This window comes from Salvelinus fontinalis, chromosome 36 (assembly GCF_029448725.1).
Source record: "Salvelinus fontinalis isolate EN_2023a chromosome 36, ASM2944872v1, whole genome shotgun sequence".
Lineage (NCBI taxonomy): Eukaryota > Metazoa > Chordata > Actinopteri > Salmoniformes > Salmonidae > Salvelinus > Salvelinus fontinalis.
In genome coordinates, this window is record NC_074700.1 from 16670707 (window position 1) to 16742795 (window position 72089).

The 72089-nt window shown below is 43.2% G+C and overlaps 2 protein-coding genes, 1 long non-coding RNA gene and 1 pseudogene across 3 annotated transcripts; 3 read left to right on the top strand and 1 right to left on the bottom strand.

Annotated features, from left to right (window-relative positions):
- Positions 1-1121: 1121 nt before the first annotated feature.
- Positions 1122-3027, bottom strand: LOC129835305 (uncharacterized). Its single transcript, XM_055900896.1, has 6 exons — positions 2952-3027; positions 2473-2823; positions 2005-2355; positions 1768-1896; positions 1575-1624; positions 1122-1466 (listed from the first exon to the last, which is right to left on the bottom strand). Exons 1-6 carry the CDS (start codon positions 2998-3000, stop codon positions 1341-1343), a joined length of 1056 nt encoding a protein of 351 aa, XP_055756871.1. The 5' UTR covers positions 3001-3027; the 3' UTR covers positions 1122-1340.
- Positions 3028-27254: 24227 nt separating this feature from the next.
- On the top strand, positions 27255-29807 carry LOC129835306 (uncharacterized). The gene is made up of 6 exons (XM_055900897.1): positions 27255-27297; positions 27441-27803; positions 27949-28299; positions 28414-28545; positions 28666-28715; positions 28831-29807. The coding sequence occupies exons 1-6, from the start codon at positions 27255-27257 to the stop codon at positions 28972-28974; spliced, it is 1083 nt and encodes a 360-aa protein (XP_055756872.1). The 3' UTR covers positions 28975-29807.
- Positions 29808-34859: 5052 nt separating this feature from the next.
- LOC129835314 (uncharacterized) lies at positions 34860-36059 on the top strand. The gene is made up of 3 exons (XR_008756404.1): positions 34860-35084; positions 35285-35346; positions 35462-36059. It is a non-coding gene; the product is annotated as an uncharacterized LOC129835314 (long non-coding RNA).
- A 296-nt stretch (positions 36060-36355) lies between these two features.
- On the top strand, positions 36356-58944 carry LOC129835444 (uncharacterized; annotated as a pseudogene).
- Positions 58945-72089: the final 13145 nt, after the last annotated feature.

A 72089-nucleotide genomic window follows, 5' to 3' on the forward strand; every position in this document is an offset into this window, starting at 1 on the left:
GGGCTTGTCCACCCAAAGTAAGAGACACAACAGCAAGAGTCAGTGGATCCTTTACTTAATGTTTTTCTTGCCATTGTGGTCCATGGGAGTCATACAGTAGTTGGGACCTGGTTGGCCACATGTTATGACACTGTCATCCTCTAGGGCCTCAATCACTTCCACACAGTCACATAGTAACACAGAGAAACAGAAAACATGTCAATAGTCTTTACTTAAACAACAATACCTCATATACTATTTATTCTGTAATGTATTGACAGATAAAATCCCTCCCATTATATAATTAGAAGGAGGCTCTTTCTTATTGGCCCAGGTGATGATGATACTTTACATCACACTTCAAACCACGGTTTGTGTTTAACTACGGACTTCAGATATCTAGGTCAAATGACCTAATAAATAGTTAATTGTGTTTTTATACAGATTTCAGTCGACTATGTATAATTAACTAGATGCCTCGTAAAAATAGTGTTATATTGTTGATAAAAAGGACAACATGAAGAGTAAAAGAGTATGTCATACATCTGACTGACACCGCTAAGATCCTGCTGAAACCACATGAGGAGAGACAGAAAGAGACAGAGACAGAGGGAGAGAGAGTAAGACAGAGAGGGTCCTGTGCAAAAGGCCAACAGGCCTTACCAAAGTGTAGATAGCTACAGCTTAATGTTTTGTTCATAGCAGACCGCAGAGTACATGTAAATGTGTTGCTGTGTATGTCAGGGGGTGTGTGGCATGCAATCTGTAGGCCTATGTCTTAAAGAGAAAACAAAGAAGAAAACCTCCTACACTATAACTGGCCTGTTCTCCTTCTGTGGTGGGGGCTGTTGTGCCACTTTCACTATGAGTGATTATGTTGAAAGGGGTCTACGTTTTGTACTGTAACATGATGCAAGGGACTACCTGACTTCACATACATGTGAAGACATTGACCTTTACATTGTAAGCTCTGTGTTTAGAGACCATTGTTGCAGTAAGGGGTGTGAACAGTACGGTGGCCCTGAGAGGAAAAGTAGAGTGCAGTGTGTTGCTGCAGGTCAGTCTTCCTGGGTTAAAGGTCTATGAAAGGTTAGTTTCCAGTAGTGGAAAGTCACTGTAACACCCTCCACTATGACCAGAGAGGTGTGTGAACAGAATGCATTGAGTTCAACTTATTCAAATTAGTTTGGTTTAACAGATGGAAATGTTTTATTTTTCTATTTGCACTTTATATTACACTCGAAAAACTATGACCACTGATTTCAACACATTTTACTGAAGCATTCATACAAAGCTAATGAAGTTAGGGCAAGTTAAAGAGCTATCTGATATGAAAGGACAACTGTTTCAATCATCCAGTTCTACTGTCTGATCCCAGAGTATATGACCACCGTCTCTTCCTCCATGTTGCTTCTCTGTCTTCTAGACCTGTTCTTATTGTTGCTCAGATTCAGAGCTACATAATGGAGACTGTCTGCATCGTGGGCCTGTGAAGAACAATTACAAAATGGAGGGAGAATATGACTACACGTTATTATTAAATCAAGTTTTTTTTTTTTTACATAGTAATAGAAAATATTAGGAATTTTACTTACCCCTGTATCTGAATAAGAGACTGCTGGACTTCTTGTCTGAGAGACGGGTCCTGAAAAGAAAGACAGAAAATATAAAGATACGACTTCTCTTTCCATTACAGATACATCTGGTGATGTCAAAGAAGAGCATCTTCAATGAAGGACTTTACATGCTACATACATCATTAGTTCATTTAACTTGGATATCTCTTACCTCTGCACTGCAGACACTTTCTCTTGTTCAACTTGTACATGATGTAACCAAGGAAAATGATCAGGATAAACGAGAGACCCAATGCTGAGCTCAGGCAGTACACCAAGAGAAGAGGGTCTCCGTAATTGTCTGGGAAAACATTTTCTTATGTGATATAAATAACTTGTACTGTATGTAGTTGGACACAGTAGATTAAACAATAGATATAAACAAAAACTGTAAAGACGTATCACTTACCATTAATCTCCAGCTTGGTCCCGTTTCCAAACAGTATCTCCCCACATGAGGCCACAGCACAGTAGTAAGTCCCAGCATCAGAGAGGCTGATGTTCCTCTTGGGGAGGTTGTAGACACAGCTATGTGTAGGAGACCCAGCCTCAGGGTTCTTCTCACACTGATCCCTCCTGTCTCCATGGGTGTAAATGATTCCTGGACGGGATTCTCCTGAGCCATGTCTGAACCAATAGACACTGTGATCTCCTGAACAGGTCTTAGTGTGTACTGTACAGTTCAGAGTCACAGAGTCTCCTGGCTGGACTGACTCAGACACAGACTGCTGAGTAACATGATGGTTCCTGGACCCTGCACCTTTTACTCAATAAAACCAAAGTCCTAATGAACTTCTAATTACAAATGAAATTCACAATTTCCATATGCAAAGCCACTGAGACCGTAACATTCCATAATAGCTTCTGTGTTACTCACCTTTATGCATCAGAAATATACCATTTCCAAAGATCATGCCATCATAATCACGTGCAGCACAGTAATACATCCCCACATCCGATGGCTTGGCATTTGAAATGGTCAGCACAAAGCTGTCTCCGTTCTTCTCTGCAGAAAACCGAGGATTGTTGTCAAACTCCCCGTAGAGCGTTGGATCTTTTGAGTCAAGGTAAAGAGATACTATCATCGCTGGAGCTTGTCCTACTGTTAGTTTGAACCAGTTGTAGTAGTCTCCGCCAGTCCCAGAGATGAAGCATTTCAAATCAACAGTGTCTCCAGGGATGAAGGTCTTCAAAAGATCAGACTGAGTAATGATACCAATGGACAACACTGAAAAAAAGACATGTTTTATGTCAATCAAAGTCTACACATCAGATTCATGCGTTTACAGGTCCGTAACATTATGTACCCTTATTCCAGCAGAATTTTTTACAAATCTTGTCCACACAATGTCTTACCTGCTCTAAATAAAAGAGAGATTATGAGACACAGTTTTGTCATCGTCATCTTCTGTGAATAGCATGTCCTTTTGTCGTCCTGTGTGTCAGATAAGAGTGAGAGTCAAGAGGTTATGGCTGTCTTTTTATACACGACTGGAGAGATGGTCCACAGGCCTGATTGGCTGCTGTGACATTAGTAAAGACACGGAACAGGACAGTTGAACCCTCCCCTCTGATCTTTTTCTATCCTCATGCTACATGAGTACACTTTCCGTTTTCTTCAGAAAGCTATCGTCTTAGTAGTGATTGAGAGATACGGACAGGCTCCTATCTACACACTCATAGGAGTGTAATTTAATAAACATATCATTAACATTATTCATGAGTATGACAAATGCCTGTGAATGTCTTCCCAAGCAGTTTAAAACATCTCAGAGACTAAGCCGTTGTGGTGGAGGGGGGGTTTCTACTAAGATAACATATGGAATTGTTTTAAGATGGTCATACCATGGATCAGTTACCTATTTGATTTTGAACTTTAGAACCCTTTAGGTATCAAAAACGAATAAAGTATTTGAAAAAAAATTGAATGTGGCCTTTACTGCTATAGTCCATTGAGGCGCATTGAATTACAGATTTATGAATGGAGATAAAAATAATAAGGTTTTGAAGTGTCTGTCCTATATCTATGAGATATAAGAAAGCTTTAGGTTTTTTGGACATATATTTAACACAGAAAGATATTATTCTCTCCAGAAATAAGTCTCTCACTGCCGCCGCCTGTTATAGACCCCCCTCAGCTCCCAGCTGTGCCCTGGACACCATATGTGAATTGATTGCCCCCCATCTATCTTCAGAGTTTGTTCTGTTAGGTGACCTAAACTGGGATATGCTTAACACCACGGAAGTCCTACAATCTAAGTGAAATGCCCTCAATCTCACACTAATTGAGAGAAGAATGAGAGAATCGCCCAAAATACAGGTGTGCCAAGCTGGTAGTGTCACACCCAAGAAGACTTGTTGCTGTAATCGCTGCCAAAGGTGCTTCAACAAAGTCGTGAGAAAAGGGTCTGAATACTTATGTAAATGTGATATTTAGCAATAACAACAAAAAATTACCTGCTTTTGCTTGTCATTATGGGGTATTGTGTGTTGATTGATAAGGGAAAAAATATATATACATTTTAGAATAAAGCTGTAACGTAACAAAATGTGGGTAAAGTCAAGGGTTCTGAATACTTTCCGAAGGCACTGTATATAGACGTCTCCTTTTTTTTAATTTATTTTATTTATTTCACCTTTATTTAACCAGGTAGGCTAGTTGAGAACAAGTTCTCATTTGCAACTGCGACCTGGCCAAGATAAAGCATAGCAGTGTGAACAGACAACAACACAGAGTTACACATGGAGTAAACTATAAACAAGTCAATAACATGGTAGAAAAAAAAGAGAATCTATATACAATGTGTGCAAAAGGCATGAGGTAGGCAATAAATCGAGTAATTACAATTTAGCAGATTAACACTGGAGTGATAAATCATCAGATGATCATGTGCAAGAAGAGATACTGGTGTGCAAAAGAGCAGAAAAGTAAATAAATAAAAGCAGTATGGGGGGTGAGGTAGGTAAATTGGGTGGGTAGTTTACAGATGGACTATGTACAGCTGCAGCGATCGTTTAGCTGCTCGGATAGCAGATTTTTAAAGTTGTTGAGGGAGATAAAAGTCTCCAACTTCAGAGATTTTTGCAATTCGTTCCAGTCGCAGGCAGCAGAGAACTGGAAGGAAAGGCGTCCAAATGAGAGATTAATTTTTTAAATTAGAAGTTCGAACTGTTTGGGCATAGACCTGGAAAGTATGACAGAACTTTGCAGGCTATCTCTGCAGTAGATTGCAACTCCTCCCCCTTTGGCAGTTCTATCTTGACGGAAAGTGTTATAGTTGGGTATGGAAATCTCAGAATTTTTGGTGGCCTTCCTAAGCCAGGATTCGGAAACGGCAAGGACATCAGGGTTGGCAGAGTGTGCTAAAGCGGTGAGTAAGGCAAACTTAGGGAGGAGGCTTCTGATGTTGACATGCATAAGGCCAAGGCTTTTTCGATCACAGAAGTCAACAAATGAGGGTGACTGGGGACATGCAGGGCCTGGGTTTACCTCCACATCACCCGAGGAACAGAGGAGTAGTAGGATGAGGGTGCGGCTAAAGGCTATCAAAACTGGTCGCCTAGAGCGTTGGGGACAAGGAATAAAAGGAGCAGATTTATGGGCGTGGTAGAATAGATTCTGGGCATAATGTGCAGACCAGGGTATGGTGGGGCACGGGTACAGCGGAGGTAAGCCCAGGCACTGGGTGATGATAAGAGAGGTTGTATCTCTGGACATGCTGGTCTCAATGGGTGAGGTCACCGCATGTGTGGGGGGTGGGACAAAGGAGGTATCAGGTACGGAGAGTGGAACTACGGGGTCCATTGCAAACCAAAACAATGATAACTAGCCTGAACAACAGTATGCAAGGCATATTGATATTTGAGAGAGACATACAATAAGGCATAAAGTGATTGCAGGTCTTGATTGGGAGAGCTAGCTAAAACAACAGGTGAGATAACAGCAGCTAGTCAGCTAACAGCAACAGCAGGTAAAAATGGCGACGACCAGGCAGACAGGGTCGGATTAACTACACACAGATCCTGAGTTAAAGCACAGAGCCGACAGATAAAACACAAATAAACGGAATGGAGTACCGTGAATTAATGGACAGTCAAGCAGGCATCAGCTATGTAGCCGAGTGATCATAGTGTCCAGGGGGCAGCCGTAGATGGAGCAGTGAGGCCTCCACTAAGCTAGCCCGCGGCGTTTAAAGTTAGTAGCCCGGGGGGGTGGTCTGCTCAGACGGAGGGGGTCTGCTCAGACGAGGCCGGTTGAGGGCACAGCGGATGGGGTATTTGTCTGCAGACCAGACGTGGTCGTGTCGACAGAGAATCCAAGCCGGATGGCGGTGGCGAAAGAGAGGTTGTGAGTTGTAGAATCCTTAATTATTGTATCCTCTCAATACTTTATCAAGTTATTGAAAGCCTTCTGATATTTGTCTGACATCACGTGATAAAAGTCCATGTTTAGGGGACCTGCTCGGTTCTGGTCCCGCTTCCGACCGACCAACATTTTAGCTTATAAATCAACCTGTGGACACCATAGATAAAAATGTCTTGCATTGAGCAATAGCCCTGGTTCCCACGGATACAGCAGTATATTTTAGTGTGACTTAGGATGTGAGTTCTGAAACCACTCAAAGCTGGGATGTCCCTCCCACCATTTCATTCGCTCTTCCGACTGTCCATCAACTCCTGGCTGAACCCTACATCACAGCGCAGCAGGAGAGAGTGGTTTCTTCACTATAGCACATTAAGAGATCGATTTATAGCCATTCATCTAAAATAATTAATATATTTTTAAACAAAAAACACTTACTGTTTGTCATAGATGGACAAGATTTGTCATGCCCTGGTCTTTGTTATCTTTGTTTTCTGTAATAGTTTGGTTAGGTCAGGGTGTGACAGGGGGGAAGTTTTTGTGTTTTTGTCTTGTCTTGGGTGGTTGTATGGTATAGGGGGTTTAGGTGGAGTAGATGGGTTTGTGTTTGAGTGTAGATGTCTAGGTATGTCTATGGTTGCCTGAATGGTTCTCAATCAGAGACAGCTGTCATTCATTGTCTCTGATTGGGGGCCATATTTAAGGCAGCCATAGGCAGTAGGCTTTTGTGGGTAGTTGTCTATGTTCTATGTTGCATGTGTGCACTTAGTTCGTTTTAGCTTCACGATCGGTTGTTTTTGTTCGTTTAATAAGTGTTTGTTTTTTTCTTCATTAAAAGAAGATGTCTTTTTTCCACGCTGCGCCTTGGGTCACTCATTCGTCTCATAACGGTCGTGACAAGATTAGTATGAGATGAAAGGCGAGTTCACTAAACATAAAAATATGTATTTTACAGTTATAAGGAAGTTTAAATCTATAGTTAGTGGTTTTATAATTTATACTACATTTAGAAAGTATTTTCAAGCCTTACTCATAGTTTTGTTGAATAGAAAATATGTCATGCAATATTTCATATTTTCATATTTTTGTCATATTTGCACTGTTTCTTGAGCTTTTGTCCTCAAAAGTGACTAAGCAATATAAAACTATTTTTACCAGAAAGGTGATATTTTAACCTTTCTTGGAGTATGCAGCATTACTAATTATTGTTTATGGCCCTCTCATGATAAATTACTACTTTTGGGGATTACATAGATTACATTTTAAATTACATTTAAGAGAAAGTATTTTGTTAACATTGTCAGACAATGTTTCATTACAACAACAGGTTGTGGTCTGCATATAAATGTGATGTGTGTATGATTCAGACAGAGGGTTTGGTGCAGAGGGTGAGGGTGGAGACCTTGGCTGCATCCAAAATGGGACCTCGTTCCCTATATAGTGCACTACCTTTGACCAGAGGCACATCTTTTGACCAGGGACCATAGGGTGCCATTTCAGAAGCACACTTGTCATTTGGTTGGTAACTGTTTTGTTATCTATAAGCAAACAGAGTGCATGGCCCTACCTCCCTGAAAAGTGTGAAAACTATGGTCTGAAAGTGTTGGACCTGAGGGTTGGTTATCAACCTACTCAGAATCCCTCTGTCCAGCAGAAATAGTGACAATGAAAAGTGACAAGGCTTATCACATGCCTTAGAAACACAGTGAGACAAAGTATATGCGTGCAAATCAAACTGCATTGGTAGCAAACCATAACAAACCCTTAATGTCACAGTAACAGAAGAGGTTTTGAACTCAAAAGTACCTAAGAAAAAAAAAGTTCAAGCCAAATGTGCGAAAGCATGATGTCAGTTTGTTTAGTTGTTGAGTGGAAACTTCTGACCACAGAGATCTTTGTATGAAGTGTGTGTTGTTTTCCATCCCTGTTCACACCAGCGAGGTGACACTGACCACAGGCCGAGGATGTAACGTCTGCAGCGAATGCATCAGATGTGAGCCTGCAGAGAGCATTGGCACCTGCCTCTGTTCACTCAACATTACAGCAGTAAGTTTTTTGTTTATGGATGAATTCACTCTGCATGCAAATACATCAAGGATGCACTATGACTGAGGTAGGCCTACAAGTGCTCAAAGTGTTCAAGATGTTGCATACAACACATTTATGGTATTTTTAAAGATAGCCCACTAAAGTACAGTTATTGTACTAAATAGTAGATGGCATTGTGCAGGTGTCAAACATACAGTATCATTGTACATGATGCATTCAATTAAATTCAACTGTATTATGATAACAACAGTAGATACATGTTTGTCTTTATTTGTAGTCCTCCCACGTTGTGCACAAATCTAGAGCCTGGGGTAGTTCGGTTTTGGTCAGGTATTTATAGTCTGTCAGTATGGATGGAAAGAGATGTGGGGCCTGATTGGTGAGAAGAGAGTGTGTGGTAAACATGCACAGAGAGAGAGAGAGAGAGAGAGAGAGAGAGAGAGCGAGAGAGAGAGCGAGAGAGAGCGAGAGAGAGAGAGAGAGAGAGAGAGAGAGAGAGAGAGAGAGAGAGAGAGAGAGAGAGAGAGAGAGAGAGAGAGAGAGAGAGAGAGAGAGAGAGAGAGAGAGAGAGAGAGAGAGAGAGAGAGAGAGAGAGAGAGAGAGAGAGAGAGAGAGAGAGAGATTCATCTAGTCTAGCTAGCAACAATTCATGGTCAAATGAATCAAAGGCTATATGTCATTTGAAATGTCTTTATTCTTTTGGAACTTCTGTGAGTGTAATATTTACTGTTCATTTTTATTGTTTATTATCTTCTTCACTTACTTTGTCAATGTTAACATATGTGTCCCATGCCAGTAAAGCCCTTGAATTGAAAGGGAGAGTGGTGTGAAGAGAACAGAGAGAGAGAGAGAGGTAGAGAGTGATGTGGAGAGAGAGAGATAACCAAACCTGAAACACAGATAATATACATTATTTATTTAACCTTATTTAACCAGGAAAAGCCCATTGAGACCTAGTCTTTTTTTCTACTGGGATACCTGTTCAAGAAAGCAGCAACAATCAATACATTACATAATTACAACAACATGATCCATTCTAAAAAAGGCATTTACACGCCTCTGTAACAGAGTCTCCCATCCATAATTTACATTTATTCAGTGGCATTAACATATCTTGATGAAGCATGGATTGTAGATTCTTCCATGCGTCTGGTGCACAAGAAGAGAAGGCAGTCTTGCCTCATACTGTGAATGTCCTGGGGACTTTTAGTAGCAACCACCTAACAGACTGGGTATGGTAATTGCTGGTGGTGAAGGAGACCAGACTACAGAGGTAAAGAGGGAGTTTACCCAAAAGGGCTTTGTAGGTGAACATACAAATGTATCTTTCTGTGCATATAAAGTGAGGTCCAACCTACCATTTGGTACAATGTGCAATGGTGGGTGAGTGACTTGGCATTTGTAATAAAGTGCAAGGATGCATGATAAACAGAGTCCAGTCTCTGTAAGAAGGAGGAGGTTGCATGATAAACAGAGTCCAGTCTCTGTAAGAAGGAGGAGGTTGCATGATAAACACAGTCCAGTCTCTGTAAGAAGGAGGAGGTTGCATGATAAACAGAGTCCAGTCTCTGTAAGAAGGAGGAGGTTGCATGATAAACAGAGTCCAGTCTCTGTAAGACAGAGGAGGTTGCATGATAAACAGAGTCCAGTCTCTGTAAGAAGGAGGAGGTTGCATGATAAACAGAGTCCAGTCTCTGTAAGACAGAGGAGGTTGCATGATAAACAGAGTCCAGTCTCTGTAAGACAGAGGAGGTTGCATGATAAACAGTCCAGTCTCTGTAAGACAGAGGAGGTTGCATGTATATACAACAAGTCACCATAATCAATTACAGAGAGAAAAGTGGCCTGAACAAGCTTCTTTCTAGCCAGAAGCGGGAAGCGAGCCTTATTACGAAAATAAAAACCCAATTTACATTTAAGCTTTGTCACAAGATTATCCACATGAACTTTAAAGGACATCTAGGTATTTGTAGGATGACACTTTTTCAATGTATCCACCAGATGTGACAATGCTAACATTCTCTGGCAGAGTTCTAGCTCTGGTAAAGGTCATGAATTTAGTTTTTTGTACATTCAAGACCAGTTTCAGACCATAAAGGGAGGCCTGTAGTGACTGAAAAGAGGTCTGGAGCTCTTCAACAGCCTGATCCAGAGAAGGAGCACATGAATATATGACTGTATCATCTGCATATACTGGAGATGTAACTTTGCTGGTTGCATCCCATTTTCCAAATCTTTAATAAAAATTGAGAACAACACAGCAGCTAAAATGGATCCTTGGGGCACACCTCTATTAATCTCAAGAAAGCTAGACTTGTGATTGTAAGTATATACACATTATGTTCTGCCAGAAAGTTAGTTCCTAAACCAATTTACTGCCATCTTCACTGAGGCCAATGTTTCTGAGTCTAGGTAGCAACAATTCATGGTCAACTGAATCAAAGGCATTTGATAAATCCACAAACAGAGCAGCACAATGTTGCTTTTTATCAAGTGCATTAATGATGTCGTGTGCCACTGCCACTGCTGCAGTTGTGGTGCTGTGCCTCGATCTAAAGCCAGACTGAACCCCGCTCAGTATGTTCTTTTCAATTAAGACGTTTTTAATTGTGTGTTCACTAGGGATTCATAGACGTTGGCCAGGATAGGGAGTTTAGAAATAGGACGATAGTTATTAACATCTGAGGGATCTCCACCCTTCAGCAGTGGGAGGACATAAGCTGATTTCCAAATGCTGGGTATGGAATTGGTCAAGAGACTCAAGTTGAAAATGTGAGCCACAGGTTCAGTAATAATACCAGCTGCTATCTTTAAGAGGTAGGGGTCCAGGTTGTCTGGACCTGCAGACTTTTTAGTGTCTATAGCCTTTAGTGCTTTATAGACCTCAGTATAAGAAACAGGCTCAAAGTTAAAATTGTTCACATGAGAGCCTGTATCATAGTTGACTGTAACAGAGCTTACATTAGAGTCCTGGGCCCCACCATTATCAACAACTGAACCAGCAGATATGCTTGTTAAAAAACCCTACAATATCTGCTTCATCCTTCACTTCATTAGAATCCATCATTAAATGGTCAGGAATGCCAGAGGATACATTAGAACCTGACACTGATTTGATTAGCTTCCAGAACCTCTTAGGGTTGTTTTAGGTTCTCTGTGACTGCATTTAAATAGTAATCTGATTTGGACTTCCTGCTAGTAATCTGATTTGGACTTCCTGCTACAGACCGCTTCCGAGAGCAGTCTGTAGCAGCTGACTACAGTGATGTGGGAGTCCTTATATATGTTCACTTTAACTGCAGGCAATTCAAAATGTTTGGCTTTGGTAATCGAGAGAATTTCATGTGTTTTAACAAAGCTTTTCTAAAACTCTTTTTAAGCTGTATCCTGTATCAGATCTCTGTGGTGTTATGACGGCCCTAAATAGATTAACCACTCATCTTAACTCATCTCAAACTCCCAGCAATGACCATCAGTACTCACCACACACTGTCTTCACACACCTCAGTGCATCAAAACCACAAACATCCATGTCAGTAAGAGCACAACTCACTCTCTTCATGAGAAAATCCTGAACGAAAAATAAATGTCATAGCCGAGTATATTACAGTTGATAATGTTGAAAAAAATATTCAAATATGACAATGTGCACACTGTAACAGAGCAGTTTTAATAAATAATCTACCAACGGTGTATTTATTTTATGTGGACATTGAAGTATTGCAATTCTACTACATTTCAATAGAGAGCAGCAGTATACACGGAAGTCCTCATGACTGGATCAACAATAAAGAGTTGTAGCAACTTTTAGAAGTTGTCAAAATGTTTAAAATGTTAGATTCTATGACAAGGTAATATGTAAATGCTTATACATCAATTACAGGTTATGAATCAGTTTCAGCATCATGGAATAACATGCATCAAAAAGGCTAGGTAGTCATCATCACTGCATCGTTACTACTAACATCAACTACGTTATAAATTGGAGCAAAACAATCACTCAAAATAAAATGGGTAGCAGAGTGCTCTCTATATGACAAAGACAATGACTCATGTTTGTGTGTAGTTTTGTATTGAGTTCCAGGGAGTAGTTGAATAGGTATGGGAGACAACCTATTTATTCAAGTCCTCTCTCTGCAATGTGTTGTCCTCTTTTAGTAGTGTTGATAGCATGTCACTCACACCCACCCCCACACAGTGAACAGTTTCACAGGTACTTTGCAGTCTGCTGTAAGCACAAGATGAGGTTGCATCTACATTTGGTGGGAGGGCCTGCTGGCTGCTGTAAGCACACGGGACCCTCCAACCTGCTCTCTGTGTCTCTATGTGGTTTTCAGCAGGATGTCTGTGGTGCCAATGTTGTTCTCAATATCTTTACTTTTTGATCATGTTGGCCCTGACAGCTTACATCCACAGCAAAATAGATATTTTTTAAACAGACTCTATATATTTTGTTATCTGAAATCAGTTACAAACCACAAAGAACTGCTGATGAACCCTATTTGAACTCTCTGAGTTAATTGTGTCATGTGTGACACCATCTATTCTAGATCTATGGGCTCAGGGAGAAGGGACAATTTATGATGATGTCATGGGAGAACTTTCAGTGCATTCTGAATCAGACATGTCTTATAAGACTACTTCAGAAGGAGACCAATAGAGGAGGATCCTCCTTCTGATAAATTGCTTCCGATTAGAACAACACTAACCACAGAGTGAAACAGACTAGATAAAATGTGTCACATGTATTAGTTAAGCTAGGGTGTCATGTCAGCCATGCACTCTCAGGAGTTAGTGCATGATTCTGTAAATGATATACAGGGAATGTAAGACTGACTAAAATGTACTTGATTCATTCTGTAGGTATTTCCCCCACATATACTCATGACGCTCCACCCCTGTTCACCCTTATACTGTAGATGACAAGACAAGACATGCTCTGTGCACTACAGACCGCCTATTGGTTGTCTGGAGTATTGTAAATGTTGAATGACATGGTCAAAATAGTTAGTTTCCTTTCCAATTCTTTAGGTACACTTGTTTAGCTTGACCGGAGCATTGAAGGCCAGATAAATCAAGTGCACCTAAAGTAAGTGTGCGAAAACAAATAATCTACTATTTAACCCAGGTCTATCCAAAGTGGTGAGACAACCATAAACCAACAAACAAGTAAAACATTCAAGATAATTACTTACAAGACCATTCTACAGCATCCTGTGTCAACAACTTAAACAACTGATACCAATTTGAATTGAATTCTTCCTGTTCTTGTGTTCTGTACATACAGTATGCCTCTATGAATGTTTGTATAGAGGGCTTCTGAAAGAAACAACCTACTGTTACCATGCTAAACCCACCAACGCATCATGCACTCAGTGAGCTGTTCACAGGTATCTGAACACTTGGTTTGCTGTGAGCTCAAAACGACACCATCACTACGCTTTGGATAGGACTGAAGCCATTGTGCACACTGTGTGGTCTTCAGCAGGAAGTCTACTGTATGTGGTGTCAGTCAGTTGTTCTTATTCTTCGTTGTTCACGCCCATGACAATTAGAAGCACAGACCACTGCCAAGCAGACCAACAAAGTATCTTATTATATACAAGTTCAAAGGTTTTGTAAATTCTTAAACTGTAATCATTAGTTTACAGAGCGCAGAGTAGAATGTGTATCCAGGTTACAGCCACGAGCCCTACCCACCCAGGTATGAAGCAGTCATCTTGGGTCCCAGATCCCAAATTCCTGTCTCCCCCTCTCAGTCTCCTTCAACAGTAACAGAAATAGCAGCAAGATCATCTCTGTCCTTCAAAACAAAAGCTGGACTCACTCATATCTCTTTTGACATGTGGGATGGTGTGCATGTACGAAGTGAGTTGTAGGACATGACTATATTTTAATTTAGCTATTGTTGCATTATGTATGCTGCCTCTGTACAGTTTGTGGCCTGTAAACATTGTCAGGGATTATATGCCATTTATACATTCCTGTATTACTGTTTACTACAGCTCTTGTAATATCGTATTTACAGTATATTGATTGCATTTTAATTCCTTCTACAGAACCACAACCTTTCCCACTTTCCATCCCCATGTACATCTCCTGGGCGTGTGAATAAAGTTCCTGTGTGTCAACTCTTTGGCTGTCAGTTGGTCACAGACTAGTAAACACGTAAAGCTGGGTTGCTGTTTTTCAGTAACTGTTGAATGTCCCGGTCAAAATTGTTTTTGTTTTCTTTCAAAGACGTAGGGTACCCTTGTATCATAGTAGACACATGGGGTTGTGTGTGGCTGTCCATGTGGGTGTTTGAGTGAGAAAGATAAAGGGGAGAACTTATCAGTAAAAAAGCACAGCCCCTTTCATTATCGACTCTGAAGACAGGAGGTGTTCTAGTTAGTTGTCAAAAGGAGGTAGCCTAGCATGAGCCTTGGCTTTTGCGAGCCAGAACAGCTCATAGGAACCACAACCTATATCCTGTTTCTGTAGCAGGAGGCAGCTTGATGTACAAGTACACCCCCTTGACAGGACTGTAGTCTATCACATTTCCTTATCCACAATCTATTTCCATAATACTGAGTGCATAATGTGGATGTTTATGTGGAATGGCGCTGGAGCGACCAATTCTGCTATTTTTTTATTTTTTTTGGAGCAGATCTTAACTTTTTCTTGTACATGATGTTTCCACCATGGTTTCCTATGATTAAAAGAGCTTCTGGACATCAGAACAGCTGTCACAAGCCTCAATTTGGATGAGGACTTCTACTTCAATGAGTCGGAGGCGAAACCATATTGATTATCCAGGACCAGGCCCACATCTCGACACTTGAAGACGGACGAGGCGACCCAAATATAGACGCTGGCGTGCAGGATGCCTGCAAGACTACGTCAAAGAGTGGATAAACCACTTCTACCCTCCGTTCTAGTTACGAAGGTGCAGTCACTGGAGAAGAAACTGAATGAGCTCCGTTCGAGACTAGCCTATCAAAGTGATCTGAAGAACTGTAACATCCTATATTTCTATATAGACATATCCTATATAGACATGTTCACCCATGACTGCATGGCCATGACGCCTCCTACTCAATCATCAAATTTGTAGACGACACAACAGTAGTGGGCTTGATTACCAACAACAACGAGACAGCCTACAGGGAGGAGGTGAGGGCACTCAGAGTGTGATGTCAGGAAAACAATCTCTCACTCAATGTCAACAAAACAAAGGAGATGATCGAGGACTTCAGGAAACAGCAGAGGGAGCAAACCCAATCCATATCGACGAGACAGTAGTGGGGAAGGTGGAAAGTTTTAAGATCCTTGGTGTACACATCACGGACAAACTGAATTGGTCCACCCACACAGACAGTGTGGTGTAGAAGGCGCAACAGCGCCTCTTCAACCTCAGGAGGCTGAAGAAATTTGGCTTCTCACCTAAAACCCTCACAAACATCTACAGATGCACAATTGAGAGCATCCTGTCGAGCTGTATCACCTCCTGGTATGGCAACTGCACCACCCACAACCGCAAGGCTCTCCAGGGGGTGGTGCAATCTGCACAATGCATCACCGGGGGCAAACTACCTGCCCTCCAGGACAGCTACAGCACCCAATGTCACAGGAAGGCCAAAAAGATCATCAAGGACAACAACCATTCAAGCCACTGCCGGATCACCCCGCTACCATCCAGAGGGTGAGGTCAGTACAGGTGCATCAAAACTGGGACCGAGAGACTGAAAAACAGCTTCTATCTCAAGGCCATCAGACTGTTAAACAGCCATCACTAACAGAGAGAGGCTGTTGCCTACATTCTGACTCAAATCATTGGCCACTTTAATAAATGGATCACTTGTCACTTTAAACAATGCCACTTTAATAATATTAACATCTTACATTACCCAGCTCACTATTTTTTTTATACCATCTATTGCTAACTTACCTATGCCGCTCAGCCATCGCTCAATCATATATTTATATGTACATATTCTTATTCCATCCCTTTACATTGTGTGTAACAGGTAGTTGTTGTGGAATTGTTGGATTACCTGTTAGATATTACTGCACTGTCGGAGCTAGAAGCAAAAGCATTTCGCTACACTCGCATTGTGTGTGTGACAAATCAAATTTTATTTTATTTTATTTGACGAGGACAAGGTAAATAAAAATCTAGCTGCTTTTTCAATATATCGGCAGGACAGAACAGTGGTGAAAGAGAGTGAAACAGCTCTACGTATTCTACTGGTTTGTGACCCACTGACACCGCCCCCAGTTAGAGGGGAATAAGGCAGTCCAAGAGTTGACACACACAGGAAATGTATTTACACACACTGGAGAATATGAATTTGGAGATGGACATAGGAATGTACATGGGAATAAAAAGTGGGAAAGGTAGTGGAATGGTAGGGGTTCTAAAACAGTGGTAATGAATCCATGGAACACAATACTATCGAATAGCACAAGTAGAGCATCAAGGCTATTAAAAAGGGAAGGACTGTATGAAAATGTATATGCTACCTACACATTACAATACAGCTATACACAAAGGCAGCATACAACAATCGTAACTAATTATGAAGAACAAACAACAAATATCACATAACTCACTGTGCACGCACACCATCCCACAAGCCCAGATAGATGTTATTGAGTACAGTTGTTGATGGGTAGAGACAGAGATGTTGCTCTCTGCCACTGATGGAGGTAGAGTGCAAGTATTGTGTGACCTGCATCGTCAAGAAGATGGGCAGCTGTCCGACCCCCTAATAACCTCCCTAACAACCTGTCAGGGCACAGGTCATACAGGTCAGAGAGAGTTTGAGAGGCAGGTTTATGGTACCCGCTAGACTCGTAGGTTCCGAACGGTCATGGGGGAAGGGGAGTGGAGTGTGCAGCTCAGGGTTGTGAGGTGCTGATTATTTCACCCACAGATTCAGTGTGCAACAACCATATACGGCTTATGCTCAATATAACAAAGCGTTTCTAAAACTCTCCTTTCAGCTGTATCCTTTATCCGATCTCTGTGGTGTTCTGACAGCCCCTAAATAGATTTTCCACTCAGCTTAACTCATCTCTAAACCATAGAAATGGCCATCAATCCTCACCACACACTGTCTTCACACACCTCAGTGCATCTAAACCACAAACATCCATGTCACTGAGAGCACAACTCACTCTCTTCATGAGGAAAGCCTGAACAAAGCCTGAAAAATAGACTTTGTAGCTGAGTATGTTACAGTTGATAATGTTGAAAATAATAATTCAAGTATGACAATGTGCACATTGTAATTGAGCAGTTTTAATGTATTTAATGTGCACATTGAAGTATTGCAATTATATTATCTTTCAATAAGGAGCAGGAGTATACATGGAAGTCCTCATGACTGGATCAACAATAGAGTTTCAGCAACTTTTTGAAGTTGTCAAAAGGTTCAAAATGTCAAACTCTGTAACAAGGTAATATTTACATGCTTATACATCAATTACAGGTTATGAATCCATTTCAGCATCATAGAGTAACATGCATCAAACAGGCTAGGTAATCATCATCTCTAGATTATTACTACGAACATCTACTATGTTATAAATTGGAGCAAAACAATCACTCAAAATAAAATGGATAGAAAAGTGATCTCTATGACTGGTGTTTGTGTGTAATGTTGTATTGAGTTCCAGGGAGAAGTTGAATAAGAATGGGAGTCAACCTATTGTGTCAAGTCATCTCTCCTCTGTAATGTGTTGTCCTCTTTTGGTTGTGTTAATAGCATGTCACTCACCCCCACAACCACACAGTGAACAAATTCCCAGGTACTCTGCAGTCTTCTGTAAGCACAAGATGAGGTCGTATCTACATTTTGGTCAGGTGTGCATGCTGGCTTTGTGCACACAGGACCCTCCTACCTGCTCTCTGTGTCTCTGTGTCTCCATGTGGTTTCAGCAGAATGTCTATGTGGTGTCACTGTTGTTATCTCTATCTTTACTTGCTGTTCATGATGCCCCTGACAGTTTACAGCCAAAGCAAAACAGTCATTTATAAAACAGACTCTATATATTTAGTTATCATATATCAATTACAAACCACAAAGAACTGCTGATGAACCCTATTTGAACTCTCTGAGTTAACTGTGTCATGTGTGATGCAACACCATTTATTCTAGATCTATGGGCTCAGGCGGAGGGGCCAGTTAATGATGATGTCATGAGAAGACTTTCGGTACATTCCAAATCAGACAAGTCTTATAAGACTACTGCAGGATGTTCTGTCAGAAGGAGACCAATAGAGGAGAATCCTCTATACCTAAGAGATTGCTTCCTATTAGAACAACACTAACCAGAGAGTGAAACAGACCAGACAAAATGTGTCACATGTTTTGAGGTGTCATGTCCATCATGCACTCTCAGGTGTTAAACATCAGTTACTGTATGTTTCTGTAAATGATATACAGGGAACGTAAGAATGACAAAAATGTACGTGTTTCATTTTGTAGGTGTTTCCCCCACATATACTCATGATGCTCCACCTTTGTTCACCGTCATACTGTACATGACAAGACAAGACATGCTCTAGGTACAACAGACCGCCTATTGGTCGTCTGGAGTACTGTAACTGTTGAATGACATGGTCAAAATAGTGTTAGTTTCCTTTCCATATCTTTAGGTACACTTGTTTAGCTTGACCGGCGCACCTAAATTAAGTGTGAGAAAACAAATAGTATACCATTTTAACTAGAGGTCGACCGATTAATCGGAATGGCCAATTGATTAGTGCCAATTTCAAGTTTTCATAACAATCGTAAATCGATATTTTTGGTCGCCGATTTTTTACTTTTAAACCTTTATTTAACTAGGCAAGTCAGTTAAGAACAGTTAACTGCCTTGTTCAGGGGCAGAACAGATTTCACCTTGTCAGCTCGGGGGATCCAATCTTGTAACCTTACAGTTAACTAGTCCAACGCTCCAACCACCTGCCTCTCATTTAACAAAAGCGCATTTGCGAAAAAAGCACAATCGTTGGACGACTGTACCTAACCATAAACACCAATGCCTTTCTTAAAATCAATACACGGAAGTATATATTTTTAAACCTGCATATTTAGCTAAAAGAAATCCAGGTTAGCAGGCAATATTAACCAGGTGAATTGTGTCATTTCTCTTGCGTTCATTGCACGCAGTCAGGGTATATGCAACAGTTTGTGCAGCCTGGGTCATTGCTAACTAATTTGCTAGAATTTTACATAATTATGACATAACATTGAAGGTTGTGCAATGTAACAAGAATATTTAGACTTAGGGATGCCACCCGTTAGATAAAATACCGAACGGTTCCATATTTCACTGAAATAAACGTTTTGTTTTCGAAATGATAGTTTCCGGATTCGACCATATTAATGACCAAAGGCTCGTATTTCTATGTGTTATTGTGTTATAATTAAGTCAATGATTTGATAGAGCAGTCTGACTGAGCGATGGTAGGCAGCAGCAGGCTATTAAGCATTCATTCAAACAGCACTTTCGTGCGTTTTGCCAGCAGCTCTTCGCAAGCACAGCGCTGTTTATGACTTCAAGCCTATCAGCCTAATGGCTGGTGTAACCGATGTGAAATGGCTAGCTAGTTAGCGGAGCACAGCGCTGTTTATGACTTCAAGCCTATCAGCCTAATGGCTGGTGTAACCGATGTGAAATGGCTAGCTAGTTAGCTGGGTGTGCGCTAATAGCGTTTAAAACGTCACTCGCTCTAAGAATTGGAGTAGTTATTCCCCTTGCTCTGGCTTTTGTGGAGCGATGGGTAACACTGCTTCGAGTGTGGCTGTTGTCGATGTGTTCCTGGTTCGAGCCCAGGTAGGAGCGAGGAGAGGGACAGAAGCTATACTGTTGCACTGGCAATACTGTAGTGCCTATAAGAACATCCAATAGTCAAAGGTATATGAAATACAAATGGTATTGTCACGTTCCTGACCTGTTTTCCTTTGTTTTGTATTCATTTTAGTTGGTCAGGGCGTGAGTTGGGTGGGTTTGTCTATGTTTGTATTTCTATGTGGGGTTTTGTGTTCGGCCTGGTATGATTCTCAATTAGAGACAGGTGTGTATTGTTTGTCTCTAATTGAGAGTCATACAAAGGCAGCCAGGGTTTCACTGGTGTTTTGTGGGTGTTTGTTCCTGTGTCCTTACAGGACAGTTGAAGGTTAGTCACGTTTGTTGTTTTGTAGTTTGTAGTGTCTTGTTTGCTGTGTTCATTAAAAGATGGCTTATTTCCCTCAATCCGCATCTTGGTCCTATCCATGCTCCTCCTCGTCTAAGGGGGAGAACAACAATGACTGCCTTTACAGAAACACCCACCACAACAGGACCAAGCGGATTGAGGAGAGAGAAAAGGAACTAAGGCACTGGACACAGGAGGAATGGTCTTGGGAGATCATGGACGGAAAGGGACCCTGGGGAAGGGTTGGAGAGAATCGCCGCTCTCGGGAGGTGAAGAAGGCAGCCACAGCCCAGGAGCGGTGGATTGAGGAGGCAGCACGGATGAGAGGCTGGAAGCCCGAGAGGCTCACCCAAGAATTTCTTGGGGGGGGGCTAAAGGGGAGTGTGGCGAAGCCGGGTTGGATACCTGAGCCAACTCCCCGGGCTTGCCGTGGAGTAAGAGGGCGTCGTACTGGTCAGACACCGTGTTATGCGGTAAAGCGCACGGTGTCCCCAGTACGCGTGCTTAGCCCAGTGCGGGCTATTCCACCTTGCCGCACTGGGAGGGCTAGGTTGGGCATCGAGCCGGATGCCATGAAGCCGGCCCAACGTATCTGGCCTCCAGTACGTCTCCTCGGGCCGGCGTACATGGCACCAGCCTTACAGGTGGTGTCCCCGGTTCGCCTGCATAGCCCAGTGCGGGCTATTCCACCTCGCCGCACTGGCAGGGCTACGGGGACCATTCAACCTGGTAGGGTTGGGGAGGCTCGGTGCTCAAGAGCACGTGTCCTCCTTCACGGTCCGGTATATCCGGCGCCACCTTCCCACCCCAGCTCAGTACCACCAGTGCCTACACCACGCACCAGGCTTCCAGTGCATCTCGAGAGCCCTGTTCCTCTTCCACGCACTCTCCCTATGGTGCGTGTCTCCAGCCCAGTGCCTCCAGTTCCGGCACCACGCACCAAGCCTCCTGTGCGTCTCCAGAGCCCTGGACGCACTGTTCCTTCTCCCCGCACTTGCCCTGAGGTGCGTGCCCTCAGCCCGGTACCTCCAGTTCCGGTACCACGCACCAGGCCTAGAGTGCGCCACGAGAGTCCAGTGTGCCCTGTTCCTGTTCCCCGCACTCGCCCTGAGGTGCGTGCCCTCAGCCCGGTACCTCCAGTTCCGGTACCACGCACCAGGCCTATAGTGCGTCTCAGCCGGCCAGAGTCTGCCGTCTGCCCAGCGGTGCCTGAACGGCCCGTCTGCCCAGCTCCGTCTGAGCCATCTGTCTGCCCAGCGCCGTCTGAGCCATCTGTCTGCCCAGCGCCGGCTGAGCCATCTGTCTGCCCAGCGCCGTCTGAGCCATCTGTCTGCCCAGCGCCGTCTGAGCCATCTGTCTGCCCTGCGCCATCTGAGTCATCCGTCTGCCACGAGCCATTAGAGCCGCCCGTCTGCCACGAGCCAGTAGAGCCGTCCGTCAGTCAGGAGCCGCCAGAGCCGTCCGTCAGTCAGGAGCCGCCAGAGACGCCCGCCAGTCAGGAGCCGCCAGAGACGCCCGCCAGTCAGGAGCCGCCAGAGACGCCCGCCAGTCAGGAGCCGCCAGAGACGCCCGCCAGTCAGGAGCTGCCAGAGACGCCCGCCAGTCAGGAGCTGCCAGAGACGCCCGCCAGTCAGGAGCTGCCAGAGACGCCCGCCAGTCAGGAGCTGCCAGAGACGTCCGACAGTCCGGAGCTGCCCTACAGTCCGGAGCTGCCCTACAGTCCGGAGCTGCCCTACAGTCCGGAGCTGCCACTCAGCCCGGACCTGCCGGAGTCCCTCAGCCAGGACCTGCCGGAGTCCCTCAGCCAGGACCTGCCGGAGTCCCTCAGCCAGGACCTGCCGGAGTCCCTCAGCCAGGACCTGCCGGAGTCCCTCAGCCAGGACCTGCCGGAGTCCCTCAGCCAGGACCTGCCGGAGTCCCTCAGCCAGGACCTGCCGGAGTCCCTCAGCCAGGACCTGCCGGAGTCCCTCAGCCAGGACCTGCCGCCCCTTATCCCGGTGTTGCCCCTTGTCCCGGTGCTGCCCCTTGTCCCGGTGCTGCCCCTTGTCCCGGTGCTGCCCCTTGTCCCGGTGCTGCCCCTTGTCCCGGTGCTGCCCCTTGTCCCGGTGCTGCCCCTTGTCCCGGTGCTGCCCCTTATCCCGGTGCTGCCCCTTATCCCGGTGCTGCCCCTTATCCCGGTGCTGCCCCTTCATTTAGGTGGGGTTAGTGGGAGGGTGGTCATTGGGAGGGGGATAAAGAAGCGGGGATTGATTATGGTGGGGTGGGGACCTCGTCCACCGCCAGAGCCGCCACCGTGGACAGACGCCCACCCAGACCCTCCCCTAGACTTTGTGCTGGTGCGCCCGGAGTTCGCACCTTAAGGGGGGGGTTCTGTCACGTTCCTGACCTGTTTTCCTTTGTTTTGTATTCATTTTAGTTGGTCAGGGCGTGAGTTGGGTGGGTTTGTCTATGTTTGTATTTCTATGTGGGGTTTTGTGTTCGGCCTGGTATGATTCTCAATTAGAGACAGGTGTGTATTGTTTGTCTCTAATTGAGAGTCATACAAAGGCAGCCAGGGTTTCACTGGTGTTTTGTGGGTGTTTGTTCCTGTGTCCTTACAGGACAGTTGAAGGTTAGTCACGTTTGTTGTTTTGTAGTTTGTAGTGTCTTGTTTGCTGTGTTCATTAAAAGATGGCTTATTTCCCTCAATCCGCATCTTGGTCCTATCCATGCTCCTCCTCGTCTAAGGGGGAGAACAACAATGACTGCCTTTACAGGTATAGAGAGAAATAGTCCTATAAATACTATATTAACTACAACCTAAAACCTCTTACCTTGGAATATTGAAGTCTCATGTTATTAAAATGAACCACCAACTTTCATATGTTCTGAGCAAGGAACTCAAACGTTAGCTTTTTTACATGGCACATATGGCACTTTTGCCACGCCAACACTTTGTTTTTGCATTATTTAAACCAAATTGAATTATTAATTTGAGGCTAAATTGATTTTTATTGATGTATTATATTAGGTTAAAATAAGTGTTCATTCAGTATTGTTGTAATTATCATTATTACAAATACATTTTATAAAAATCGTCATCTGCTTTTTTGTCCTCCAATTATCGGTATTGAAAAATCATAATCGGTCGACCTCTAGTAGGGATGTGCCAACACAGGAGCAGTGGTGAAACGTGCCTTCAGCGTCTCGAACGCCATTTCTGCATCCGCCATCCAAAGAAGCCGCTGGGGACCTCCTCTCAGCAGGGAGGTAAGAGGCACGATCACCGTGCTGAAGCCCCGGATGAACCTCCGGAAATAGTTGGCGAACCCCAGGAATCGTTGGACTGCTTTCACGGAGTTGGGGATGGTCCTTGACCTGACACGTTGCGCCTCCATCTCCCCTTCCCCCTGGGAACAAATGAAACAGAATAACACAAACAATTTCTATAATCATAACCACTGCATCCTATTGGCACACACATACCTCAGAAGCAGCGACTACAAAATACTTAACAAAACTCTGAACGACAACTAACACAGAATTTACCCATCAGCTCTATTCTCTGCAACAACCAAGACAGGACATAAAATAAGCTCTATCTGAGCAACAACCAACACAGGACATACCAATCAGCTCCCCAGCAACAATCATCACAGGACACACTCATCTCTGGAACAACCAACATAGGATAACCCTCAGCTATTTGCATCCTCTCCCTTCTGAGCAACAGAACTCTGACTTACATAGCTTCAGAAGGAGTTGGTAATTGAAGACAGCTGCGTCCTGACGAGGGGGCGAGGTCAGCTCTCCAATCATCAATGAGGGCCGACCAATCAGCTGCTTGGGGAGAATTTCAGGAAGCCATCCTGAAACAAACACATACAAATACACAAACCACAACACAGAAACTGGGGAACGTAACACTTCTTACAAGCATCAACTCAAACAGGAAGTACCAGTGGCACCCCTAATATGGAAGTGGTCCGATGAAGCTGATTCTAAACTAAAGGACTGTTTCGCTAGCACAGACTTGAATACGTTTACTACATCAGTCACCGGCTTCATTAATAAGTGCATCGAGGATGTCGTCCCCACAGTGACCGTATGTATGTATCCCAACCATGGATTAGAGGTAACATCTGCAATGAGCTAAATCTGAGGGACACTAATCCGGGTGCTTATAAGAAATCTTGCTATGCCCTTTGACTAAACATCAAACAGGCAAAGCATCAATACTGGACCAAGATCGAATCCTACTACACCGGTTCTTACGCTCGTCGGATGTGGCAAGATTTGAAAACTATCACAGATTACAAAGGCAAAGCCAGCTGCAAACTGTCCAGTTTGTCCAAGCCTTCCAGACGAGTTAAATATCTGCTCACTTCGAGGCAAGCAACACTGAACCATGCATTAGAGGACCAGCTGTCCCGGACGACTGTGTGATCATGCTCTCCGTAGCCGATGTGAGTAAGTCCTTTCAACAGGTTAACATTCAAAAGGCAGCAGGTCCAGATGGATTACCAGAGCATGCGCTGACCAGCTTGCAAGTGTATTCACTGCCATGTTCAACCTCTCCCTGACCTCCATGCTTCACGGTTGGGATGGTGTTCTTGGGGTTGTACTCATCCTTCTTCTTCCTCCAAACACGGCGAGTGGAGTTTAGACCAAAAAGCTCTATTTTTGTCTCATCAGACCACATGACCTTCTCCCATTCCTCCTCTGGATCATCCAGATGGTCATTGGCAAACTTCAGATGGGCCTGGACATGCGCTGGCTTGAGCAGGGGGGCCTTGCGTGCGCTGCAGGATTTTAATCCATGACGGCGTAGTGTGTTACTAATGGTTTTCTTTGAGACTGTGGTCCCAGCTCTCTTCAGGTCATTGACCAGGTCCTGCCGTGTAGTTCTGGGCTGATCCCTCACCTTCCTCATGATCATTGATGCCCCACGAGGTGAGATCTTGCATGGAGCCCCAGACCGAGGGTGATTGACCGTCATCTTGAACTTCTTCCATTTTCTAATAATTGCACCAACAGTTGTTGCCTTCTCACCAAGCTGCTTGTATATTGTCCTGTAGCCCATCCCAGCCTTGTGCAGGTCTACAATTTTATCCCTGATATCCTTACACAGCTCTCTGGTCTTGGCCATTGTGGAGAGGTTGGAGTCTGTTTGATTGAGTGTGTCTTTTATACAGGTAACGAGTTCAAACAGGTGCAGTTAATACAGGTAATGAGTGGAGAACAGGAGGGCTTCTTAAAGAAAAACTAACAGGTCTGTGAGAACCGGAATTCTTACTGGTTGGTAGGTGATCAAATACTTATGTCATGCAATAAAATGCAAATGAATTACTTAAAAATCATACAATGTGATTTTCTGGATTTTTGTTTTAGATTCCGTCTCTCACAGTTGAAGTGTACCTATGATAAAAATTACAGACCTCTACATGCTTTGTAAGTAGGAAAACCTGCAAAATCGGCAGTGTATCAAATACTTGTTCTCCCCACTGTATCTACAATACAAAATCCATGTGTACGTGTGTGTAGAGTGCCTGAAACACACCCTATCATGTGTATTTGTAAGCGTTTGTTTGTGCTTGTGTGTGTGTGTCTCTTTACAGTCCCAGATGTTCCATAAGGTTTATTTTTATTCTGTTTTTTAAGTCTGATTCTACTGCTTGTATCAGTTACTTGATGTTGAAAAGAGTTGCATGTAGTCATGGCTGAAAAAAGTAAGGTGCCTAGACAGATGCACTGTGGAATTCCTAATTTTACCTGCATTATGTTGGAGAGGCTTCCATTAAAGAACACTCTCAGTGTTCTGTTAGACAGGTAACTCTTCATGCACAATATAGCAGGGCTGTAAAGCCATAACACTTACATTTTTCCAGCAGCAAACTATGATCGATAATGTCAAAACCCGCACAGTCTGTTGTGAATTCTTTACAGTAAAATACCATTGTGTCGGGTCAAACACAATGTTTCCCATGTTCCACACACACCAACACCGTCGTGAAGAGGGCACAACAACACCTCTTCCCCCTCAGGAGGGCACCTTGAATGGCTGCATCACCGCTTGGTATGGCACCTGCTTGGCATTCGACCGCAAGGGTATTTCACTGGGGCCGAACTCCATGCAATCCAGGGCCTCTATAACAGGCCCAGAGGAAGGCCCTAAAATGGTCAAAGACTCCAGCCACCCAAGTCATACTGTTCTCTCTGCTATTGCATGATAAGCGGTACCGATGCACAAAGTCTGGAACCAACAGGACCCCAAACAGCTTCTACCTCCAAGCAATAAGACTGCTAAATACTTAGATAAATAGTTAACCAATAGCTACCCAGACTATTTGCTTCACGCTCTTTTGACTCATCACATATGCTGCTGTCACTGTTTATTTTCTATTCTGATGCCAAGTCAATTTCTTGCTACCTATATGTACATACCTATCTCAATTACCTCATACCCCTCACATCGACTCGGTAGTGGTATCCCGTGTATGTAGCCAAGTTATCGTTAGTCATTGTGTATTTATTCCTCATGTTATAATTTTCTATTATTTAACAAATGTTCTGTCTGCATTGTTGGGAAGAGTCTGCAAGTAAGCATTTCACTTTTAGTTTGCGAAGCATGTGACAAGTGAATTTGATTCAAAGCTTATCGGTCCCCATTTTTAGTTTTTGGTATGAGTTAGGTGTCAGACAGACTAAAAACATACTATGTATTCATTTAACCTTTGAGCTGGGCTGGGTTGGGATGGGATCAGTATCAGAGGCACTAGAGAGCAGAATAGGATCATTCACTGTTTGTCCAAACATCATAAGAGAACTGGTATGTAATAAAAGTAACATTTCCCAAATAAGTGACCAGCTGTATCAAGCCACTATTTGCTCAAACTGTGGTAACCAGACGACATATTTGCTAGACAGTACTTTTTATTCTTGTTCAGACAGCCAATACAATCTCTTGTTTCAGAGTTCCCTCCTACACTGTATAAAAGCTATGTAAAGTGTCATCATATAAAAGGTGCCCCGTTGTCAGACCCTCATTCTATACAGTGCAGAAAGGATTGATGTTACAATGATGATCAGACATTGGGCAATCTTTTTGTTTTATGCCAACTCCGGTAAGACATTTTTATTTAGATCCTTTAAAACAATCTATATATTATTGGCATTTCGAATCCATTTGAATTACTTTGAAGCAAGTATTCTAGATGTTTTTCAGTCTTTATCTTGATCTTTGATCCATGTTTGTTTGGATTTACAGTTTGTGCATTAACCAAGGACATTGTTCAACCAAACCCAGTGATGGTTACTCACCGGGGAGCTAGTGTGAACATCACTTGCTTTTGGCCAACTGATGTGAATACCGATGTTGTTTGGTTCAAGCAGACTCTTGGACAAAAACCCCTTCTCATGACATCGACACTTTCCAGTGGACAATATTTTTACTTCAACAACTTTACCAAGGATTTCACTGAGACTGAACACCTGAGTGTGAAGAGAGGAGTTGACAGCTTTAACCTGACCATCTCCAAGACAGAGTCAGGGGACTCAGCTACTTACTACTGTGGTGCTATGAAAGTGGGCAAAGTCATATTTGGAGAAGGAACTGTATTGATTGTAAAAGGTAACTTAACTACCTTCCCTAATTTGTGATTTAAATTTTGCACCATTAAATTAGAAATATACTTTAGAATTTGGCACTAAATGCACAGTATATGTCAGGCAAATACAATTTACACACAATGATCTTACTCCGTCACTCTCTTCAGGTTCAGAGTCCAACAGCATGTCTGTACTCCAGCAGCCTGTGTCTGAGTCAGTCCAGCCAGGAGACTCTGTGACTCTGAACTGTACAATACACACTGAGACCTATGCAGGAGAACACAGTGTCTATTGGTTCAGACATGGCTCAGGAGAATCCCGTCCAGGAATCCTTTACACCCATGGAAACAGGAGAGATCAGTGTGAGAAGAGCCCTGAGGCTGGGTCTCTTACACAGAGCTGTGTCTACAACCTCCACAAGGGGAAAGTCAGCCTCTCTGATGCTGGGACTTACTACTGTGCTGTGGCCTCATGTGGGGAGATACTGTTCGGGAACGGGACAAAGCTGGATGTTGACCGTAAATGATCATTCTGATATGTTCTGATATTCTTTCATGGTGCTGTGAATAAACTCAATGTCTGGTGGAGCAAAATGTCCTGAATCTCCTCTATCACTGTCTGTATTTCCACAGATGGTTGTAAGGGGGACCAGGTTCTTTTGGTGTACTGTCTGGGTGTAGCGTCGGGTCTGTGTGTCATCATCATAATTGTCCTTTGTTGTGTTTTGTATAAGATGATCAAGAAAACCTCTCTGCTGTGCAGAGGTAAGCGTTATCATCGTGCACAATATATGATTAAGCTGTTGGTGCAGTATACGATACGTTTTAGTCATGAAACTGATTGTATGATGATGATGATGATTCCGTCATGTGTTTGTCTAAAAGGAACGCAACCTCAGACAAGTGGTCTGGCAGTCGCCAGTTCTCATAACCAGGTATGCAGACCATAAAGATATATAACATTTTTGGATGAACTGTAAACAGATCCTTCTATCAAAATATCAGGTAATTTCCTGATGTCTTTGGAATTTGTTTTGTTATTCCTCTTAGGATCAAGAACACGATGACACACTCACATCGGTCCATTACGCTGCTCTGAATGTCATCCACAAGAAGCCAAAGACCCAGAGACAGAGGAGCACCTTGGAGAGAGACACTGTTTACTCTGGTGTGAGGTGCCAAAACACGGACTGAAACATCAACGTTTGCTCTTTAATAATGTGCATTGATTGTTTTGTTTTCTACACTATATGAATAACTATGGCTTTTTCATTGTGTGTTACAATTTGTTGTATTCTGTTCGAGCTCCTTTTAATAACGTTTCATGTTCAAAATTGTGCACTCTCCTCAAACAATAGCATGGTATTCTTTCACTGTAATAACTACTGTAAATTGGACAGTGCAGCTAGATAAACAAGAATGTAACCTTTCTGCCAATATCAGATATGTCTATGTCCTGGGAATTTTTCCTGTTACTTATAACTTCATGCTAATCGCATTAGCCTATGTTAGCTCAACCGTCCCGTGGAAGGGTCACCGATCCCGAATTAAAACCTCTTAAGGATTACCCCGTTTTCTTTCAATTTTCGCCTAAAATAAGATACCCAAATCTAACTGCCTGTAGCTCAGGCCCTGAAGCAAGGATATGCATATTCTTGGTACCATTTGAAAGGAAACACTTTGACGTTTATGGAATTGTGAACGGAATGGAGTAGAATATAACGCAATAGATCTGGTAAAAGATAATACAAAGAAAAAAACAACTTTTCTTTTGTATTTTTTTTGTACCATCATCTTTGAAATGCAAGAGAAAGGCCATAATGTATTATTCCAGACCAATTTAGATTTTGGCCACTAAATGGCATTAGTGTATGAGCAAAGTTTTAGACTGATCCAATGAACCATTGTATTTCTGTTAAAAATGTTGTATCTAGATTGCCCAAATGTGCCTAATTTGTTTATTAACATTGGTGTCGTTGAGCATTTTAGAGTAGATACAATAAAACATTAAACTGCTTTCATATAGAGATATTGTTTGGTTTGCATTCATATTTGTCTCAGTTCTTAAATTTCACCCACAGATTCAGTGTGCAAGAACCATATCAGGCTTGCGCTCAAAGTCACAAAGCTCTTTTTAGTTGCATAATGGACTTTAAATATGCATCTATTTATTGACTGGTGTTTAAGTTTGTCTGAAACTATTTTTTAGATGTATCCTAAAAACATCTCTGTGGTGTTCTGGCTGCCTTACATAGATTTAACACTCAGCTCAACTCATCTCTAACCCCCAGCAATGACTGTCAGTCCTCATCACGTGCTTTCCACACACACCTCAGTTCATCTAAACCACAAACAACCATGTCACTCTCTTCATGAGAAAAGCCTGAACTAAAAATAAAAATCTTAGCTGAATATAATTTGAACAGTATGTTGTTGAGAGACTGATTTCAAGTATGACAATGTACACATTGTGATTTAGCAGTTTTCAGAAACCGTTGACAAAATGTGAACGTATAAGTCTACCTTGCAGGACTGCAATTCATTTATCTTTCAATAGGGAGCAGCAGTGTATATTGAAGTTCCTGTGACTGCTTCACCAGTAGAGTCGCATACATTTTTAAAAGTTGTGAACATGTTCAAAATGTTGAATCGTTGAAAACGTACTTTCCTGTGATAGTTTGTGTCTAGCTGAAATAGTTGTCAAACAAGTGCCCAATTAACACAACGTGTGGCTGTTAATAATCTAAAACAAGGTAATATAGTTAGTACATGCTTATTAGAAGTATATAACATGTTTCAAACCCATTTCCGCATCATGTGTTCACATGCCTCAAACAGGCCTGGCATTCTACATCACTGGATCAATACTACTAACATCAACTAAGTTATTATAAAGTGTAGCTTAGTTACCAGGAGGAGCCACACAATCACTAAAAATAAAATTGGTAGTAGAGTGATCTCTATATGACGAAGACAATGACAAATGTCTACGTGTAGTTTTTTTTAAATGGAGTTCCAGGGAGTGGTTGAATAAGAATGGGAGACAACCTATTTACACAGTGAACAGTTTCACAGGTACTCTGCAGTCTGCTGTAAGCCCAAGACAAGGCCGTATCTACGCTTTGGTCAGGTGGGCCTGCTGGCTTTGTGCACACAGGACCCTCCTACCTGTTCTCTGTGTCTCTATGTCTCTATGTGGTTTCTGCAGGATGTCTATGTGGTGTCACTGTTGTTCTCACTATCTTTACTTGTTGTTCATGTTGCCCCTGACAGTTTACAGCCACAACAAAGCAGTTATTTATTAAACTGACTATAACATATATTTAGTTATCTGAAATCAGTTACAAACCACAAAGAACTGCTGATGAACCCTATTTGAACTCTCTGTGCTGTATCACACATGAGACAGTTAACTCAATCTATTCTAGATCTATGGGCTCAGGGGATGGGGTGAGTTTATGATGATGTCATGGGAGAACTTTCAGTACATTCTCAAACAGACATGTCTTGTGCAGCACAACAACTACTGCAGGTTCCTCTGTCAGAAGGAGACCAATAGAGGAGGATCCTCCTTCTAAAAGATTGCTTCCTATAAGAACCACACTAACAGGAGAGAAAAACAGAGTGGATCAAATGTGTCATGTACTGGTTGGCTGGTTGACTGGTGTCCAATCAGACATGCACTCTTGGGTGTTACACATCAGTCAGTGCATGTTTCTGTGAAGGATATAGAGGGAATGAGACTGACATACAATAGACTTGTTTCATTCTGTTGGTGTTTTCCCATACGCACTCTGCTCTTCCCCCATTCAACCTTATACTGTACACGGCAAGACATGTTCTAGACACAACAGACCTTCTATGGGTCATCTGGAGTATTGTAACTGTTGAATGACCAGCTGGACAAATAATACTTGTTTTCTTTCAAATACTTAATGTACACTTATATCAAAGAAGACATGTATTACAAAGACAAAGTACTACAGAGACATAATGTACTTAAAAGAGACATGCACTGTGCAGTGGCACTACTGAGGTTAATTAGAGCATCTGGGCTGACATAAAAAAAGGGCAAAAATATAGCTATGCCATATTTAAAAGGGCATTAGTAACCAACAAAGGTCTGAAATTAATAGGCCATGCTATTGCCACACTAATAACACTATTTAATGTTGGAGGCCTAAGATGAAAAACATGAGCCAAAAATGGAGGTTGTATACAGTATGCTGTGGGTGAAAAACTTACTACATTTCTGATTCATTTTACCTTTGGGCTAGGCTGGGTTGGGATGGGCTCAGTACCAGAGGCACTAGAGAGCGGAATATGATCCTTTACTGTTTGTCCAAACATCAAAAGAAAATTGCTCTTAATAAGTTTAATTTCACAAATAAATAAGCAGTGTATCAAGCCACCATTTAATCAGCTTGATCTAATAACTCTGACTTGATTGTCTTCTTCAAAGTCTGTCTGGGCTTCTCAAACTATTGTAAACACACTTGCTAGACTGTAGCTTTTATTCCTGTTCAGACAGCCAATAGAGTCTCTCAGTTCAGTGTTCCCTCCTACTGTATGACGGCTACATGTAAAGTGTCATCATAAAAAAGGTGCCCCGTTGTCAGACCCCCACACTATACAGTGTAGAACGGATTGGCATTACAATGAAGATATGTTTTACGCCAATTTCGATAAGTAAGTAAGAATTTTAAAAGTGGAAGCTTTTTCAAATAATTTCATGCCATAGTATAGTGAATTAATTTACATTAGTTGTCATAGTATGATTATGGAAAGTATAATGAGATGTACTGTCTTTATAATGGGTAGAAATTATTTTTGATCCATTTATATTTGTATATTTTTACAGTTTGTGCATTGACTATGGACATTGTTCAACCAGACCCTGGGATTTGTACTGAGATGGGAGGTACTGTGTCTCTCCCTTGCTTTTGTTAATCTGATATGATGACCTATGTTGCTTGGTTAAAGCAGACCTTTGGAGAGAAACGTCTTCTGAAAGCATCATCATTTCACCACGCTCAAGAGAGTTCAAATGTCTACAACTTTACCAAGGACTTTAACGAGACTAAACGTCTGAGTGTGAAGAGACAAGACGGTAGCTTTAACCTGACATTCTCCAAGATAGAGTTAGGAGGCTCTGTACATACTACTGTGGTGCAATGTTAGTGGGCAAAAGCAATGTTTAATTGCTTTAATTGTCCAAGGTAACTTAATTTCCTTCCCTAATTTCGGGTTTTTCATTTTGCAACATAAAATTCAAATAAATTGGCAATAAATAAAAATAGCAGGAAAATACAATTTACACACAATGATCTTACTCTGTCACCCTCTTCAGAAGTCTGTCAGAGTAAGTCCAACCAGGAGACTCTGTGACTGAACTGTAGAATACACACTGAGACCTTTGGAGGAAAACACAGTGTCTATTGGTTCAGACATTGCTCAGGAGAATCCCATCCAGGAATCATTTACACCCATAGAGACAGTAGTGATCCGTGGGAGAAGAGCCTTGAGCCTGGGTGTCCTACATAGCAGTGCATTCAGGAAGTATTCAGACCCCTTGAATTTTTTGACATTTCGTTACGTTACAGCCTTATTCTAAAATTGACTAAATGTGTTTTTCCCTCATCAATCTAAACACAATACCCCACAATGACAAAGCAAAAATAGGATTCTAGGAATGTTTGCACATTTTAATGTGAAATATCAACATTTTAGTATTTTAGTAACATTACACAGTACTTTCTTGAAGCACTTTTGGCAGTGATTACAGCCTCAGGTCTTCTTGGGTATGACGCTACAAGCTTGGCACAACTGTATTTTTGGAGTATCTCCCATTCTTCTCTGCAGATCCTTTCAAGTTCTGTCAGGTTGGATGGACAGCTATTTTCAAGTATCTCCAGAGATGTTCGACAGAGTTCAAGTTCAGGCTTTGGCTGGGCCACTCAAGGACAGGTCCTGAGCGCTCTGGAGTAGGTTTTCATCAATGATCTCCCTGTACTTTGCTCCGTTCATCTTTCCCTCATTCCTGACTAGTCTCCCAGTCCCTGCCACTGAAAAATATTCCCCACAGCATGAATCTGCCACCACCGTGCTTCACCGTAGGGTTGGTATTGGCCTGGTGATGAGCGGAGACTGGTTTCCTCCAGACGTGACGCTTGGCATTCAAGCCAAAAAATTCAATCTTGATTTCACCAGACCAGAGAATCTTGTTTGTCGTGCTCTGTGAGTATTTTAGGTTTCTTCTGGCAAACTCCAAGTGGGCTGTCAAGTGCATGTTACTGAGGAGTGGCTTCCGTCTGGCCACTACCATAAAGGACTGATTGGTGGAGTGGTGCAGAGATGGTTTTCCTTCTCCCATCTCCACAGAGGAACTCTGGAGCTCTGTCAGAGTGACCATCGGGTTCTTGGTCATCTCCCTGACCATAGCCCTTCTTCCCTGATTGCTCAGTTTAGCCGGGTGGCCAGCTCTAAGAAGAGTATTGGTGGTTCCAAACTTCTTCCAATTAAGAATGATGGAGGCCACTGTTCTTGGGGACCTTGGATACTACAGAAATGGTTTGGTACGCTTCCCCAGATCTGTGCCTCGACAATGCTGCCTCGGAGCTCTATGGACAAGTCCTTTGACCTCATGGCTTTGTTTTTGCTCTGACATGCATTGTCAACTGTGGGACCTTATATAGACAGGTGTGTGCCTTTCCAAATCATGTCCAATCAATTGAATGTACTACAGGTGGACTCCAATCAAGTCTTAGAAACATCTCAATGATGATCAATGGAAACAGGATGCACCTGAGCTCAATTTCAAGTGCCATAGCAAATAAGGTATTATGGTTTTTAATTTTTAATACATTTGCAAACACTTCTAAAAACCTGTTTTTGCTTTGTCATTATGGGTATTGTGTGTAGATTGATGAGGGAAAACAATTATTTAATCAATTTTAGAGTATGGCTTTAACGTAACAAAATGTGGAAAAAGGGAAGGGGTCTGAACACTTTCCGGAAGCACTATAGGGCTTTGTCACTTTATATAACTGTGAAGAGATAGTAGATCCTCAACTTTTAAGCCAACATCACCAGTCTATGGGTAAAAGTGTTTGAGAAGAAATAGTAGAAAATAATTTTAAAGTACTGTATATTTGTTTTTTAAGTTTCAGATCTGTTTGGTGATCAGAGTAAGCTTATTTTTGTCATCATTCTATCTTGCCTGACAACTACTGTGATTCTGAGTGTGATTGTCAACCTTTTCCTCTTCATGAGAATGAAGAGGTCACGATGTGAACACTGTGCAGGTACAGTAAAAGTCTTCATACTAATAGCAATAGTAATAATAGTTATAGATCATAAAGAAGAGTGAATGCTAGCCCTCCTCTTATCACTTCCCTCTCTGGACATTGTTTTAATTTCACAAGCCTACTTTATTTTGAAGCAGAAAATATGACATACATAGTATGTTTCAAGTGTTTTGAATATTTTGTTATTAATCTTTTAGCAGGGACCCCTTCTCAGCAAAGCCAGTATGGAAAGCCTTATGCCATCACCTCAGTCCAACAGGTAGCAGAATTGCTCTACCGAGAGTGAGACTTGATAAGAGTATTAAAGCAAACTATTACAGCATTAGATTTAACCCAGAGTCTGAATTGAGTGAGTCTGTGTTTCATCTCCATAGCTCCACAGTCACGATGATGGCCTGAACTACACTGCCCTGATGTTCACTGAAAAGAAGAGTACCAAGCCTAGGAGACAGAGGAGAGAACAGAGAGAAGAAGAAACAATCCTCCAATCAGTATCACAGGCGGCCAGTGGCACTTTAATTGGGGAGGACGGGCTCATAGTAATGGCTAGAACTGAATAAATGGAATGCTTTTGAACACATCAAACATATGGATACCATTCCATTCACTCCATTCCAGCTATTGTTATTAGCTCCCCTAAGCAGCCTCATGTGATCAGCATAATTCTAAATTAAGCCCCATCCCTCCTCTGAATTCCACTTTGATCTTGACTGTGTCCGTGTGACCTGGCTATTTTGTACACTTCTGATTTGCTGTAGAATGCCATTGCAAGGGCCTAGCTTCACCACAATTTTCCCCAAAGTGTGAAAGCTGATACTAGGATGGTTTCAGAAGTCTCAAATCCTCATCAATAGTTGCTGAGGTAACTGACTGGATACATTTGTTTTGTAGAAGTGTACAACACAATGTATATAATGATTTTGCAAATGTCTGAATTCTTCCTTTTCATGATAATAGTTGTAACATGGAACTCTGTAATCTGCCTTTATACTTGTGTGATATTTCAATAAACATGTTTTTATTTCCTACTTTTAATGACTTGCCCAATTCTTACCACTTATTTGCACCAGGTATCAAATGATCACATCTTTATTTTGTCAAAAAGGTGCCAACCTCACCAGAGTTCACTTCCTCCTGAAAGCTTGAACTGCCTTCTACAGACATGAAGTGAGAAATACAATGTAAACCCCTTGTGTATGTCAAAGAGGACATATGTACCAGTAGTCTCAGCCACCGACCCAAATGTCCTTGGTTGTGTTTTGTATAAGATGATGAAGAAAACCTCTCTGCTGTACAGAGGTAAGTGTCATCATCGTGCACAATATATGATTAAACTGTTGGTGCAATATTATTACATGTTTTAGTCATTAAAATGGGTTACTAAATTGCATAATGATGATGATGATGATTCCACCATGTGTTTGTCTTAAAGGAACGCACCCTCAGTCAAGTTCTCCATCTGTCCCCAGTTCTCATAACCAGGTAGACAGACATAACACTTGTCCAGCTGCTGCTGATTCAATGTATTTTTTATACATTAAAATAGGTATTTACCTAAAGGTGTTGTTTCACTATAAATATTTTAGTCTAATGCCAAATATTTATATTTTATTTGTGTTATTCCTCTCAGGATCAAGATGTTGACACACTCCATTACGCCGCTCTGAACGTCGTCCACAAGAAAGTGAAGGCCGGGAGACAGAGGAGCGCCATGGAGAGAGATACTGTTTACTCTGGTGTGAGACGCCAAAACATGGACTGAAACGTAGACTTTTGGTCTTTAATAACCTGCAGTGATTTGTTGATTTGTACACTCTATGTATAACTATGGCTTTTTCATTCTGTGTTACAATTATAGTCTGTCAAGCTTTGAACATTGATTCTGTTGTGCATTTTAGATCAAATTAAACTTTTGATCAACTGTTTCATATAGAGATATTGTTTGATTTGATATTTTTCCTGTCCTTAAATTTCACCCACTGATTCAGTTTGCAAGAACCATATTAGGCTGATGCTCAATGTAACAAAGCTATTTTTGGTTGCATAATGCACTGTGAATATGCATCTATTGACTGGTGTTTTAGTTTGTCTGAAACTCTTTTTTAAATGTATCCTGAAAACATCTCTGTTGTGTTTTGAATACCTTAAATAGATTTAAAACTCAGCAAAACTCATCTCTAACCCCCAGCAATGACATTCAGTCCTCACCAAGTACTCTAAACCACAAACATCCATGTCACTAAGAGTACAACTCACTCTCTTCATGAGAAAAGCCTTGCAGTAAAAATAAACATATTATTTTAATTTCACATTTATTTAACCAGGTAGGCTACTTGAGAACAAGTTCTCATTTACAACTGCGACCTGGCCAAGATAAAGCAAAGCAGTGCGACACAAACAACAACACAGAGTTACACATGGAATAAACAAGCATACAGTCAATGACACAATAGAAAAAGAGTCTATATACAGTGTGTGCAAATGAGGTAAGATAAGGGAGGTAGGCAATAAATAGGCCATAGTGGCAAAATAATTACAATTTAGCAATTAAACACTGGAATGATAGATGTGCAGAAGATGAATGTGCAAGTAGAGATACTGGGGTGCAAAGGAGCAAAAAAAGCAACAACAGTATGGGGATGAGGTAGTTGGATGGCTATTTACAGATGAGCTATGTACAGGTGCAGTGATTTGTGAGCTTCTCTGACAGCTGGTGCTTAAAGTTAGTGTGGAAGATATGAGTCTCCAGCTTCAGTGATTTTTGCAATTCGTTCCAGTCAATGGCAGCAGAGAACTGGAAGGAAAGGCGGCCAAAGGAGGAATTGGCTTTGGGGGTGACCAGTGAAATATACATGCTTGAGCTCGTGCTAAAGGTGGGTGCTACTATGGTGACCAGTGAGCTGAGAGAAAGCGGGGCTTTACCTAGCAAAGACGTATAGATGATCTGGAGCCAGTGGGTTTGACCTGGAGCCAGTGGGAAGTTTGTCTGGAGGTTAGTTAACACAGTGTCCAAAGAAGGGCCAGAAGTATTCAGAATGGTATCATCTGCGTAGAGGTGGATCAGAGAATCACCAGCAGCAAGAGCAACATCATTGATGTATACAGAGAAGAGAGTTGGCCCGAGAATTGAACCGTGTGGCACCCCCATAGAGACTGCAAGAGGTCCGGACAACAGGCTTGCCGATTTGACACACTGAACTCTATCAGAGAAGTAGTTGGTGAACCAGGTGAGGCAATCATTTGAGAAACCAAGGCTGTTGAGTCTGCCAATAAGAATGTGGTGATTGATAGAGTCGAAGGCCTTGGCCAGGTCTATGAATACAGCTGCACAGTATTGTCTCTTAATGATGGAGGTTATGTTATCGTTTAGGACCTTGAGCGTGGCTGAGGTACACCCATGACCAGCTCTGAAACCATATTGCATAGCGGAGAAGGTACGGTGGGATTCGAAATGGTCGATAATCTGTTTGTTGCCTTGGCTTTCGAAGACCTTAGAAAGGCAGGGTAGGATAGATATAGGTCTTTAGCAAGTTTGGTCTAGAGTATCTCCCCCTTTGAAGAGGGGGATGACCGTTGCAGCTTTCCAATCTTTGAGAATCTCAGACGATACGAAAGAGAGGTTGAACAGGCTAGTAATAGAGGTTGCAAGCATTTCGACAGATCATTTTAAAAACAGAGGGTCCAGATTGTCGAGCCCGACTGATTTGTAGGGGTCCAGGTTTTGCAGTTCTTTAAGAACATCAGCTATCTGGATTTGGAACATCACTAAGCTAAGGACCCTGGGACTAAACACCTCCCTCTGCAACTGGATTCTGGACTTCCTGACAGGTCGACCCCAGGTGGTAAGGGTAGGCAACATCACATCTGCTATGCTGATCCTCAACACGGGGGCCCCTCGGGTGTGCATGCTTATTCCCCTCTTGTACTCCCTGTTCACCCATGACTGCGTGGCCAACCACGACTCCAATACCATCATTAAGTTTGCTGACGGCCTGATCACTGACAAAGATGAGACAGCCTATAGAGAGGAGATCAGAGACCTGGCAGTGTGGTCCCAGGACAACAACCTCTCCCTCAAAGTCAGCAAGACAAAGGAGATGATCGTGGACTACAGGAAAAGGAGTGCAGAACACACCCCCCATTCACATCGACAGGGCTGTGGTGGAGCCGGTCGAGAGTTTCAAATTCGTTGGTGTCCATATCACCAACGAAGCCTTTTACCCTTCAGGAGACTGAAAAGATTTGGCATGGGTTCCTAGATCCTCAAAAAGTTATGCAGCTGCACCATCGAGAGCATCTGACTGGTTGCATCACCTCCTGCTATGGCAACTGCTAGGCATCCGATCGTAATGGCGTTGCCATCCAGGACCTATATAAAAAGACTCCAGTCACCCAAGTCAGTGTTCTCTCTGCTACTGCACGGCAAGAAGTAACAGAGTCTAGGTCCAAAAAACTCCTTAACTTTTTCGACCCCCAAGCAATAAGACTGCTGAACAATGAATCAAATGGCCACCCCCCTTTTATGTTTACACCGCTGCTACTCGCTGTTTATTATCTATACATGGTCACTTTACCCATACCTAAATGTTCAAATTACCTCGACCAACCTGTACCCCTGCACATTGACTCTGTACCAGTACCTCCTGTATGTAGCCTCATTATTGTTATTTTAGAGTGTAGTTTTTTTTCTTCTTAAAACTGCATTGTTGGATAAGGGCTTGTGACTAAGCATTGCACGGTAAGGTCTACACCTGCTGTATTCAGTGAATGTGAAAAACTTGATTTGATTATGTGACTGCTCCACCACTAGAGTCGCAGCAAAATAAAAAAAAATGTGAAAATGAATTGTTGAAAGAATTGTTGAAAACGTACTTTCCTGTGATAGCTCATGTGTGTAGTCATAATATCTGTCAATAAAGGCCCAACAAAGACACTGTGAAGAATCTATAACAAGGTAATATATACATTTATTACTTACATATTACACATCTGTATCATGTTATAAATCCATTTCAGAATAATAGAGTCACTTGTATCAAACAGGCTAGGTAGTCATCATCAGTGGATCATTACTACTAACATAAACTAAGTTATTATAAAGTATAGCTTAGTTACCAGGAGGAGCCACACAATCATTCTAAATAAAATGGGTAGCGGAGTGCTCTCTATATGACGAAGACAATGACTCATGTTTGTAGTTTTGTATTGACTTCCAGGGAGTAGTTGAATAGGTATGGGAGACAACCTATTTATTAAAGTCATCTCTCCTCTGTAATGTGTTGTCCTCTTTTAGTTGTGTTGATAGCATGTCACTCACACCCACCCCCACACAGTGAACAGTTTCACAGTACTCTGCAGTCTGCTGTAAGCCCAAGACGAGTCCATATCTATGCTTTGGTCAGGTGGGCCTGCTGGCTTTGTGCACACAGGACCCTCCTACCTGCTCTCTGTGTCTCTGCGTCTCCATGTGGTTTTCAGCAGGATGTCTGTGTGGTGTCACTGTTGTTCTCACAATCTTTACTTGTTGTTCATGTTGCCCCTGACAGCTTACATCCACAACAAAACAGTTATTTATACAACTGACTCTAATATATATATTTAGTTATCTGAAATCAGTTACAAACCACAAATAACTGCTAATGAACCCTATCTGAACCCTCTAAGTTAAGCACCTCATGTATGATGCAGCACCATCTATTATAACTTGTGGTCCAGAGGGAGGGGCAATTTGGTGATGTCATGGAAGAACTTGCAGTACATTCTCAAACAGACACGTCTTGTGAAGCACAAAAAGTCAACTGCAGGTTCCTCTGTCAGAATGAGACCAATAGAGGAGGATCCTCCTTCTGATAGATTCCTTTTAGAACCACATTAACCACAGACTAACAGACTAGATAAAGTGTGTCACATTAGCTGGTTGTCTGGGGTGTCCAATCAGGCATGCACTATCAGGTGTTATACTTAATGAATGTTTCTGTAAACGATATACTAGGATTGTAAGACTGACATAAATGTACTTGTTTCATTGTGTAGGTGTTTACCCCACTCATCTTCAAACTTGTACATATACTGTATATACAAAGTATGTGGACACCCCTTCAAATTAGTGGATTTGGCTGTTTCAGCCATACACGTTGCTGACAGGTTTATAAAATCTAGCACACAGCCATGCAATCTCCATAGACAAACATTGGCAGAGTTGCCTAGGTCAACTGTAAGTGATGTTATTGTGAGGTTGAAACATCTAGGAGCAACAACGACTCAGCCGAGAAGTGGTAGGCCCCACAAGCTCACAGAACGGGACCACTGAGTGCTGAAGATCATAGCGCATAAAAATACACTGCTCAAAAAAATAAAGGGAACACTTAAACAACACAATGTAACTCCAAGTCAATCACACTTCTGTGAAATCAAACTGTCCACTTAGGAAGCAACACTGATTGACAATAAATTTCACATGCTGTTGTGCAAATGGAATAGTCAAAAGGTGGAAATTATAGGCAATTAGCAAGACACCCCCAATAAAGGAGTGATTCTGCAGGTGGTGACCACAGACCACTTCTCAGTTCCTATGCTTCCGGGCTGATGTTTTGGTCACTTTAGAATGCTGGCGGTGCTTTCACTCTAGTGGTAGCATGAGACGGAGTCTACAACCCACACAAGTGGCTCAGGTAGTGCAGCTCATCCAGGATGGCACATCAATGCGAGCTGTGGCAAGAAGGTTTGCTGTGTCTGTCAGCGTAGTGTCCAGAGCATGGAGGCGCTACCAGGAGACAGGCCAGTACATCAGGAGACGTGGAGGAGGCCGTAGGAGGGCAACAACCCAGCAGCAGGACCGCTACCTCCGCCTTTGTGCAAGGAGGAGCACTGCCAGAGCCCTGCAAAATGACCTCCAGCAGGCCACAAATGTGCCTGCACAAATGTGCCCACCTTTTGCCCATCAGAACAGCCTCAATTCATCTGTGCATGCACTCTACAAGGTGTCGAAAGCATCCACAGGGATGCTGGCCCATGTTGTCTCCAATTTATCCCATAATTGTCTCAAGTTGGCTGGATGTCCTATGGGTGGTGGACCATTCTTGATGCACACAGGACACTGTTAAACATGAAAACCCATTATCATTGCAGTTCTTGACACAAACCGGTGCTCCTGGCACCTAGTACCATACCTCTTCAGAGGCACATACATCTTTTGTTTTTCCCATTCACCCTCTGAATCACACAATCCATGTCTAAATTGTCTCAAGGCTTAAGAATCCTTCTTTAACCTGTCTAGTCCCCTTCATCTACCCTGATTGAACTGGATTTATTAACAAGTGACATCAATAAGGGATCATAGCATTCACCTGGTCAGTCTATGTTATGGAAAGAGCAATTTTATGGTTTCAGATTGTGATGTTGATCCACAGATGATAATCCTGGTCCTAATTTCCATCATAAGAACTGGAATTCTCCTCTGCTGTCTGATCTTCATAATTATCGTCTATATCACCAGGAAATAGTGTCACGCCCTGACCATAGTTTGCTGTGTATGTTTCTATGTTTTGTTTGGTCAGGGTGTGATCTGAGTGGGCATTCTATGTTGTTTGTCTAGTTTGTCTATTTCTATGTGTTTGGCCTGATATGGTTCTCAATCAGAGGCAGGTGTTTGTTGTTGTCTCTGATTGGGAGCCATATTTAGGTAGCCTGTTTTGTATTGTGGGTTTTGGGTGATTGTTCCTGTTTCTGTGTTTGTTCACCATACGGGACTGTTTCGTGTTCGTTAGTTCATTCTTTATTTTGTTTGTTTGTTTCAAGTATTCTAAATAAATATGAATACTCACCACGCTGCGTATTGGTCCGATATCTCCTACTCCTCCTCAGACGAGGAGGACGAAGAATTCCGTTACAAATAGAGAAAGCTAAGACCAGTGTCAATAGATTATAGATGGGTTTTGAAGTAAAGTAGGAGATACTGTATCATCGCTATGCATTACAAATTATTATTTATAGAGATTGCTTAGTTGCTTGTGGTGCATTTGAAAAATATTAGCCTGCAACTTCTAATTCAATTGATCATCATCATCCTTCATTATGCTGTATATGTTAATTGATTGAACTGATCTCCTGAAATCCCTGTATACAGAACATACCTTCTTATTGCATTAATTTTGCATTGTTTAATATATTTCAGCAACTGATATGGAAAAAAACGTATTCTAACTTATTCCAAACTTATTCCATCTCATAGTTTGCATGTATGAATGTTTGTCCAGAGGGTTTCTGCAGAGACAACCTACCGTTACCATACTAACCCCACCCACGCATCACGCACTCATTGAGCTGTTCACAGGTACCTGAACACTTTGATCTGTTGTGAGCTCAAGACAAGGCTGTCTCTTTGCTTTGTACAGGCCTGGTTGACCTCTCACTCACTATGTGGTTCCAGAAGGATGTCTATGTGGTGTCAGTCAGTTACTCTCTTTAGTCGTTGTTCACACCCATCACAATTAGAAACACAGATCCACAGACATACTGCATGCCATGTAGACTAACACAGTATCTTATCACTTACAAGATCATAGGTTTTATCAATTCTTGAACTGTAATCATTAGTTTAGTGTAGAGTAGAAGGTGTATCCAGGCTACAGCCAAGAGCCCTACCCACCTAGTTACAAACCCTGACTCCTACTAAACTCTCAGGTGTTACACTTAATGTTTCTGTGAATGATAGTGAAAGTAAGACTGACCAAGTTTATTCACCCAATGGGTTAAACAGCTGCAAAGACAAAGACATGTTCCCACCAGCACAAGTATTTATACCCCCCTTTAGGTAGAGTCCCTTCCTTTTCTCAAACACTACATCTTTGTTGCTAGGCAGGAAGTTAAGTGATGTTGGTAATAAACTGTTCCTTCTCCCTTCATGTGACCTTACCTGACCTCGGCCCACATTCTTCACTAATCCACAGCTATCCACCCTTATGAGTGACTGCAACCATGTGATTGCCTTTTCCCTTGCTTAGTAACTTTTCAGGCCCATGGCACTCATCTACCCTGACTTGACCCCACCATATACATTCCTCCTACATATAACCATTACCTTTTGGTGTAGCAAGTATTTCAAATTGCAACCCAACAGAAGACACCCAGGTACTTTGTTGATACAATTCATATTTGTCTTTGTGTGTATTCCAGCTGTGGTACAATCCTCAGTCATGCGCCTTGTGTCCACAATGAATTTAATGGCAACCCTCGATTCTCAGTGCAAATTAGCAGAGGAAAAGAACACCTAATGATCTCAGACACGCAGCTCTCAGATTCAGCAACATATTACTGTGGGAGTTCTTATTCCAACAAGGTGGAATTTAGAGTGAAAATAAATAAAAACTAATGTTCTGCAACTAGAACCTTGATAATTTTTGCACTTTACGTTTTGGAAATACAAGGTCTTAATTAAATGTGAGGTATTTGCAAAATCAGACATCAATGAAGCTTAAGTTTTCAACAAATGTTGAGTTCGGACACAAAATAGGAAACACTTTTACTGACATCAAAACCTCTTTGTCAGGTTCTGCATCCAGAAACCCAACTGTTGTACAACAACCTGTGTCTGAGTCAGTCCAGCCAGGAGACTCTGTGACTCTGAACTGTACAATACACACTGATACCTGTGCAGGAGAACACAGAGAACACACAGATTACAGCATTAGATTTGACCCAGAGTCTGATTTGAGTGAGTCTGTGTTTCATCCCCACAGCTCCACGGTGACGATGATGGCCTGAACTATGCTGCCCTGATGTTCACTGAAAAGAAGAGTACCAAGCCCAGGAGACAGAGGAGAGAACAGAGAGAGGAAGAAACCATCTACTCTGGTGTGAGTCATCAAGTCAGGATGTGACAGTCCTCCAATCAGCATAATTTTAAGTTGAGCCCTACTGACCTCCACTTTGACCTTGACTGTGTCTGTGTGACTTGGCTATTTTGTACTTTCCTCATTTGTTGTAAAATGTAATAGTCGGGCCAAGCTGAAGAGACTGTCACTGCATTGCCATACTCTCCTAATATCAATGTAGAATCACTCAGATGCAGACCATAAATGTTCAGCAAGTGTGAAAGCTGATACTAGGATGGTTTCAGAAGTCTCAAATCCTCATCAATAGTAGCTGAGGTTGACTGACTGGATACATTTGATTTTACAAAAAGAAGTGTAGCACAAATTGCTGTACGTTTAATTTGCAAATGTCTGAACTCTTCCTTTCGATGATAATGGTTGTAACATGGAACTCTGTAACCTGCCTTTATGCTTGCCAAATTCTTACCACTTATTTGTACGAGGTAATCTTATTAGTGTTTTGTGAAGATCGTTGAAAAAATGACAAATAAATCCCACTTTGTAACACAATAAAAATGAAGACATCCAATGTTAGTGTAGACTTTCTAGAGGCGTTGTATGTGCTACTAGTCTCAGAAACCAACTCAAATAATGAAAAAATACAAAGCAGTAACTCTGACTTTACACCATTTGAAGATAAATATCACAACTTTTTGAAAGCGTAAGCATATCAAAGAGAAACTCATCATTGATTCATCAATGAATACAGACTGTATCAAATCAAATGTATTTATAAAGCCCTTCTTACATCAGCTGATATCTCAAAGTGCTGTACAGAAACCCAGCCTAAAACCCCAAACAGCAAGCAATGCAGGTGTAGAAGCACGGGGGCTAGGAAAAACTCCCTAGAAAGGCCAGAACCTTGGAAGAAACCAAGAGAGAAACCAGGCTATGAGGGGTGTCCAGTCCTCTTCTGGCTGTGCTGTGTGGAGATTATAACAGTACATGGCTAAGACGTTCAAATGTTCATACATGACCAGAAGTGTCAAATAATAATAATCACAGTGGATGTCGAGGGTGCAACAGGTCAGCACCTCGGGAGTAAATGTCAGTTGGCTTTTCATAGCTGATCATTCAGAGTATCTCTACCGCTCCTGCTGACTCTAGAGAGTTGGAAACAGCAGGTCTGGAACAGGTAGCACGTCCGGTGAACAGGTCCGGGTTCCATAGCCGCAGGCAGAACAGTTGAAACTGGAGCAGCAGCACAGCCAGGTGGACTGGGGACAGCAAGGAGTCATCAGGCCAGGTAGTCCTGAGGCATGGTCCTCCGAGAAAGAGAGAGAAAGAAAGAATTGGAGAGAGCATTCTTAAATTCTAATAAGACAGGAGAAATACTCCAGATATAACAGACTGACCCTAGCCCCCCGACACATAAACTATTGCAGCATAAATACTGGAGGCTGAGACAGGAGGGGTCGGGAGACACTGTGGCCCCGTCCGACGATACCCCCGGACAGGGCCAAACAGGCAGGATATAACCCCACACACTTTTCCAAAGCACAGCCCCCACATCCCTAGAGGGATATCTTCAACCACCAACTTACCATCCTGAGACAAGGCCGAGTTTAGCCCACAAAGATCTCCGCCATGGCACAACCCAAGTTGGGGCACCAACCCAGACAGGAAGATCATGTCAGTGACTCAACCAACTCAAGTGACGCACCCCTCCTAGGGACGGCATGGAAGAGCACCAGTAAGCCAGTGACTCAGCCCCTGTAATAGGGTTAGAGGCAGAGAATCCCAGTGGAGAGAGGGGAACCGGCCAGGCAGAGACAGCAAAGGCGGATCGTTGCTCCAGTGCCTTTCCGTTCACCTTCACACTCCTGGGCCAGACTACACTCAATCATAGGACCAACTGAAGAGATGAGTCTTCAGTAAAAACTTAAAAGTTGAGACCGAGTCTGCGTCTGTCACAAGGGTAGGCAGACCATTCCATAAAAATGGAGCTGCCTCCAGCTGTTTGCTTAGAAATTCTAGGGACAGTTAGAAGGCCTGCGTCTGTGACTGTAGCGTACATGTAGGTATGTATGGCAGGACCAAATCGGAAAGATATAGGTAGGAGCAAACCCATGTAATGCTTTGTAAGTTAGCAGTAAAACCTTGAAATCAGCCCTTGCCTTAAAAGGAAGCCAGTGTAGAGATGCCAACACTGGAGTAATATGATCAAATTTTGGGGTTCTAGTCAAGATTCTAGCAGCCGTGTTTAGCACTAACTGAAGTTTATTTAGTGCTTTATCCGGGTAGCCGGAAAGTAGAGCATTGCAGTAGTCTAACCTAGAAGTGACAAAAGAATGGATACATTTTTCTGGATAATTTTTGGACAGAAATTTAGATTTTTGCAATGTTACGATGATGGAAAAAAAACTGTCCTTGAAACAATCTTGATATGTTCGTCAAAAGAAAGATCAGGGTCCAGAGTAACGCCAAGGTCCTTCAGGGCTTTCTTTGAGACGACTGTACAACCATCAAGATAAATTGTCAACAGAAGATCTCCTTGTTTCTTGGGACCTAGAACAAGCATCTCTGTTTGGTCCGAGTTTAAAAGTAGAACATTTGCAGCCATCCACTTCCTTTTGTCTGAAACACAGGCTTCAGGCCAGAACTTGTCCGTCTAGACCAATTTGGGTTTCCAATCTCTCCAAAAGAATGTGGTGATTGATGGTATCAAAAGCAGCACTATGGTCTAGGAGCACGAGGACAGATGCAGAGCCTCGGTCTGACGCCATTAAAAGGTCATTTACCACCTTCACAAGTGCAGTCTCAGTGCTATGATGGGGAATAAAACCAGACTGAAGCGTTTTGTATACATTGTTTGTCTTCAGGAAGACAGTGAGTTGCTGCGCAACAGCTTTTTCCCAAAAAATTGAGAGGAATGTGAGATTCGATATAGGCCGATAGTTGTTTATATTTTCTGCGTCAAGGTTTGGCTTTTTCAAGCGATGCTTTATTACTGCCACCTTTAGTGAGTTTTGTACACATCCGGTGGATAGAGAGCCGTTTATTATGTTCAACATAGTAGGGCCAAGCACAGGAAGCAGCTCTTTCAGTAGTTTAGTTGGAATAGGGTCCAGTATGCAGCTTGAAGGATTAGAGGCCATGATTATTTTCATCATTGTGTCAAGAGATATAGTACTAAAACACTTGAGTGTCTCCCTTGATCCCACGTCCTGGCAGAGTTGTGCAGACTCCGGACAACTGAGCTTTGGAGGAATATGCAGATTTAAAGAGGAATCCGTAATTTGCTTTCTAATTATCATGATCTTTTCCTCAAAAAAGTTCATGAATTTATCACTGCTGACGTGAAAGCCATCCTCTCTTGGGGAATCCTGCTTTTTAGTTAGCTTTGCGACAGCATCAAAAATACATTTTGGATTGTTCTTATTTTCCTCAATTAAGTTGTACAAATAGGATGATCGAGCAGCAGTGAGGGCTCTTCGATACTGCCCCGTTACTGTCTTTCCAAGCTAGTTGGAAGACTTCCAGTTTGGTGTGGCGCCATTTCCTTTCCAATTTTCTAGAAGCTTGATTCAGACCTCGGGTATTTTCTGTATACCAGGGAGCTAGTTTCTTATGACAAATGTTTTTGGTTTTTAGGGATGCGACTGAATCTAGTGTATTGCTCAAGGTTAAATTGAGTTCCTCAGTTAGGTGGTTAACTGAATGTTTGTACTCTGACGTCCTTGGGTAGGCGGAGGGAGTCTGGAAGGGCATCTAGGAATCTTTGGGTTGTCTAAGAATCATTTACACTTATGGAGACAGTAGTGATCAGTGTGAGAAGAGCCCTGAGGCTGGATCTCCTACACAGAGCTGTGTCTACAACCTCCCCAAGAAGAACCTCAGCCTCTCTGATTCTGGGCCTTATAACTGTGCTGCGGCCTCATGTGGGGAGATATTATTTGGGAATGGGACCAAGCTGGACATTGACCGTAATATTATATTATATATAATATTTCTGACATTTCTGAAAATCTCAAACATACTTTCACATTGCTGTGGGTAAATTGCTTGTATGGTTGAACAACATTTCCTGAATCTCCTCTATCACTGTCTGTATTTCCACAGATGGTTGTAAGGAGGACCATCTTCTCTTGGTGTACTAACTGGGTGTAGTGTTGGCTCTTTGTGTCATCCTCATCATTGTCCTTGGTTGTGTTATGTATAAGATGACCAAGAATACATCGCTGTGCAGAGGTAAGCGTTATCATTGCCCATAATATATATAGAATGGTGCCGGAGAGGATGGCTGACGTTTTACGTGTTCCTATCCAACTGTGTTATTTTGTTTGTTCTTTTGTGTTGTATGTAACTTGTTTTTTCAATTATTTTGTACAAAATGTTGCTGCTACCGTCTCTTCTGACCAAAAATTGTTTCTGGACATCAGAACAACGATTACTCACCACTGTAACGATCGTCGTATAGAGGAGAAGGAGAAGACCAAGGTGCAGCGTGGTAAGTATTCATAATTCCTTTTAATGAATATGAATACTAGAACAAAACAACAAAAACGATAAACGAACAGTTCTGCAAGGTGACATACACTAAACAGAAAACAATCACCCACAACTCAAAGTGGGAAAACAGGCTACCTAAATTTGGTTCTCAATCAGAGACAATGATAAACAGCTGCCTCTGATTGAGAACCACACACGGCCAAACACAAAGAAATAGACAACATTGAACACCAGACATAGAATGCCCACCCAAACTCACGCCCTTACCAACCAAAATAGAGCCATAAAAAGGATCTCTACGGTCAGGGCGTGACAATCTCTATTGCACTCCACAATGCCCTTTCCCACCTGGACAAAATAAATGCTATTCATTGACTACAGCTCAGCGTTCAACCACATAGTGCCCTTAAAGCTCATCATAAGCTAAGGACCCTGGGACTAAACACCTCCCTCTGCATCTGGATCCTGGACTTCCTGACGGGCCACCCCCAGGTGGTAAGGTTAGGTAACAACACATCCGCCACGCTGATCCTCATCACGGGGGGGGGGGCCCTCATAGGTGCGTGGTCAGTCTCCTCCTACACTCCCTGTTTACTCATGACTGCTCGGACAGGCATGACTCCAACACCATCATTAAGTTTGCAGATGACACAACAGTGGTACGCCTGATGACCGACAATGACGACAGCCTACGGGGAGGAGGTCAGAAGCCTTGCCGTGTGGTGCCAGGACAGTAGTGGCGGAGCAGGTTGAGAGCTTGAATTTCCTTGGCATCCACATCACCAACAAACTAACATTGTCCATGCACACTAAGACTGTCGTAAAGAGGGCACAACAAAACCTATTTCCCCTCAGGAGACTGAAAAGATTTGGCATTGGTCCTCAGATCTTCAAAATGTACTACAGCTGCACCATCGAGAGCATCCTGACTGGTTGCATCACTGCCTGGTATGCCAACTGCTCGGCCTTCAACCACAAGGCACTACAGAGGGTAGTGCGTACGGCCCAGTACATCACTGGGGCCAAGCTTCCTGCCATCCAGTACCTCTATATCAGGCGGTGTCAGAGGAAGGCCCTAAGAATTGCAAAGACTCCAGCCACCCTAGTCATAGACTGTTCTCTCTGCTACCGCATGGCAAGCGGTACCGGAGCGCCAAGTCTAGGTCCAAGAGGCTTCTAAACAGCTTCTACCCTAAAGCCATAAGACTCCGGAACATCACATCAAATGGCTACCCAGACAATTTGCATTGTTTGTTAGGGCTTGTAAGTAAGCATTCACTGTAAGGTCTACAGTGTATTCGGTGCATGTGACAAATACAATTTGATTTGATATTTGATATGCTTAAACTGTTGGTGCAGTATACGTTAAATGTTTTAGTCATGAAAATGGGTTAATTCATTGTATGATGATGATGATGATGATGACGATGATGATTCCACCATGTGTTCGTCTACAGGAACGTACCCCTCAGTCAAGTTCTCCATCTGTCCCCAGTTCTCATAACCAGGTAGACAGACATAACACTTGTCCAGCTGCTGCTGATTCAATGTATTTTTTATACATTCAAATATGAAAATAGGCATTTACCTATAGGTGTTGTTTCACTATAAATACTTTTGTCTGATGAACACTTATTTTTGTTATTCCTCTCAGGATCAAGATGCTGACACAATCCATGACGCCACAAGAAAGTAAACGCCCGGAGACAGAAGGTCGGCATGAAGAGGGACACTGTTTACTCTGGAGTGAGATGACAAAACATGGACAGAAACGTAGACCTTTGCTCTTTAATAACTTGCATTGATTTTGTGTTTTCTACACTATATGTATAACTATGGCTTTTCATTGTAGGTTACAATTACTTGTATTCTGTCAAGCTCCTTTTAACATTGATACTGTTGTGCCTTTTAGATCAAATTAAACGTTCAACTGTTTCATATAGAGATATTGTTTGATTTGATACTTTTCTCTGTCCTTAAATTTCATCCACAGATTCAGTTTGCAACAATCATATTAGGCTGATGCTCAATGTAACAAAGCTATATTTGGTTGCATAATGCACTGTGAATATGCATCTATTGACTGGTGTTTTAGTTTGTCTCAAACTCTTTTTTAACTGTATCCTGAAAACATCTCTGTGGTGTTCTGAATACCCTAAATAGATTTAACACTCAGCTAAACTCATCTCTAACCTCCAGCAATGACTGTCAGTCCTCACCATGTGCTCTCTACACACACCTCGTTGCATCTAAACCACAAACAACCATGTCACTAAGAGCGCAAATCACTCTCTTCATGAGAAAAGCCTGAACTAAAAATACAAATATTGTAATTTGAACAGTATATTGTTGAGAGACTGATTTAAATATGAAGTGCACATTGTGATTTGGCCGTTTTCAGAAACCGTTGACAAAATCTTAACGTATAATTCCAAATTGCAGGATTGCAATTCATTTATCTTTCAATAGGGAGCAGCAGTGTTTATGGAAGTCCCCTGTGGCAGCTTCACCAGTAGAGTTACAGCAACTTTTAGAAGTCAAGAAAATGTTCAAATTGTTTACAAATTTTATAAAGAATCGTTGAAAACGTACTTTCCTGTGATAGCTCATGTGTGTAGTCATAATATCTGTCAATAAAGGCCCAACAAAGACACTGTGTGGCTGTGAAGAATCTATAGCAAGGTAATATATACATTTATTACTTACATATTACACATCTGTATCATGTTATAAATCCATTTCAGAATCATAGAGTCACTTGTATCAAACAGGCTAGTTAGTCATCATCACTGGATCATTACTACTAACATAAACTAAGTTATTATAAAGTATAGCTTAGTTACCAGGAGGAGCCACACAATCATTCTAAATAAAATGGGTAGCAGAGTGCTCTCTATATGACGAAGACAATGACTCATGTTTGTGTGTAGTTTTGTATTGAGTTCCAGGGAGTAGTTGAATAAGTATGGGAGACAACCTATTTATTCAAGTCCTCTCTCTGTAATGTGTTGTCCTCTTTTAGTAGTGTTGATAGCATGTCACTCACACCCACCCCCACACAGTGAACAGTTTCACAGTACTCTGCAGTCTTCTCTAAGCCCAAGACGAGTCCATATCTACGCTTAGGTCAGGTGGGCCTGCTGGCTTTGTGCACACAGGACCCTCCTACCTGCTCTCTATGTCTCTATGTCTCTATGTCTCTATGTCTCTGTGTCTCTGTGTCTCTGTGTCTCTATGTCTCTGTGTCTCTGTGTCTCTATGTCTCTGTGTCTCTATGTGTCTCTGTGTCTCTGTGTCTCTATGTCTCTGTGTCTCTGTGTCTCTGTGTCTCTGTGTCTCTGTGTCTCTATGTCTCTATGTCTCTGTGTCTCTGTGTCTCTATGTCTCTATGTCTCTGTGTCTCTGTGTCTCTGTGTCTCTATGTGGTTTTCAGCAGGATGTCTATGTGGTGTCACTGTTGTTCTCACTATCTGTACTTGTTGTTCATGTTGCCCCTGACAACTTACAGTCACAACAAAACAGTTATTTATTAAACTGACTGAAATATATATTTAGTTTTCTGAAATCAGTTACAAACCACAAATAACTGCTAATGAACCCTATCTGAACCCTCTAAGTTAAGCACCTCATGTATGATGCAGCACCATCTATTCTAACTTGTGGTCCAGGGGGAGGGGCATTTTGTGATGATATCATGGAAGAACTTTCAGTACATTCTCAAACAGACATGTCTTGTGAAGCACAAAAACTAATGCAGGTTCCTCCGTCAGAATGAGACCAATAGAGGAGGATCCTCCTTCTGATAAATTGCTTCCTTTTAGAACCACACTAACCACAGAGTAAAACAGACTAGATAAAGTGTGTCACATTAGCTGAGTGGCTGGGGTATCCAATCAGGCATGCACTATCAGGTGTTACACTTAGTGAATGTTTCTGTGAATGATATACAAGGAATGGAAGACTGACACGTACTTGTTTCATTGTGTAGGTGTTTACACTTCTCATGTTCACTCTTGTACATACACTATATATACAAAAGTATGTGGACAGTATGGTGGAACAAATGCAAGATTATTTTATCATTCTTCTATTGCATCAAATGGTTGTGTTATGCAACAGAATAGAGTATTCTTATAACTATTGTGTGTGTGTTCTACTGAGGATGGGCCTCTGGGAGATAACAATGACAGGAGATTTACAATGTCTTTTGGGTGATAAAACCTGAAGAGCATTCCAGAGCATGAGCTAATGTTTCTGTTATATATGGTACCAGGGAGAGATGGTTCCAGTTTGGAGTCGGAGAGACAGACACTGAAAACTACAATGAAAACTGTTGACCCAGCAGATACTGTCTGCTATGTATTATATCTTTCATACAAATCTTAACCTTGTGACCCATTCTATATATCTATTGTTTGTCATGTAGGTTGAAAAAGGTGCATCTTGCCTATAAAATACCTTTGTACTTTTGTCTCAGGGCTGTCAACGAATCATTTGATTGTGAATCGTCGACCAGCCATGACCAGCCATCATTATCGTAGAGCACTCAATCGATTCACTTTATATGTTTGCATTGTATTGACCTGCTCCCTTATTAATAAGTGATTAAAGATTTAATTTAAGTACAACTCTGACTTGTGTGATACGTTTGTCTCTCCTCATTTGATAGTAAAGAAATTAACCACAACAGCCTTTCAAATGAATGGATTTGGCTATTTCAGCCACTGAGCCTTACTAAAGAGCTCAGTGACTTCCAACGTGGCACCGTCAATGGATGCCACCTTTCCAACAAGTCAGTTAGTCAAATTTCTCCCCTGTTAGAGCTGGCTCGATCCACTGTAAGTGCTGTTATTGTGAAGTTGAAACATCTAGGAGCAACAATGCTCAGCCGCTGTGTGGTATGCCACACAAGCTCACAGAACGGGACCGCCAGGTGCTGATGCGCATAGTGCTTAAAAATCGTCTGTCCTCAGTTGCAACACTCACTACCGAGTTCCAAACGGCCTCTGGAAGCAGTCAGCACCCGACGTTAGCCCAAGAACTGTTCGTCGGGAGCTTCATGTAATGGATTTTCATTCCACGCTTCGGCTGGAGTTGTGTAAAGCTTGGAGCCATTGGACTCTGGAAGAGTGGAAACACGTGCTCTGTAGTGAATAACCACGCTTCACTATCTGGCATTCCAACGGACTAATCTGCGTTTGGCGGATGCCAGGAGAACGCTAAATGCCCCAATGCATAGTGCCAACTGTAAAGTTTTGTGGAGGAGGAAAAATGGTCTGGGTCTGTTTGTCATGGTTCGGGCTAGGTCCTTTAGTTCCAGTGAAGGGAAATCTTAACGCTACAGCATACAATAACATTCTAGATTATTCTGTGCTTCCAACTCTGTGGCAAAAGTTTGGGGAAGGCCCTTTCCTATTTCAGCATGACAATGCCAATGTGCACAAAAAGATGTCCATACAGAAATTGTTTTTCGTGATAGTTGTGTGGAAGAACTTGACTGGCCTGCACAGAAAAACCTGATCTCAACCCCATCAAACAGCTTTGAGAGGAATTGGAACGCCGACTGCGAGCCAGGCCTAATCGCCCAACATCAGATTACCAAACTTCAATAATGCTCTTGTGGCTGAATGGAAGCAAGTCCAAGCAGCAATGTTCCAACATCTAGTGGAAAGCCTTCCCAGAAGTGTGGAAGCTGTTATAGCATCAAAGGGGTCACCAACTCAATAATAATGGTCATGATTTTGGAATTAGATATTTGACAAACAGGTGTCCACATACCTTTGGCAATGTAGTTTAATTATTGATTTGCAGTATCGGCTACCGCCCATAGCAATATAGTGGAGTGATACAGTATACACTGAGTATACCAAATATTAGGAACACATTCCTAATATTTAGATGCGCACCCCACTCCCCCCCCCGCCCCTTTTGCCCTCAGAACAGCCTCAATTCTTCTCTGCATGGACTCTAGAAGGTGTCGAAAGCCTTCCACAGGGATGCTGGCCCATGTTGACTCCAATGCTTCCCACAGTTGTGTCAAGTTGGCCGGATGTCCTTTGGGTGGTGGACCATTCTTCATACACATAGGAAATTGTTGAGTGTGAAAAGCACAAATCTTGACACAAACCGATGCGCCTGGCACCCACCACCATACCCCGTTCAAAGGCACTTACATCTTTTGTCCTTCCTAATCACCCTCTGAATCACACAATTCATGTCTCAATTATCTTAAGGCCTAAAAATCCTTCTTTAACCTGTCTCCTCCCCTTAGTCTACCCTGATTGAAGGTGATTTAACAAGTGACATCAGTAAGGGATCATAGCTTTCCCCTGATCAGTCTATGTCATTTAAAGAGCAATTGTATTATTTTATATTGTGGCGTTGATCCACAGATGGAAATCCTGGTCCTTCTCTCCATCATAAGAACTGGAATTCTCCTCTGCTGTCTGACCATCATCTACCTCACCAGGAAATAGATAAAGCTAAGAACGGGGTCAATAGATTATAGATGGGTTTTGGAGTAAAGTAGGAGATACTGTATCAGCACTATACTTTGTAAATTATGATTTATAGAGATTGCTTATTTACTCGTTTTGCTTTAGAAAAAATATTAGCCTGCGACTTCTAATTCAATTGATCATCATCATCCTTCATTATGCTGTATGTGTTAATTGATTGAACTGATCTCCTGAAATCCCTGTGTACAGGATGCACCTTCTTTTTGAATGAATAAATATCTATTTGAACAACTGATATGGACAAAAATAGACTCCTTCCATGTCTTGGGTTCTGTACATAAAGTGTGTCTGCATGAATGTCTGTCCACAGGGCTTCTGCAGAGACAACCTTGAGCTGTGAGCTCAAGACAAGGTCGTCTCTTTGCTTTGTATAGGCCTGGTTGATCTTTCACTCACTATGTGGTTCCAGCTGGATGTCTATATGGTGTCAGTCATTTACTCTTTTTCGTCGTTGTTCACTCCCATGACAATTTGAAACACAACTCCACTGATATACTGTATGTCATGTAGACTAATACAGTATCTTATCACTTACAAGATCATAAGTTTTATAAATTATTGAACTGTAGTCATTAGTTGACAGAGTGTAGAGTAGAAGGTGTATCCAGGCAACAGCCAAGAGCCCTACCCACCCAGTTACAAACCCTGACTCCTACTAAACTCTCAGGTGTGACACTTAATGTTTCGGTGAATGATAGTGAAAGTAAGACTGACCTGAAATCAGTGGTGTAAAGTACTTAAGTAAAAAATACTTTAAAGAACTACTTAAGTCGTTTTTTGGGATATCTGTACTTTACTTACCTTTTTATATTTTTGAAAACTTTTACTTTTACTTAAACTACATTCCTAAAGAAAATAATATACTTTTTACTCCATTCGTTTTCCCTAACACCCAAAAGTACTTGTTACATGATGAATGCTTCGTAGGACAGGAAAAAGGTCCAACTCACGCACATATCAAGAGAACACGTGGTCATCCTTATTGCCTCTCATCTGGTAGATTCACTAAATATAAATGCAGTGCTTGTAAATGATGTCTGAGTGTTGGAGTGAACCCCTGACTATCCGTAAATGTAAAAAATAAAAAAAATAAAAAAGGGTGCCGTCTGGTTGGCTTAACACAAGGAATTTGAAATGATTTATACTTTTCTTTTGATACTTAAGTATATTTTAGCAATTACATTTACTTTTGAAACGTACGTATATTTAGAACCAAATACTTTTAGACTTTTACTCAAGTAGTATTTTACTGGATGGCTTTCACTTTTACTTGAGTCATTTTCTATTTAGGTATCTGTACTTTTACTCAAGTATGGCAATTGGGTACTTTTTCCAGCGCTGCTTAAAATAGAGTTGCTTCATCCTGTAGGTGTTTCCCCCTTATACACTCATAATGCTCCCGCCGTGTTCATCCTGTACGTACAGTATCAAGTCAGGTTCTATGTATATCAGTCCTCCTATAGGTCATCAGTAGAAACATAACTGCTGCATGTGGTGGGGCTAAAGACATTTCAGGCAAACAACTGATTTTGATACCAAGAGCATACAGTTACATATAATGTATGCTCAAAAATAAAAAGTACTATCTACATGAAAATACCTATTGAAAGAAATGTAAAACCTGTGATGGTAATTCAGGTGGTAAAATATGATTGCCAAAAAATAAAAATGGTTGTTGGATGATATTTGAATTGTTCTTACACAGACTATCTATCCAGATAAGAGTTTTAACAGAGTATTAGAAAGCTTTCACCCAGCCAGTTGTTGCAAATGACAAGCATTGGTCCACTTTTAGCATTGATTATACACAGTAAGTGATTCTCAGTTTACCTGTGAAGACCATGGCATCAACGAAGGCATCAACAAAAATTACGCTTTCAGCTCAACCAGTCACCAAACCGCCCACTGTTGAAGTGTTGTCTACTTGTGTAGACTTCTTCCACTCAAGACACAGTTAGTAAAGAGGATGACAACTTCAAAGATGATCCTCACACTCTGCCTGATATTTCCACTTCTCAGGGAGATGGGTAGGTCAAAAATGTTAATATTTCTGTGCATATAGGGTGTACACCCTAAATTTGAAGACACCAAGGAAATGTATTGATGCAATTCATATTTGTCTTTGTGTGTATTCTAGCTGCGGTACAATCCTCAGCCATGCGCATTGTGTCAGCTAACATAAGATACAAAGTGACTTTGCACTGCTTCCATGAAGGAAACTTGTCACGGCACTTCTTATGGTTCAAGCAAACCTTGGGTGACAATCCTCAGCTCAACTTTTTACAAGTATGACAATAATGCTACATTCTACAATGCATTTAAAGGAAACCCTCGCTTCTCAGTGCAATGTGGCAAAGGAATAAAACACCTAAGTATCTCAGACATGCAGCTCTCACATTCAGCAACATTTTACTGTGGGAGTTCTTATTCCAACAAGGTGGAATTTGGAGAAGGATCTTACTGTTAAAGGTACACAATCTGAATTTAGAAAGAAAATGACAAGAAAAGAATGTCCTGCAAGTACAATCTTGATCATTTTTACACGTTACGTTTTGGATATACAATGTCTTCATTAAATCAGACGTTACTGTTGTTTTCAAGAAATGTTGAGTTAGGACACAAAATAGGAAACACATTTACTGACGTGAAAACCTTTTCGTTCAGCGTCCGGAAACACAACCTTTGTTCAACAGTCTGTGTCTGAGTCAGTCCAGCCAGGAGACTCTGACTCTGAACTGTACAATACACACTGAGACCTGTGCAGGAGAACACAGTGTCTATTGGTTCAGACATGGCTCAGGAGAATCCCATCCAGGAATCATTTACACCCATGGATACAGGAGTGATCAGTGTGAGACGAGCCCTGAGGCTGGGTCTCCTACATAGAGCTGTGTCTACAACCTCCCCAAGAGGAACCTCAGCCTCTCTGATGCTGGCACTTACTACTGTGCTGTGGCCTCATGTGGGGAGATACTGTTCAGAAAAGGGACCAAGCTGAACATTGACTGTAAGTGATATTTCTGACATTTCTGAAAATGTCTACAATTCTTTCACATTGTTTTGAATAAATTGTTTGTCTGGTGGAGTAAAATGTGCTGAATCAATCCTTTATCACTGTCTATATTTGTTAAAAATCCCACCGAGGATGGTGCCTCTTCCCGTTCGGGCGGTGCTCGGCGGTCGTCGTCTCCGGCCTACTAGCTGCCACCGATCCCCTTTTTCTGTTTTCATTTAGTTTTGTCTAATTGGTTGCACCTGTTTTGTGTTTAGGGTTAGTGAGCTATTTAAACCCAGTTGGCTCGGAACTACCCTGCTCTCTGCGCCTGACTCCTTCATTCACCATTGGAATCGTTACAGAAGCCCGCACCAACCCATGGAGTCAGCAGAAGCAGCGACCACCCCTCTTCCATCGATGGAGGAGTGTGTCCTCCATCACACCTCCGTTCTCCATAGGATTGGTTCGGCGATGGACATGATGATGGAGAGGATGGAGCGATGGGAGAGGAGTGGTTTCCCGACGTCTACCCCAGCTCCTTCACAGACGTCGCAACCTACTCCTTCCACGTCAGCGTCTGGTTCCGGCGCATTGCGTCTCGCGCCCCCGAGGGAATAAGATGGAGCGGCGGCTAGGTGCCAGGGGTTTTTGCTCCAGTTGGAGCTCTACTTGGCTACCGTTCATCCGACTCCCTCGGGAGAGGAGAGTGTTAGCCTCCTCATCTCCTGTCTGACGAGTAGAGCCCTGGAATGGGCCAACGCGGTCTGGAACGGCCCGGACTCGGTTCGGGACCACTACCCAGAGTTCACCCGCCGCGTTCGGGCCGTATTTGACCACCCTCAGGAGGGCCGTGCGGTGGGTGAGCGACTGTTCCACCTCAGACAGGAGACGAGGAGTGCGCAAGACTTCGCGTTGGCGTTCCGGACCTTGGCTGCTGGTGCGGGGTGGAATGACAGGCCCCTGATGGACCATTACCGATGTAGCCTTCGGGAGGACGTCCGTCGGGAGCTAGATTGTCGGGACACTACACTCTCGGGAGCTGCATGTAGGGGGACCGGAGGAGGTGGCTCCTCTTGCACCTACTGTGGCCGGAGAGGACACACTTCGGACCGGTGCTGGAGGAGTCCATCTGGGAGTCAAGATGGCAGGCGGAATACTTCTTGGCCACCCCAGGTGAGTATGCACAAGACTCACCCAGAGCTCCCTGTTGGTCACATGTTTTTGGTTATTTTTTTCCCTGCGCTTTTCCCCTCTCTCCAGCATAAGGCGCTAGTCGATTCAGGCGCAGCTGGGAGTTTTATGGATCGCGGACTCGCCCGTAAGTTGGGTATTCCGCTGGTGCAGATAGACCCACCTTTCCCCGTGCACTCCTTAGATAGCCGACCGTTAGGGTCAGGGCTGATCAGGAAGGACACGATTCCGCTGGACATGGTAACGCAGGGGGATCATAGGGAGCAGATCAGTTTCTACCTTATTGATTCACCTGGGTTTCCAGTGGTGTTGGGGGTTCCCTGGGTAGCCATTCACAATCCCCTCATTTCCTGTAGACAGGGAGCTCTTCAGGGGTGGTCAGAGGAGTGTTCAGGTAGGTGTGTGGGAGTTTCCATCTGTGCCACGTCGGTGGAGAGTCCAGACCAGGTTTCCACTGTGCGCATTCCCCCAGAATATGCCGATTTGGCTATCGCTTTTAGTAAGAAAAAAGCGACCAAATTACCACCTCATCGATGGTGGGATTCCGTGATAAACCTCCAGGAGAAAGCTGCACTTCCCAGGAGGCACGTGTACCCATTGTCACAGGAGGAGACGTTGGATATGAAGACATATGTCACGGAAGCTCTGAGACAAGGGTTCATTTGGCCCTCCATGTCACCCGCCTCCTCGAGTTTCTTTTTTGTGAGAAAAAAGGAGGGAGGACTGCGTCCGTGCAATGATTATCGAGGTCCAAATTCAATCACAGTGGGATTTAATTATCCGCTACCTCTCATCGCTATGGCGGTGGAATCATTCCACGGAGCACGTTTAATCATCAAACTGGACCTCAGGAGCGCGTATAATCTGGTGCGTATTCGGGGAGGAGACGAGTGGAAAACAGCGTTTAGTACCACATCAGGCCACTATGAGTACCTCGTCATGCCGTATGGGTTGAAGAATGTTCCAGCCGTCTTCCAATGCTTTGTAGATGATATTCTCAGGGACTTGCACGGGCAGGGTGTGGTAGTATATATTGATGACATCTTTATCTATTCTGCCACACGCGCCGCGCATTTCTCCCTGGTGCACAGGGTCCTGGAGCATGACCTATACGTCAAGGCTGAGAAATGTGTGTTCTCCAAACAAGCCGTTTCCTTCCTGGGTTATCGCATTTCCACCTCGGGGGTGGTGATGGAGTGTGACCGCGTTAACGCCGTGCGTAATTGGCCGACTCCGACCACGGTAAAGGAGGTGCAGGGGTTTTTAGGGTTTGCCAATTACTACCGGAGGTTTATCCGGGGTTTTGGCCAAGTGGCGGCGCCCATTACCTCACTGCTGAAGGGGGGGCCGGTGCGTCTACGGTGGTCGGCCGAGGCAGATGGAGCCTTCAACCAGTTGAAGGCACGGTTTACTGAGGCTCCCGTGTTGGCGCATCCGGACCCTTCATTAGCGTTCATAGTGGAGGTGGATGCGTCTGAGGCTGGTGTTGGAGCCGTGCTATCACAGCGCTCGGGCACGCCACCGAAGCTCCGTCCCTGTGCTTTCTTTTCTAAGAAGCTGGGTCCGGCGGAGCGGAACTATGATGTGGGGGACCGGGAGTTACTAGCTATGGTAAAAGCCCTGAAGGTGTGGAGACACTGGCTTGAGGGGGATAAATACCCTTTCCTCATCTGGACTGACCACCGCAATCTGGAGTATATCCGAGTGGCGAAGAGACTGAATTCGCGGCAGGCTAGGTGGGCCATGTTCTTTACACGCTTTAGATTTACGATCTCTTATAGACCAGGTTCCCTCAACACTAGGGCCGATGCGCTGTCCCGTCTCTATGACACCGAGGACCGGCCCATCGATCCGACTCCCATCCTTCCAGCCTCTTGGCTGGTGGCCCCGGTGGTATGGGAGGTGGACGCGGACATCGAGCGGGCGTTGAGGGTAGAACCTGCGCCTTCCCAGTGTCCGACTGGCCTTAGGTACGTACCGCTTGGTGTCCTTGATCGATTGATTCGGTGGGCTCACACACTACCTTCTTCGGGTCATCCGGGGATTGAGAGGACAGTGCGGGATCTTAGTGGGAAATACTGGTGATCCACCTTGGCTAAGGACATGAGGCTCTATGTCTCCTCCTGTTCTGTATGCGCACAGAGTAAGGCTCCTAGGCACCTGCCGAGAGGGAAGTTACAACCCCTCCCGGTTCCACAACGGCCATGGTCTCATCTATCGGTAGATTTTCTGACTGATCTTCCCCCATCTCAGGGGAACACTACAGGTCTGGTCGTTGTGGATCGGTTCTCTAAGTCCTGTCATCTCCTCCCATTGCCTGGTCTCCCTACGGCCCTACAGACTGCGGAGGCTCTATTTACCCACGTCTTCCGGCACTACGGGGTGCCGGAGGACATCGTATCTGATCGAGGTCCCCAGTTCACGTCCCGGGTGTGGAGGGCGTTTATGGAGCATCTGGGGGTCTCGGTCAGCCTTACCTCTGGGTATCACTCCGAAAGTAATGGGCAGGTGGAAAGAGTGAACCAGGAAGTGGGTAGGTTTCTGAGGTCGTATTGCCAGGACCGGCCAGGAGAATGGGCGAGGTACGTCCCGTGGGCAGAATTGGCCCAGAACTCACTCCGCCACTCATCAACGAACATGTCGCCATTCGAATGCGTACTGGGGTACCAGCCGGTCCTGGCTCCGTGGCATCAGAGCCAGACCGAAGCTCCTGCGGTGGAGGAGTGGGTACAGCGCTCTAGAGAGACCTGGCGGGCAGTCCAGGACTCTCTCAGGCAGGCCAGTGAACGGCAGAAGAAGAGCGCTGACCACCACCGCAGTGAGGCCCCTGTGTTCGCACCAGGGGACAGGGTCTGGCTCTCGGCCCGAAACCTGCCCCTCCGCCTGCCCTCTTGACATCGAGGGGTCCCCGGCGTACACGGTACGAACTATTCTGGACTCGAGACGCCGGATGAGGGGCCTGCAGTACATCGTGGACTGGGAGGGGTACGGTCCGGAGGAGAGATGCTGGGTACCGGTGGGGGACATTTTGGATCCTTCCCTCTTGAGGGACTTTCACCGCCTCCACCCGGATCGCCCTGCTCCTCGTCCTCCGGGTTTGCCCTCGAGGCCGGGGTCGGCGCGCTGTGGGAGCCGCGCGTCGGGAGGGGGGTACTGTTACGAATCCCGCCGAGGATGGTGCCTCTTCCCGTTCGGGCGGCACTCGGCGGTCGTCGTCTCCGGCCTACTAGCTGCCACCGATCCCCTTTTTCTGTTTTCATATTGTCTAATTGGTTGCACCTGTTTTGTGTTTAGGGTTAGTGAGCTATTTAAACCCAGTTGGCCTGTCGACTTTTGTGCGGGCTTGTTATTCTGTTTGTGGTGTTTGTTATAGTGTGGATTTTGTCCTAGTTATTTTTGGACTGTATCTTGACGCGCCCTTTTGTTGTGTGGCGTAGCCGTCTCATTTATATTTTTGTTGGAATATTAAAATATCCACTTGCTCGGAACTACCCTGCTCTCTGCGCCTGACTCCTTCATTCACCATTGGAATCGTTACAATATTTCTACAGATGGTTGTAAGGAGGACCAGGTTCTCTTGGTGTACTGTCTGGGTGTAGCGTTGGCTCTTTGTGTCATCATCATCATTGTCTTTGGTTGTGTTATGCATAATCAAGGACATACCCTCAGTCAAGTACGCCGTCAGTCACCAGTTCTTATAACCAGGTAGACAGACCTAACACTTGTCCAGCTGTTGTTGATTCAATATATATGTTTTCTTCATTCCCGAATATGGAAATAGGCATTTACCTAAAGGTGTTGTTTCACTATAAATATTTTAGTCTAATACCAAATATTTGTATTTTATTTGTGTTATTCCTCTTAGGATCAAGATGCTGACACACTCTATGACGCCGCTCTGAACGTCATCCACAAGAAAGTAAATGCCAGAGGAGACAGAGGAGCGCCATGGAGAGAGACACTGTGTACTCGGGTGAGTAGCCAAAACATGGACTGAAATGTCAACATTTGCTCTTCAATAATTTGCATTGACATTGTGTTTTCTACACTATATGTATAACTATGGCTTTTGCATTGTGTGACAATTACTTATTTCTGTCAAGCTCCTTTTAACATGGATTCTGTTGTGCATTTTAGATCAAACAAAACGTTTCATACAGATGCATTGTTTGGTTTGCATTCATATTTTTCTCTGTCCTTACATTTCACCCACCAATTTAAAATGCAAGAACCATATTAGGCTGATGCTCAATGTAACAAAGCTATATTTGGTTGCATAATGCACTGTGAATATGCATCTATTGACTGGTGTTTTTCAGCTGTATCCTGGAAACAACTCTTTAGTGTTCTGACGGCCCTAAATAGATTTTCCACTCCACTAAATTCATCTCTAAGCCCCAGCAATGACCTTCAGTCCTCACCATGTGCTATCTACACACACCTCAGTGCATCAAAACCACAAACAACCATGTCACTAAGAGCACAACTCACTCTCTTCATGAGAATAGCCTTGAAGTAAAAATAAACATCTTAGGTGAATATACTTTGAAAAGAATTTATGTTGTTGAAAATTATTTCAGATATGACAATGTACACATTGTGACTGAGCAGTTTTCACAAACTACTGACAAAATGTGAACATACTGTATAAGTGCACCTTGCAGAAGTGCAATTCATGTGTATTTCAATAGGGAGCAGCAGTTTTACGGGCTCCTAACCAATTGTCCTATTTTACATTGCTTGTAACTTATTTTGTACATAATGTTGCTGCCACCGTCTTTAATGACCGAAAAGAGCTTCTGGATATCAGAACAGCGATTACTCACCTTCAACTGGATGAAGATTCTTTCTTTAATGAGTCTGACACGTAGGATATAATGTTGCTCCTGGACAAGGCCCAAATCCCCATTATTCACATGAAGAAAATAAGGAAATACAGTGGGAGCAGAACAGGGTGTCTTGTGAGAATTCGTCGGCAAGAGGGTAACCCGCCTCTACCATCTGTTCTATTGGCAAACCTGCAATCACTGGAGAATAAACTCGATGAGCATAGTGACTGAACTCTACAACCACACATCGACTCGGTACCTGTACCTCATGTATATAGCATCATTATTGTTATGTAATTTCCATGTGACATATTTTTAATATATTTTTTAAAAACTTTAGTTTATGTAATAAATCATTTCTTAACTCTATTTCTTGAACTGCATTGTTGGTTAAGGGCTTGTAAGTAAGCATTTTACGGTAACAAATACAATTTGATTTGATTTGAGATTATCCAACCTACGGGACATTAAAAACTGTAATACTTTATGTTTCACTGAGTCGTGGCTGTATAACGACACGGATAATGTAGAGTTGGCTGGGTTTTCCGTGCATCGGCAGGACAGTACAGCTACGTCCGGTAAGATGAGGGGTGGGTGTGTGTGTCTATTTGTCAATAGCAGCTGGTGCGTGATGTCTAATCTTAAGGAAGTCTCAAGGTATTGCTTGCCTGTGGTAGAGTACCTCATGATAAGCTGTAGACCACATTATCTACCAAGAGAGTTTTCATCTATATTCTTCATAACTGTCTATTTGACCACGGTTAACCGACACTGGCACTAAGACAACACTCAATGAGCTGTATTTGGCCATAAGCAAACAAGAAAATGCTCATCCAGAATTGGCTGGCCGGGGACTTAAACGCAGGCAAACTGAAATCTGTTTTACCTAATTTCTGCCAGCATTTCACATGTGCAACCAGAGGAAAAAAACTCTACACCACCTTTACTCCACACACAGAGTCACGTTCAAAGCTCTACCTTACCCTCCATTTAGCAGATCTGACCACAATTATATCCTCCCGATTCCTGCTTACAAGCGAAAACTAAAGCAGGAAGTACCAGTGACTCGCTCAATACGTAAGTGGTCAGATGACGGGGATGCTACGCTACAGGACTGTTTTGCTAGCAAAGACTGGAAAATGTTCAGGGATTCATACAATGGCATTGAGGAGTATACCACCTCAGTGATCGGCTTCATCAATAAGTGCATCGACGAAGACGTACATACAGTGAACATACGTACATTTTCAAGCAGACCACCATAGACCCTGTGCCCAAGAAAGCAAAGGTAACCTGACTAAATGACTACCGACCCGAAGTACTCACGTCAGTAGCCATGAAGTGCTTTGAAAGGCTGGTCATGGCTCACATCAACAGCATCATCCCGGAAACCCTAGACCCACTCCAATTCTTATTCCTCCCCAACAGATCCACAGACGACGCAATTTCAAGCGCACTCCACACTGCCCTTTCCATCCTGGACAAAAGGAACACCTACTTGAGAATGCTGTTCATTGACTACAGCTCAACATTCAACACCATACTGCACACAACACCATGTAGTGCCCACATCACCAAGCTAAACACATCCATCTGCAACTGGATCCTGGACTTCCTGATGGGCCGCCCCCAGGTGGTAAGGGTAGGCAACAACACATCTGCCACACTAATCCTCAACATGGGGGCCACTCAGGGGTTCTTGCTTATTCCCCTCCTGTACTCCCTGTTCACCCATGACTGTGTGGTCAAGCACGACTCCAAAACCATCATTAAGTTTGCTGATGACACAACAGTGGTAGGCCTGATCACCGACAACGATGAGACAGTCTATAGGGAGGAGGTCAGAGACCTGGCAGTGTGGTCCCAAGAAAACAACCTCTCCCTCAATGTGAGCAAGACAAAGGACATGACCGTGGACTACCGGAAAAGGAGGGCAGAACACATCCCCATTCACATTGATGGGGCTGTAGTGGAGCGGGTCGAGTCTTTCAAGTTCCTTGGTGTCCACATTACCAACACACTATCATGGTCCAAACACACCAAGAAAGTCTTGAAGAGGGCACAACAATGCCTTTCTTCCTCAGAAACTGAAAATATTTGGCATGAGTCCCCAGATCCTCAAAAGTTCTACAGCTGCACCATCGAGAGCATCTTGACCAGTTGCATCACCAACTGGTATTGTAATTACTCTGCATCCGAGTACCTGGTGCTGCAGAGGGTAGGACGTATTGTCCAATACATCACTGGGGCCAAGCTTCCTGCCATCCAGGACCTATATACTAGGCGGTGTCAGAGGAAGGCACAAAAAAAAATCTAAAACTCCAGTCACAGACTATTCTCCCTGCTACCGCATGGCAAGAAGTACGGGAGCACCTAGTCTAGGTCTAAAAGGCTTCTTAAACTTCTTGTCAATAGGGGAGCGCTGTTTCCACTTTGGAAAAAATCGTGCCCAAATGAAACGGCCTCGTACTCTTTCTAGATCATACAATATGCATATTATTATTACTATTGGATAGAAAATACTCTCAAGTTTCTAAAACAGTTTGAATTATATCTGTGAGTAAAACAGAACTCATTTTGCAGCAAACTTCCATACAGGAAGTGAAAAATCTGAAAACGAAGCTCTGTTTCAGGGCCTGCCTATTCAACTGGCTTTTATTTATCGATATGCATGCACTTCATACGCCTTCCACTAGATGTCAACAGGCAGTGGAAGGTGGAATGGGGTGTCTAGCTTGATCTGAGGCCGAACAAGAGTTTTTGGAGTGACAGGTCTGGAATTTTCTTTGTCTTCGAAGGCGCGAGGCGGAGCTCGACACTGTCTTCTGAAAAGCGTTCGGTTTACACGGCGAATATCTCCGGCTCTGATTTTATTTGATACATATGATAATAACATCATAAAGTAGGTTTATTCAACCGAGTTTTATCAGTTTATTCAACGTTTATTGGGACTTTTGGAGTTTTCCGTTCTTTGCGTCAAGAGAGGATGGGAATGTTAGCAACCTTGGCTAGCATAGTGGCGCGAATTCGACAGAAGAAATGGACATTCTAAAACCAAACAACGATTTATTCTGGACCAAGGACTCCTTGCACAACATTCTGATGGAAGCTCAGCAAAAGTAAGAAAACATTTATGATGTTATTTCGTATTTCTGTGTAAAATGTTGACTCCTATTCTCCGCCGTTTTGGTGAGCGCTGTCTCACAATAACGCAAGCTGTATGTTATGGTAAAGTTATTTTGAAAAATCTAACACAGCGGTTGCATTAAGAACCAGTGTATCTTTCATTTGCCATACAACAAGTATTTTTATGTAAAGTTTATGATGAGTTCTTTGGTCAGATTAGGTGAGTGTGCAAAATATCTCCAGAGATTCTGGTGAATCGATGCTACGTATTCACAATGTATAATCAGGATTTGTAGCTCTAAATATGCACATTTTTGAACAAAACATAATTGTATTGTATAACATGATGTTATAAGACTGTCATCTGATGAATTTGTTCAAGGTTAGTGATTAATTTTATCTCTATTTTGTCGGTGTTGTGCAAGCTATTTTTGCGGGGAGTAAAGTGCGTTGTGTGTTTGGCTACTGTAGTGAGCTAATAGAAATATATATTGTGTTTTCGCTGTAAAACACTTAAAAAAATCGGAAATATTGGCTGGATTCACAAGATGTTTATCTTTTATTTGCTGTACACCATGTATTTTTCATAAATGTTTTATGATGAGTATTTATGCATTTCACGTTGCTCTCTGTAATTATTCTGGCTGCTTTGGTGCTATTTGTGATTGTGGCTACAATGTAAAACTATGATTTATACCTCAAATATGCACATTTTCAAACAAAACATAAATGTATTGTATAACATGTTATAAGACTGTCATCTGATGAAGTTGTTTCTTGGTTAGTGACTAATTTTATCTCTATTTTGTCGGTTTTGTGAAAGCTACCTATGCGGTGGAAACATGGTGAAAATATGCGGTTGTGTGTTTGGCTATTGTGGTTAGCTAATAGAAATACATATTGTGTTTTCGCTGTAAAACATTTTAAAAATCGGAAATGATGGCTGGATTCACAAGATGTTTATCTTTCATTTGCTGTATTGGACTTGTGATTTCATGAAAATTATATTTTATGATATCCCTGTACCGTTAGGCTAGGCTATGCTAGTCAGTTTTTTTGATGAGGAGGATCCCGGATCCGGGATGGGTATTAAGTATTGTGGCAAACAGGGGCGGGCAAAGACAGGTCAAGGCAGGCAGGGATCGAAAAATCCAGGGTAAGGCAAAGGTACACGACGGCAGACGGACTCAGGGTAAAAGACAGGCAGGGTTCAGTAATCCAGAGGTGGAGCAAAGGTACAGGACGGCAGGCTCAGGGTCAGCCAGAGAGGTCAGGCGGGCGGGTACAGGGTCAGGACAGGCAAAGTTCAAAACCGGGAGGACCATTAAAGAGAGGCTGGGAAACGATAGGAGCTGACGGGAAAATGCTGGTAAGCTTCAACGAACAAGACGAACTGGCAACAAACAGACAGAGAACACTGGTATAAATACACAGGGGATGATAGGGAAGATTGGTGACACCTGGAGGGGGGTGGAGACAAGCACAAGGAGGTGTAACAGATCAGGGCATGACAGAGACACTGACATTGCACTGCTTTCATGAAGTTAATTTGGCAATGCACTTCTTATTGTACAAGCAACCCTTCGGAAATAATCCTCAACTCATGTCAACCTTTTATGAGTATGAAAATAATTATATATTTTATGACTTTAAGGGTAACCCTCGTGTCTCATTGGAAAGTGGCAATGGAATAAACCACCTAAAGATCTCAGACGTACAGCTTTCTGATTCAGCAGCATATTATTGTGTAAGTTTTTACTCTAATTTGGTGGAATTTGGAGGAGACATTCTTATTGTAAAAGGTACAAAATACAAATTTAAAGAGAAAATAACTAGTTACTTATGGACTGCAACTGAGGGAACATCTTGAGCACTTTTTCCACTTTACTTTTTGGATACAACGATACTGGATACAAAATTATGTATTTGCGTAATCAAATAATACTTTGTGTTCAACTTACATGTTTGGGTCTTAAAAAAACATATTGTATTTACATATTGTATTTACTATTAATCTTCTTATCGGGTTCAGGATCCAGAAACACTACCGTTGTACAGCTGTCTGAGTCAGTCCAGCCAGGAGACTCTGACTCTGAATTGTACAATAGACACTGAGACCTATGCAGGAGAACACAGTGTCTATTGGTTCAGACATGGCTCAGGACAATCCCATCCAGGAATCATTTACACCCATGGAGACAGGAGTGATCAGTATGAGAAGAGCCCAGAGGCTGGGTCTCCTACACAGAGCTGTGTCTACAACCCCCCCAAGAGGAATCTCAGGCTCTCTGATGTTGGGACTTACTACTGTGGTGTGGCCTCATGTGGAGTGATACTGTTTTGGAACGGGACCAAGCTGAACATTGAATTTGACCATTATCCAGCGCATTTCTCCCTGGTGCACAGGGTCCTGGAGCATGACCTATACGTCAAGGCTGAGAAATGTGTGTTCTCCAAACAAGCCGTTTCCTTCCTGGGTTATCGCATTTCCACCTCGGGGGTGGTGATGGAGTGTGACCGCGTTAACGCCGTGCGTAATTGGCCGACTCCGACCACGGTAAAGGAGGTGCAGGGGTTTTTAGGGTTTGCCAATTACTACCGGAGGTTTATCCGGGGTTTTGGCCAAGTGGCGGCGCCCATTACCTCACTGCTGAAGGGGGGGCCGGTGCGTCTACGGTGGTCGGCCGAGGCAGATGGAGCCTTCAACCAGTTGAAGGCACGGTTTACTGAGGCTCCCGTGTTGGCGCATCCGGACCCTTCATTAGCGTTCATAGTGGAGGTGGATGCGTCTGAGGCTGGTGTTGGAGCCGTGCTATCACAGCGCTCGGGCACGCCACCGAAGCTCCGTCCCTGTGCTTTCTTTTCTAAGAAGCTGGGTCCGGCGGAGCGGAACTATGATGTGGGGGACCGGGAGTTACTAGCTATGGTAAAAGCCCTGAAGGTGTGGAGACACTGGCTTGAGGGGGATAAATACCCTTTCCTCATCTGGACTGACCACCGCAATCTGGAGTATATCCGAGTGGCGAAGAGACTGAATTCGCGGCAGGCTAGGTGGGCCATGTTCTTTACACGCTTTAGATTTACGATCTCTTATAGACCAGGTTCCCTCAACACTAGGGCCGATGCGCTGTCCCGTCTCTATGACACCGAGGACCGGCCCATCGATCCGACTCCCATCCTTCCAGCCTCTTGGCTGGTGGCCCCGGTGGTATGGGAGGTGGACGCGGACATCGAGCGGGCGTTGAGGGTAGAACCTGCGCCTTCCCAGTGTCCGACTGGCCTTAGGTACGTACCGCTTGGTGTCCTTGATCGATTGATTCGGTGGGCTCACACACTACCTTCTTCGGGTCATCCGGGGATTGAGAGGACAGTGCGGGATCTTAGTGGGAAATACTGGTGATCCACCTTGGCTAAGGACATGAGGCTCTATGTCTCCTCCTGTTCTGTATGCGCACAGAGTAAGGCTCCTAGGCACCTGCCGAGAGGGAAGTTACAACCCCTCCCGGTTCCACAACGGCCATGGTCTCATCTATCGGTAGATTTTCTGACTGATCTTCCCCCATCTCAGGGGAACACTACAGGTCTGGTCGTTGTGGATCGGTTCTCTAAGTCCTGTCATCTCCTCCCATTGCCTGGTCTCCCTACGGCCCTACAGACTGCGGAGGCTCTATTTACCCACGTCTTCCGGCACTACGGGGTGCCGGAGGACATCGTATCTGATCGAGGTCCCCAGTTCACGTCCCGGGTGTGGAGGGCGTTTATGGAGCATCTGGGGGTCTCGGTCAGCCTTACCTCTGGGTATCACTCCGAAAGTAATGGGCAGGTGGAAAGAGTGAACCAGGAAGTGGGTAGGTTTCTGAGGTCGTATTGCCAGGACCGGCCAGGAGAATGGGCGAGGTACGTCCCGTGGGCAGAATTGGCCCAGAACTCACTCCGCCACTCATCAACGAACATGTCGCCATTCGAATGCGTACTGGGGTACCAGCCGGTCCTGGCTCCGTGGCATCAGAGCCAGACCG

Coding starts and splice junctions, on each gene's coding strand:
- LOC129835305 (XM_055900896.1), bottom strand. CDS start 3,000: ATGACGATGACAAAACTGTGTCTCATAATCTCTCTTTTATTTAGAGCA. Junction 2,356..2,472: donor TATATTTCTGATGCATAAAG/GTGAGTAACACA, acceptor ATTGAGTAAAAG/GTGCAGGGTCCAGGAACCAT. Junction 1,467..1,574: donor TCTCTTATTCAGATACAGGG/GTAAGTAAAATT, acceptor TGTTCTTCACAG/GCCCACGATGCAGACAGTCT.
- LOC129835306 (XM_055900897.1), top strand. CDS start 27,255: ATGATCAGACATTGGGCAATCTTTTTGTTTTATGCCAACTCCG. Junction 27,298..27,440: donor TTTGTTTTATGCCAACTCCG/GTAAGACATTTT, acceptor TTGGATTTACAG/TTTGTGCATTAACCAAGGAC. Junction 28,300..28,413: donor GACAAAGCTGGATGTTGACC/GTAAATGATCAT, acceptor GTATTTCCACAG/ATGGTTGTAAGGGGGACCAG.